Raw genomic sequence first — 72,089 nt, forward strand, 5'->3', positions numbered from 1 at the left:
CTGCACTGTCAGATGGCCCATAATGAGGGAGTGCTGCACTGTTGCAGGGTCAGTGCTGAGGGAGCATGGCAATGTCGGTTGTGCAGTTGAGGGAGTGCTGCACTGTTAGAGGAGCCGTCCACATGTAGCCTGAATGCACAAACCTCTGAATCACAGGCGACAATGTTGGACACCCACTCAGCTGCAAATGAAAGCTCATGGACACAGAATATTTTATTTCTACCTGAGGCAGCAGATGATGCCACCAGCTTAATATTTCCTCAGACTACTGCTTTTATCATTGGAGTTCATGTGGGCGTCCAAAAATATTGCGTTAAGATGTTGGCAGTGAATGTGTTCGCAAGAGCATTTTTCGAAGAACCAGATGCAGCCCTCCCACTATCAGCTGACAAACAGCAGTCAATCTGATGCTGGGAGATCACTATCAGAATGATAGAAGAGTTGGTGTTAGGAAATTACTACATTAAACAGTAAGCAGTTCTGAGGAAAGCAGGTGGGAATCACAAAATGATAAGAATGAAATCGACTGATCAGAAAATGATTTTTTTGGCCCATTGTGACTGTGATGGCTCTTTGAAAGTGCAATTAACCCCGGCTCCCCCCTAATCATTCCTTATATTCCTGGTCTTGTGTTTGTTCATTTCTCCTTTTGAAAGTTCCCTTTAAATCTGTTTTTTTTTATGTTTCTTTCAGTCAATACATTCGAGATCACAGCGACTTACTGCAGGAAGACTCCAAATTTCCCTCTCTGGATCGTTTTGTCAATTATCTTAAACCTATGTCCTCTGAGTACAAACCCTCCCATTACTGGAAACAATTTATATTTAATTGCATGATCAGAACTGTTCATGATTTTGAAACGCCTCTCTTAAATCTCCTCTTAGCCTTCCCTGCTCTAAGGAGAACAGTCCCAGCTTGTTCACTCTCTCCACAGCAACTGAAGTCCCTCCTCCTTGATGACATTCTGGTCAATTCCTCTCACACTCTTTCCAAGGCCTTAACATCCTTCCTAAAATATTTTGCCCCATCAATCATTGTAGGAACGTTGAGCAACTAGCCCAGAGAACACAAACACCCTTTGCTATCTACCTCTTTCCTTTTAATGTCAAACAATGCCTCTGTCTTCAAAATCTGTCTTCGTTGAACAAATATTTGGGAGGCTTTGAGATTATGAATTTGAATTTTCTGTTTCTCTCAGTCCTAAGACATCTTATTCGGAGACTTTGACCACCCCATCCCCACCCCCACACCCATTCTATATTCCCCAGACAGGGAAACAGCCTCTTAGCATTTACCCTGTCAAACACTGAGAACTTTATACATTTTAATGACATCATGCCCCATTGTTCTAAACTCCAGGGAATATTTTCCTCTGTTAATCAATCCCTCCTGATAAGAAAATTACCTCAGGGATCCCTCGGGTGGTATCTTAGGCCTAACCATCTTCAGCTGCTTTGCCAATGTCCTTCACTTCAACATATTGCCAAGGTTAGATTCTTCAGGGGCACCAGAGATAATGGCACAGAAGTGGGAAGGGAAGCCATTGCAAGTGATTATCTGGCTACAATTAGATAAATAAGAATGCAACCAGGTGACAGCATAGAACCTCATCCAGCTGGACTACAGTGGAGAGGCATTTTGGAGGAGGATGGTGCGTTTAACCACGTCAAAGGCTGCAGACATGTCAAGGAGGATGAGGAGGGAAGGTTTACCTTTGTTACTGTCATATAGAGTGTCATTTCTGACTTTAATATTTGGTGTTTTGGTATTGTGACAGGGGCAAAAAAACTGATTATAGGGATTCAGAGATGGAGTTCCTGGAAAGATGGGATTTGAGAAGCAAGAGCACATTTGAGAAGAGGGGTAATGATGGAAGATTTAAAGAAGGGAGTTAAAAATGAAGAGAGAAACCCATTTATAATGTCAGCAAACATGGGGATCATCTGCACAACACCATCTATAACCACACTCATTGCATATGGGGAAAGAGATAAGAGGAATGCTGATTGGTTTGAGGTGTACTGGACTGAAATGGAGCCAGTTACTGCAACCAAGAGGAGAGCGACAAGCAAGCCTGCAGCTAACAAAATTCAGATGCTCCCAGATCTGCAAGAATCAAGTCTCAGAAGATGACTCATCACTGTACCAGTCAATACTGTTTGATACTGCAAAAGCATACAATCTGCTGCTGAATCTGGGGATCCAAGAGGGATGTATGAAGGATTCAAGAAAGGAACAGGCAAACTAGCAACCAAATCAGCCCCATTGAAGACAAAGACTGGGATGTTCATTACCAAACCTAGCAAGCGGATGGAAAGGTGGGTGGAGCACTGCCTTGAACTCTACACAACAGGGAACAATGTCACTGAAGCAGCTGTCAGTGCCTTTCCAGGATTTTCTGTCTTGGGGGAGCTGAACAGTGAGCCAACCAAAGTAAAACTCAGCAAGGCTCTTGACCATCTTGCCAGCATTAAAGCCTAGGAAAGTGAGGCATTGCACATGAAATCATCAAAAGTGGAAACATAGTGATTTTGCAGTTCAGAACTTCAGTATTGCTGAAAAAAAAAATCACTTTTGTCGAAGGTTTTCGTTTTGCAATCATCAGGACAATTTGCAAGAAAATATCAACCCCAGGGGAGAGAGCGTATTTATACTGCATAAGACCTGCGCTGATTAGCTAGCAAGTGCACTCTGAATGGTAGAGGTGTAGCCATGGAAATTGCACCAGTCAATGGTGACTGAGTTAACTGCCAAGCATTGTTTGAAAACTAAACCAGGAACTTGCCTCAGATTGGTCAAGACATTGCCCTGGGGAATGAATTAGCAAATGGCTGTCACTTATCTTGTTCTGATGAAACAGACACAATGTGTGTACAGGTTCTTTCTGTCTACAAAGAACAGGGGCTCTGTGTATTGATATATGTAGCTTCCAGTATACGCAAATGCATCACATTGCGAGTCCAACTGGCAATTTTAACTCGGTTGTCAGTATAATTCATAGCACACTGAGGATTATTTAGCAAATATTGTCCAATCGCAGAATCACATCTAATGTTGGACACTATTTTGAGTTTTGCAAGCACATACTGGTCGGGTACGATCTGTACTTTGCTCATTGTGAACAGTGGAAGGGACATACTGTTTGATACAACCCGCCAGTTTTTGAGATATATGGCCTACATATCTAGCATCACATCGGCGCTGAAATTCATCTACCCCATTACTGACTTATGATAGGCACAAAGTCTTTTTGGCTTGACAGGAGCATCCTGTTAGTGGCGTGTACCGCTTTTGTTGCAACTGCATATTCACAACATGAAACAGCTAGCTTCACCTCTTGCTCAATTTTTTGAGATACCTTGCTCTTCCAGGGTAATTTGAGGTAGACTTGTTACATTTCAGGGCCAGGAGTAATGGCCTTTGGCCCGTTCGTGAGGTTGCATAATATACAGTGTGAAATAATCTGATCACGGTAGCCATTATCCCGCAAGATGTCATTGATGTGACCTATTTCAGCATCAAGCTTGCTTGGTGAGTAAATGTCTCTTTTCATCAGAAAAAGTGGAAAATCGGCACTGCTGGAGCATATCCATGAACTTTGTATCTCTGCTGGAAGGAAAGATTTGTTCCTCAAAGCATGCATGATGCAAAAATAGTCACCTTCTACAAACACAAAGGAGATTACAGTGACTGCAACAATTACTGTGGCATCTCCTTTTTAAGTATCCATTGCTCTGTTCAGACTGCACACACTGGCATCAACCATCTATCCTGAGTCTCAGTGTGACTTCAGAGCTGGCAGATTTTCTCACTTTGGCAGTTGCGGGAGAAGTGCTGGGAACAGCGCAGACCACTCTACTTTGCATTCATAAACCTGAACATGACCTTCCATCTCATCAACACAGACATATTCTTTAAACTGATGAGGGAAATAAATTGCGCTCCTGGACGTAATTTCTCACTTCCCTGAGAACATGGTCATGATGCACTGGGAATAATGCACTGCAATATCAAGCCCCACTGCTGCCCAAGCCGCGACAAATTTGAAAAGTTTGATCAATCTAATTGTTTATGTTAACAGAATACAAGCACCAGGTGCATAAACCTAAAAAGTAAATAACTGTTTATTGAAATAATTGTCTTTAACCAGAGGAAAAAGAAATATGAACTGCTAAATTCTAACTCTATAACCTGAACTCTATCCCTTCTTAGATCCTATACACGCACATACAAGACACACACAAACATGGATTTTAAGAGTGGGATAAAACAGTTCAATAGCACCAATTCCAGAGTGCAAGATTCGATAGATTGATTTTCATCAATGTCTTCCAAATTCCTTTCAGTTCTTGATGATACAAGGTGGTCTTCCCAGCGATTTCAATTTCTTATTCACTGGTTCCGCAGTTGCCTTTCAATGTCTCTAATGGTGATTCCCCCCTTTTCCTCTTGGCAGGGTTTTTTTTCAGAGAGAGAGAGCAAGTCATAGAGATATATGGGGGAGAAAACATGAGGGTAGAATTACTGGAATCTTACACAAACAGGAGAAAGAGGTTTTTGGTCTTTTCTCTTTTCAGGCTAGGAGCTATTCTGCTGCACTGCTGACAAACCCTGGTCACCTGGTCAGGTGACAACTAAAACATTGGTGCCAGGCAGTTCCCCATTAGACCAGACTCCTCCTTGGCATCATCCTGTCTTTCATGGCACACTCTGTTCCAGGACAGCAACATTGCATAAATCCCTCACACCGTTCTAGTAGACTTGTCTTCTGTAATTGTAATTTTAATCCACAATCCAACGGAAATACAAGATATGTTCTTTACAACATGCAGAGTTACATCCATTACAATTGAGTATCAGATCAGCAGCTGGGAAATGCAGGGCTGCATCCTGGCACCAACTCTTTTTGGCATATTCAGTCCATTTAGCTTTAGGCGACTCAAGTAAAGGACACCCACCAGTATACCAAAGTGGACTGCAACCTGTTTAAGTTGGCAAGACTGCGAGCCAAGACCAAAGTGCATGGAGAGAAGTTGGCCGGCCAACAGGAAGCAGAGAGTAGGCATAAATGGGTCATTTTCAGGTTGACAAGATGTAACGAGTGGTGTGCCACACGGATCAGTAATGGGAACTCAACAGTTTACAATTTATATAAATGACTTGTATGAAAGAATGGTTGCCAAATTTGCTGATGACACAAAGATAGGTAGGAAAGTAGGTTGTGAAGAGTGCATGAGGAGGCAACAAACAGATATATATTGGTTAAGTGAATGGACAAAGATCTGGCAGATGGAGTATAATGTGGGAAAATATGAAATTTTCCATTTTAGCAGGAAGAATAAAGGACAAGCATATTACCTAAATGGTGAGAAATTGCAGAGCTCCGAGGTGCAGAGGGCTCTCGGTGTCCTAGTGCATGAATCACAAAAGGCTAGTATGTAAGTACAATAAGCAGTTAGGAAAGCTAATAGAATATAATTTGTGACAGAAATGTATCACAAAAGTAGGGAGGTTATGCTTCAGTTGCACAGAGCACTAGTGAGACCACATTTGGAGTACAACGTACAGTACTTGTCACCTTATTTAAGAAAGGATGTAAATGCATTGTAAGCTGTTCAGAGATGGTTTACCAGACTAATACTTGGAATGGGTGAGCTGTTTTACAAGCAAAGGTTGGACAGACTAGGCTTGACTCCGTTGGAGTTTATGGAACCGACTTGATTGAAATACATAAGATGCTGAGAGGTCACAACAGGGTGGATGTGGAGAAATTGGTTCCTCTTGTGGAAGACTCTAGGACTAGGGGTCACTGTTTTAAAATAAGGGGCCGCCCATTTAAAACAGAGATGATGGGAATTATTTTTTCACTCAGAGGGTCATGAGGCCTTTCGAACTCTCTTCCTGAAAGAAGTGGGGAAGCAAGGTCTTTGAAGACTTTTAAGGCAGAGATGCTTAGATTCTTGGTAAGTAAGGGGGCAATAGGTTATTGGGTGTAGGTGGGATGCAGATTTCAGGTTACTATCAGATCAACCATGATCTTATTAAATAGTGGAGCAAGATCAAGTGGCTGAATGGCCTTTTCGTATGTATGTCCATACGTATGTTTGTATGTATGAGATCTTCGTGGGTAGTGTGTACAGTGAGCTGGTCACACTGCAGGTAAAGAGTGCAAAGGCAGACGGAGAGCAAAAGCACTAGGCAGGCAGTGGAGTTCCCTAGGTCCATCTCCGTCTCTACCAGGTTTTCCATTTTGGATACTGCTGGGAGAGATAGTTTCTCATGAGAATGCAGCAAGAGCCAAGTCACTGACTTCACACATGGCTCAGCTGCAGCGGGGGGAAAAAGGAAGAGTGGGAGGGCAACAGTGAGAGGCGATTCTATCGTAAGGGGAACAGACAGACATTTCTGCTGGTGCAGACTGACAGCAGGGTCATATGTTGCCTCCTTGATGCCAGGGTCAAGGATGTCACTGAGCAGCTGAGGACTTTCTGTAAGGGTAGAGTGAACAGCCATGGTCCATATCGGTGCCAACGACATAGGTAAGAGGGATTAGCTTGAAAGCAGGATATAGAATATAGGGAACTAGGAAATAAATTTAAAAGAAGGGACCTCAAGGTAGTAATCTCAGGATTACTCCCAATGCCACATACTAGTGAGATCAGGAATAGGAGAATAGACCAGATGAATGCATGGCTGGAGAGATGGTGTAGGAGGGAGGGATTTAGATTTCTGATGCACTGGGACCAGTTCTGGGGAAGATGGGTGCTGCACAAGCTGACGGAATTGAACCCCAGAAGGACTGGGACCAGCATCGTTGCAGGGGTATTAGCTAGTATTGTGGGGGCGGGGTTAAACAAGACTGGCAGGGGTGGGAACCTAAGCAGGAGACACAAGAGAAAGAAATAAAGATGGGTATGAAAGACAGAAAGGTAGAAAGCAAAAGTGGAAAGTGGAGGAAACAAGGGCTACCAGCAAATGGGGCCATAGTACAAAAAAAGTGTACAATAGGATCTTTTTAAGTCTAAAGGCATTGCATCTGAATGTACAGAGCTTTAGGCGGCCATGGAAATAGTGGATGTGTCGGTTTCATCTTCCAAAGTTCTGTAGATTCTGGAAGAGTCCTAGCAGATTGAAGGGTGGCAAATGTAACCCCACTATTTAAAAAAGGAGGGAGAAAACAGGGAATTATAGATTGCTTAGCTTAATATCAATCGTAGAGAAAATGCTAGAGTCTACTATAAAGGATGTGATAACAAGACACTCAGAAAATATCAACAGGATTAGACAAAGGCAACATGGATCCAAGAAAGTGAAATCATATTTGACAAACCTACAGTAATTATTTTAGAGGACATAACTAGCAGAATTAGGGAGAACCATCTTGCAGTAATAGCGGAATCCGGAGCTCAGTAGCCTCAGGAGTGGCAAAAGCAGCTCTTCAGTGTAATGTATTTGGATTGTCATAAAGCTTTTGATAAAGTCCCACCTAAAAGGTTAGGTGTAAAATTAAAGCACATGGGATTGAGGGTAATGTATTTGCATGGATTGAGACTTGGTTAAAGACAGGAAACAGAGAAGAAATAAAGGTTCTTTTTCTCCCCCAGAGTAACAGTGGTGACTGGTGAGATACTGCAGGGATCAAGTGCTTGGGCCACAGGTATACACAATAAATGTCAATGATTTGAATGAGGAAACCAAATGTAATATTTCCAAGTTTGTTGGTGACACAAAACTTGGCAGGAATGTGAGTAATGAGGAGGGTGTTAAGAGGCTTCAAGGCAATTTAGGCAGGTTGAGTGAGTGGGCAAATACATGGCAGATGCAGTATAATATGAATGAGTGTGAAGTTATCTACTTCAGTAGCAGAAAACAAAGGCAGAGTATTATTTAAATGGTCATAGATTGAGAAATGTTGACGTATAAAGGGACCTGGGTGCACCAATCACAAAGCAAGTATGCAAGTGCAGCAAGAAGGCAAATGGTATGTTGTCCTTCATTGCAAGAAGGCTTGAGTACAGGAGAAAGGATCTCTTACTGCATCTGTATAGGGACTTGGTGAGAATACACCTGCGGTATTGTGTACAGTTTTGGTCTCCTTACCTAAAAAGGGTTATACTTACCATAGCGGGAGTGAAGTGAAGGTTCACCAGGCTGATTTCTGGGATGGCAGGATTGTTGTATGAAGAGAGATTGGATGTTCACTGAAATTTAGAAGAATGAGAAGGGATCTCATTGAAATGTGTGAAGTTCTGACCAGGCTGGACAGACTGGAAGCAGGGATGGTGTTTCCTCTGGCTGGGGTGTGGGGGGTGGGGGGGCGGCGGCGGCGGGGGCATGTGTATAGATCAAGGTGTCATTGTCTTAGGATATGGGTTAGACCATTTAGGACTGAGAGTTCACTCAGAGGGTGGTGAACCTATGGAATTCTCTACCACAGAAGACTGTGGAGGCCAAGTCACTGAACATATTTAAGAAAGAAATAGATAAGATTTCTGGACTCGAAAGGCATCAAGGGGTGTGGGGAGAGAGGAATATGGCGTTGAGATAGAGGATCAGCCATGATCATATTGAATGGTGGAGCAGGCTTGATGGGCTGACTGGCCTACTGATGCTCCTATTTTCTATGTCAATGTCTATGACAAAGACATGCTCTATGGTGAGCCTGCTACTGGCACAAGCCCAACACGTCGCCCATGTCCGCGATTAAAGCAAGATCTCAAGCTGACCGGTAGCGGAGTTGATACTTGGGAATTCCTCGCTGCTGACTGGAATGCCTACAGACAAGCAGTCAGGAAGGATGTGGAAAAAAGCAGAAGACAAACGAAATGACCAGATGGCAGAAAAGAGAGCCAGGTGGAAGAAAAAAAAAGCATCAACCAATTTTGGAAAACACTATTCATCTGTGCCATCTGTGGAAGGGATTGCTACCCAGTCAGTCTCTACAGACACAACAGATGATGTTCAGTCCAGAAGTGCCATTCACCCTGGGCACAATCCATTGCCTCCTGAGACAGACGGATGTCTAATACTTTCTTAAATAACAATGCTTTGTTGACCTGTCTCTCTCTTATGTTTCCCTCACGGGAGTTGCTCAAGGTCCAGTAACAACAATGATTAGAGGCCTTTGGGCCAAGCTGTCTGAAATGTTCAGTTGGTAACAAGCCCTGAACTGTACATGTTACGACAAAGCAGCATTTAATTCAATATCACACAAAATAATAATTATCAGTACCAATCAAAAAATTCAAGAGGCAAGGATACAGAAGTGAAGGTTAACAAATTCAGCAACATTTCCAAGTGTAAACCATTGCTTTGTACAATGTGACTACGACTAACAATGAGTCCATTCCTCAGGATGTTTGTTGGAGCTGATTTGGTATTTTCATAATCTCATGTTTGGAGATTGATTCTGAGATGATTCTGTTTAAAAAGCGAAGAATGTAAAGGGTTTAATTTCCATCCGAGCACAAGTAACTATCCTCCTGTTGGTGCAAGAAACAGTTTGGGGTCCTTCAACACTGCAAATGCACACAATTCCCACAAGGAATAGTGGGATTCTCACTTGGCACTTTCTGCATGTTTGCTCTCAATGTGCTGGCCAAACCTGGGTACGCCAGTCTCCGGAGCCTCCCGAGTAAGATACTCTGCGTAGGTCACAGAAATGGGTATTGGTCCCTATTGGACAGTGAGACCCAACCAAGCTGAACATCTCCATCCTGTCTGTAAAAAGATTCAATTCACAAAAGAGTCACTGGGCACTGATACTGAGCAGGAACCCTGGGCAAACGTAGGAATAATGACTGCAATTGTCAGTGTCCCACTTCAGCCCAGACTGATCCCCATCCCTGGGTCCTTCATGTTTGTATATTTCCCCAATATCAGTGGGGAACATTCAGCCCTGGATTTGCGGCAGAAGCAACAATATGGGGCCAGACGACTGATTATCGTGACCCTGTTACTGGGCCTCTGACATCACAATTGAAAATGGCGCTCACAGATCGAGCTAGAAACTAGGAAACAGCCAATCGGATTTAAACCTGGAGTACGGCTGCTTAAAGGGGAATGACAGAAACATTGGCCAAAAATGTTCCTATAATCAGGGCAGGAATGCTTATAAATTAACGTGATGACAACTCCACACTCAGTCCATGTCTTATGCCCTGGAGCAACTTCAGTCGGTTTTCTCCAGTTGAACTGAATCCATTCTTCCACAGTCTGTAATAGATTTTAGATTTAAACACGAATCAGATTGAACAACAGTGTCAAAAACAGTGAGACTGGATATTTCAATAATAATTACAGGCAGATATTAGTCAAGGGAGTGTCTGAATCCCATATATATTTTAGTTATTCATTTAATCATCAATAAAAACCACTCACTCGATCCGTTCCAGACTGCTATTGTTTTTTATGAGGCAGCAGAACGCAGGGATAGATTGGTCTGTGAAGGAGTTTAACTCCAGGTTCAGCCATATCAGTGATCTGTTTGTACTGAGAGCGGAGGCGAGATCATCGGAACAAGAATCTGTGAGACGGGTATCATCCAGCCTGGAGATCAGAAGCAAGTAATAATGGGAATCAAGGTAAATCCTAAACTTTTTTTTAATATCACTGTTACTCTTATTAATAATATGTAGTTTTTGTTAATAACATGATTACTGACACTAAAAGAGAGGCAGACAGACATATTTACTGAGCGCCTTTCATGACCAGAAGACATCCCAAAATGCTTCACAGCTATTGAAGTACTTTTTGTAGTTGTTGAGCTCCAATAACTATTTGGAAATGAAGTCCCAAACCAAGACAGTCTCCTTCAGATAGAGTTTTATTACTAGTCATAAAACTCGCCACAGACAAAACTTCTCTAACCTGTTATCCTTATTATACAGCCAAAGTGGGTACTCAGGTTATTAACTCATAATTAACAATTGAACTCCTTTAATTGTTAAAAGCAAAATACTGCAGGTGTTGGAAATCTGAAACAAAAACCATACTTGCTGGAAAAAACTGAGCAAGTCTGACAGCATCTTTGGAGAGAAAGACAGAGTTAACTTTTCGAGTCTGTACGACTCTTCTTCAGAACTAAAGAGAAATAGAAATGTGGTGAAATATAAAGGAGAGATTGCAGGAGATGTCATAAGCAAAAGGTCAAAGGGATGCTGATGGTGGTGATACTGGCTAAAGGGGGTGCTAATGGTGACATTAAGGGTAGAAAGCAGGATGAGCAAGTGACAGATGGCCCTAGTGGGGGTGGGGTGAGGGGAGGTGACGGTGTGGGGAAAAACAATCAAACAGGCTAAAAATGTAGGTATAAAACAATGAATGGAAAAAAAAAATAATAGAAACAGGTGGGAAAAATACATAAATAAAAATTTTAAAAAAAAATTGAAAAAGGGATCAAAAAGGGGTGAGGATGGAGGAGAGAGTTCATGATTTGAAGTTTTTGAACTCAATGTTCAGTCCAGATGGCTGTAGAGTGCCGAATCGATGAAGATTCAAGGATGAGGTGCTGTTCTTCCAGTTTGCGTTGAGCTTCACTGGAACATTGCAGCAGGCCAAAGACGGACATGTGGGCAGGAGAGCAGGGTGGAGTGTTGAAATGGCAAGCAAGAGAAAGGTCAGGGTCATGCTTGTGGACACACGAAAGGTGTTCTGCAAAGTGGTCACCCACGCTGCGTTTGGTTTCTCCAATGTAAAGGAGACCACATTGGGAGCAGCGAATACAGTAGACCAAATTGAGGGAAGTGCACGTAAAGCTCTGCTTCACGTGAAAGGAGTGTTTGGGCCCTTGGATGGTGAGGAGCAGAGAAAGGGGCAGGTGTTGCACCTTCTGTGATTGCATGGAAAGGTACCATGGGAGGGGGCTGAGGTGCAGGGGGTGATGGAAGAATGCACCATGGTGTCCCGGAGAGAATGGTCCCTACGGAAAGCCGATGGGGCGCGGGATGAATGTGTTTGGTGGTGGCATCATGCTGGAGTTCTTTCCCCAACATAGTTACTGTTGTGCCATAGTAAACGTTACACTCAATTTGCAGACAACAAACTTCCCACATGCAGCAATGACCAGCTTATTTGTTCTAATAATGTTGGTTACAGTTTAATTGGATTTTCCTGTCACCATCATGGTGTTATATTACTGCTATGTTCTCTGGTCCTTGCAACCCCTTCAAAATTATTGATCCCTTTCAATATCTGCAGAGGTGAAATATTTGTCCCCTATTTCAGCTGATGTTAAATAAATCAATAAAACCATTCCTTTCTCTCACACTGGTCATTCCCATTGGTATGGCCCAAATCTCCAGTCCCTTGAGTTTAAAGGATGCAGTCTTGAAAGGGTATGGTAGACAGCCAGTTTAACAATCCACTGCCAGATCTGGCTGGACCATTTAATCACCATCATATCCTGCTCTCATCTGGTAAATCTGCTCACTATTCCAGGATCATCCTGAAATGCAAAAGTAACCCTGACTGTCTTCTCAAACCTCTCGCCTGACTCCACCACCCTCACCTCCAACAACAAGTGTGAGGAGTTCACAGACTTCTTTGTCACCAAGATCTAGACCACCCAATAAGCTGCCTGTGCCATGTCCCTCCCTTCCACTTGCCCACCTGGGAACATTTCCTTTAATGCTCCTCCCTGATATAACCCTGAATTCTATCTTTTTCTATCTCATATGATGTCAGTTCGGAGCTAATCTAGTCCATGACATCCACCTCCTGTCCTGCAATCCTATTCCCACTAAACTGCTGATCACTCAGCTTTTCCTTCTGGTCCCTTTGTTAGCCAATATTGTAAATGCTTCTCTCACTCTCAAGTGCTGTCCCTCTCTTCTTTAAAATTGCCATCATTAACCCGTACCTCAAAAAAAAAAACCTGACATTCTGACCCTGCAAGCTACTATATTATTGCGAACCTCCATTTCCTCTCCAGGTCTTTGATTGTGTTGTTGACTCCCAAATCCATTCCCATTTTTCTGGGAAATTCATACTTGAATCCTTCCATTCAGGTTTCCAATTCAGCCACAATATCAAAAAAGCTCTTTCCAAAGTTACAAATGATATCCTAGTGGCTGTGACAAAGGTAAACCTTCTTCCTTTGTCCTTCTTGGTCTGACTGCAGCTTCTGAAACGCGTGACCACACCATCCTACTCCAGACCTCTCCATAATCTTTCAGCCAGTTGGAACTGCTCTCACCCGGTTCCTCTCTTATCGATCTAATTGTAGCCAGAGAACAGCTTGCAGGCTTCACTTTCTGTTCCTGCTGCATTACCTGTTGGCCCCACAAGATCCATTCTTGGGCCCCTTCTGCCTGTCATCTACATGTTGCATCCATGCAACATTATCCAAAGGCACATTAAGTTGCACAAAGCTGGCAGATCAAGACTGAGTGCAACGAGAAAGAGTGCTTAACTCCAGGAATTTGGTACGGGAGGACATTTTAAAGGGTTGACATTTTTTTTTACAATTTAGTGAAGTCTGCATTTTACATTTAAATTAACTGTAATAGAAAACTGTAGATTTTCTCTCGGCTACACACCCGCCGAGCTACCATCACACCCCGGGCCGGCTGCTGTAAATCGCCATGTTAGTGTGGGGCAAATCGGCGTTACCCCACCAAAAATAAATCGGTAACACTGAGAAGCATGGGCTGCAGGATTCAAACTTATGTCTGTAAGCACCAATGGATTTCTAATCCTTTGCTTTAACCACTTGGCCACTCAGCTTGTTACGTCAGTGCAGCCTTGGTCCAAACATGGACAGAAGAGAAGGGAGGCTATACTAATCACAGCACTATAGTGCAGGGGGCCATTCAAGTGGGGGAGTAAAAAAATATATAGTTGTAGTATGGAACAGAACAATTGGAGGGGGTGGGAGACACTGTTCTCTACAGTAACTGCATAAATCCCAAAGTCTGTGTTGCCTGCCCGGTGCTAGGGTTAAGGAATGTCCTCAGGGCTTGAAAAGAATTTAGAAGTGGGAGGGGAAGGATCCAGTTGCTGTGGCCCACATGGGTTCCTACAACATAGGTAAGACAAAAAAAAGAGGTTCTGATCAGCAGCTGGGCACCAAATTAAAAAGCAGAACGACAATGGCAATAACTTCTGGATTACTATTTGAACCACAACCAAATCAGCATAGGGTAAATAAAATCAAGAAGTTGAATCAGTTTGAATGGATCAAAGATTGGTGTGGAAGAAATGGGTTTTCATTCATGGGACATTGGTAATCATGAAGGGACCAGTGTCCTGACTAATTGTATATCTACATCTGTTAAGAGGCCTTTAAGTAGTTGGGGGTTGGAGGGTTATGAGGAGAGATTTGGAAAGTTAAAGAGAAAGAAAAAGGCAATAGACGAGGGTAATGATAACCAGAGTGTGACAGGAATAGACAGAAGATACAAACATAACAGTGCACTATCAAATGGGATCAGAGTAGGAAGAAATGGTAAAAGACAAAATTAAAGGCACTTTATTTGAATGGATGCAACATTCCTAACAAGACAGTACAAAGACCAACAATTGAATATGATATGAAAGCCAATACAGAGACATGGTTGCAGAGTGACTGTGGCTAGGACCTGAATATTAAAGGGTATTCTGACATTTCAAAGGACAGGAAGGAAACGAGGTGGGGTAGCTCTGTTGGTAAAGGATGAAACCAGAAAAGTAGTGAGAAATAATTTTGATTTGGAGCAGCAAAAGGTAGAATCGATTTGGTTGGAGATAAGTAATAACAAAGGAAGTAGTTTATAGGCCCCCGGCAGTTGCTACATTGTAAGGCACAATAAATCAAGAAATAAAGGAGGATTATAAGAAAGATACTGCAATAATCATGGATGATTTTAATGTCATTTAAATTAGTCAGATCGAATTGGCAAAGATAGCCTGGAGAAAGAGTTCATAATGTATACTCGAGACAGTTCCTTAAAACAACTCATTCTGGAACCCAAAGGAAAGGGCTATTTTAGACCTCATAATGTGTAATGAGACTGTATTAATTATTGACCACATAGTAAATGATCCTCTAGATAAGAATGATCAAAGGCTTCAGTTTGAGGGTGAGAAATGGAGGCCTGAAACTAGCGTCTTGAACTTAATTAAAGGCAATTACAAGGGGATGAAAGCAGACTTGGTTAGAGTGGAATGGGCAAATAAGTTAAAAGCCAGGACAGTAGAGAAGCAGTGACAGACATTTAAGGAGATATTTCATAACTCTCAGCAGAAATATATACCGTTGAGAAAGAAAGGCTCTTTAAGAAGGGTGCACCATCAATGCCCATATAAGAAAGTTAAGGATAGTATCAAATTGCAAAGAAAGATGGACAATGCTGTAAAGTGGTAGTGGTAGACTAGAAGGTTGAGAAAATTTTTAAGAAACCTGAAAAGAATGATCAAAAGGAAAACATGATAAAGATGGCGAAATTGGATTGAGACTATAAAAGTTGTAGAATTATATAAAAAGGAAACAAATAGCTAAAGTAAGTGTTGGTTCCTTAGAGGGCGAGACTGGAGAATGGTAAACAAGGAAATGGCAGAGACTTTCAAGAAGTGCTTTGTATTTGTCTTCACAGTAGCAGACACAAAAAAATTAATCCCAAGGATAGTAGAAAGGAAGGGGGCAAAAGGGAAGGAGGAACTTAAATCATGATCACCAGAGAGAAGGTATTAGAAAAATTGTTAAGACTAAAGGTTGACAAGTTCCCTGGAATGGATGGCCTGCATGCTCAGGTCTTAAATGAAGTAGCTGCAGAGATAGTGGATGCATTGGTTGCAATCTTCCAAACTTCCCGATTCTGGAAAGATCCCATTGAATTGAAAAACTGTATATGTAAAAACACTATTCAAGAATGCAGGGAGATAAAAAGCAGGGAACTATTGGCCAGTTAACTACTGACTTTGGGAAAATGCTAGAATCCATTATGGAGGCGGCAGTATGACAACGCTTAGAAAATCTTGGCACAATCAGGCAGAGTCAGCATGATTTTGTGAAAGGGAAACACTGTTTGATTAAGTTTGAGGATGTATTAAGCAGGGTGGATAAAGGGAAACCAGTAGATGTAGTGTACTTGCGCTTCCAAAAGGCATTCAATAAAAGGTGCCACAAAAGTTTTACTCCACAAGTTAAGAGCTAACAGTGTTGGGGGTGATATATTAGCATGGATAAAGGATTAGCTAACTATCAGGAAACAGAGGGTTGGGATAAATGGATAATTTTCAGGTTGACAAACTATGACCAGTGGAGTCCTACAGGGGTCAGTGCCAGGGCCTCTCCTATTTATGATATATATTAATGACTTGCATAAAGGAATGAACTGCTGATTTGCTGATGAGACAAAGACAGAAACACAAGTTGAGGAGGGCAGAGAGTCTGCAAAGGAATACAGATAGCTAAGTAAGTGGGTTAAAATATGGCAGATGAAGTATAATGTGGGAAAATGTGAACTTGTCCACTTTGGCAGGAATAATAGAAAGGCAGAACATTATTTAAATAGGGAGACACTGCACCACAGAGGGATCTAGTTTCCTTCTCAATAAGAACAAAAGAATTAGGAACAGGAGTCAGCCATTAAGCACTTTGAGCCTGCTCTGCCATTCCGTGTGATCACAGCTGGTCTGAAGCAGGTCTATTCCTCCTATTTCTTACAATCACAGCATATGTTTTCACATATAAGCTGACTTGACCCAGCTCTACCTCACCAAAACCGACTCTTCTACTGTTGCTAAGTTATCAGACTGCATATTTCACATTCAGTGCCGAATGAGCAGAAATTTCCTCCAATTAAATACTGAGGATACCTTAGCCCATTGTTTTCAACACCTGCTCCAAACTCAATCCCCTAGTTACCAACTCTATCCCTCTCCCTGGCAACTGTCTGAGATTTCACAACTTGAGAGCCACATTTGATCCAGAGATGAGCTTCCAATATCATAACTTGTGCCATCACTAAGCCCATCTATTTTCACCTCCATAACATAAACCGACTTCACATCTGCCTCAGTTTCTGTTGCTCAAATCCTTATTCATGGCTTCATTAGCTCTAGGCTGAACTATTCCAATGGACTCCTCATCGGTCTCCCATATTCTACCCACTTTAAACTCGACATCAAACAAAACTCTGCTGCCTGGGCCTTAACTCACAGCAAGTCCCATTCTCCTATAATCCTTGTGCTTACTCACCAAAATTGACTCATACGAACATGTGAATTAAAAACCAGAGTAATTCATGCCCCTTGAGCCTGCTCTGCCATTCAGTAAGGTCATGACTGATCTGCTTGTAGCCTCAAGTCCACTTTCCTTCCTATCCCCTAAACCCTTTGACTCGCGTGTTGCTCAAGAATCTAATTCTGTCTTAAAAATATTTAATGACCCTGTCTCCACTGCTTTCTGAGAAAGAGAAGTCCACAGGAACATGACCCTCCAAAAAAAATCTCACCTCCACTTTAATTGGGAGACCCCTCATTTTTAAACTGTGTCCCCTACTTCTAGTCCCAAATACAAGGCGAAACATCTTTTCAGCACTAACTTCAGGAGTCCCATCAGGACCTTATATGTTTCAATAAGATTGACCTTTTATACTTATAAACTCCAATGGGTATAGGCCCAACCCGTCAAACCTTTCCACATAGGATAAAACCCTCATTCCGGGAATCAGTCGAGTGACCCACTCATCCCAGAAATCGAGTGAATCCTGGTCAAGCAAACTCTTGAGTTTAGAATTCTCTCCATTTTCCTCCCCTCACCAAATTCTGCCATGGCCTTTCCCCTCACTTTCTCTGCAATCTCCTCCAGCACAACAACTTTCTGGGATATCTGCATTCCTCTAATTCCGGCCCATCCCAAGTTTATTTGCTCTGCCATTGGTGATTATGGCAATCTTTGGATGTTTCATGATATTAAAGGCACTATATTATCAGTTGTTGTCATCCTCTCAATATTGGATATTACCAGGGAGGCTGAAGTGTCGAACGAAGCAATCTCTTTGATGCTTATGGGACTCCTTATATGAGTCACCATAAGCCAGTCATTGCATCTTTTTTGCTTAGGTGATGCTGACTGTGGCAGAATCATTGACCAGGCCACTGGAGATAAGTCTCCTGCTCTTCTTGAGTGCCATAATATCATTTACATCCACCTGAGAACACACATGGGCCAGCGGTTTAGAGTGAGTGGGCAGAAATTTGGCAGATGGAGTTTAATATGAGTAAATGTGAACTTGTTCACTTTGGCAGGAAGAATAGAAAAGTATTATACTATTTAAATGGAGAGAGATTGCACAAAATACTCAATAAACAGAAGGATATCGAGAGGGGTTGATGAAGTGAGACACCTTACTTTGCATGTCCACAGGTCCCTGCAGGGGACAGTTGGCAGGTAAGGGAGTCAAGGATTATGGAGGACAGACAGGAAAGTGAAGTTGAGACCACAATCAGATCAGCTATAATCTTCTGAATGGTGCAGCAGGTTCGAAAGGCCAAATGGCCTACTCCTGCTTCGACGCTCCAATGTAAAGCGTCATCTGAAAGACAACAGTTGTGACCATGCAGCACACTCAATACAGCACTGGAGTGTCGGCCTGCATTTTTCTGGTCACGTACCTGGAGTAACAGTTGAACCCACAATGTCCTGACTCAGCAGCAAGGTCGACGGCTCACACTTAGATTTTGACAAATGATGTACAGTGCCAGACAATTACTAAAAACACAATTACACATTGTCAGGTGCTCACCGCAGTTTCTGTATTTTGCAGTCCTGGCTCTTCAGAGCTTCAGACAGGAACTTCACTCCTGAGTCGCGCAATTTGTTGTGACCCAGGTCTAATTCTGTTAGTGATCGGTTTGTACTGAGAGCGAAGGCGATATCCTTGATACTAGAAGCTGAGAGGCCATTATCACACAACCTGGAGACGAGAGAGTAATAAAAAGTACATATAAAATGGAAAGAGACACTAATAATGATGTACTTAGCAAAAAAAAATTACTGATATACAGTGTACAATTGGGGATGAATTTTGAAACAGCTACAGAAGTGGGACTGGAGATGGATAGGTCAGCAAATTCCTGTGACTGGCGAGCGAACCAGTTTACCTTTATGGTCCTACCTCCAGGCCATTTTGGATGCAGCTGAGTTAGAGGAGGTGATGTCTACTCAACCACAAGTGGCAGGTAGGCAATGAAACCTCTAAGGGCCTACTATGCTCCTCTCCCACTGTTGACTGGAAACTTACAGTCAGCGGGCAGGCACTCTGTAGATGCTACAACCCAGCCAATGAATGGAGGTAGCCTCTCAGCAGCAGACTTGGGGGTGGAGGCCAGCACTTCATTCACCAGTCCTCCCCACCACCCTCTCAGTCTGACCCACCCACTGTGTTTGACACATGGGTACTGTTGCAGCAGCAGGCTTCCGTTAAGGAAATTCCCTTCCACGATGAGGTCCTGGCAGCTGTGGTCTCTTTCTATTTATTATTTTTTTAAAAAGTCTTAAGAGGGCAGCTCCATCACTCCTACATCCATTGACAGTTCACACCTCTGATGAGGGCTGCTGATGTGTCAGTGCTAGAAAATCCCCTATTGGTGCTCAATTGCCTGACTACCATCATTAATTGGATAGGGCTCTCAGATGCATCCACTTAATTGGCTGCCTCTTCTAAAATCCATTTCAAGATCCCGTAGCCAGCAGTTCCATATTCCCAAACTGGAACTCTACTTGGTGTTGGGATAAGGACCCTGGAAAGAAAATCCAGCTCTAAATGTGTTAATTAATATTAATGTTAATGGACATCTACATTATGTGTAATTGTGTTGTTATTAAAACTGTTATGAAATCCATTAATTGTGTGTGTGTGTGTGTGTGCGTGCCAAGTTAGCAGATAATGGAGTTTGTAACATTTCGGTACAGGATATTCCACTGGTTGTTACTTTTACTCCTGCCTAGCAACAAGGACAGAGCCTCTTGGACTGTTGTGATAGGTCATCGGATCAGTTCAAGAGTCCATGTGTAAGTTTTGAGTCTTGAGGAGTCAATTCAGCCAAGAAACATCCCAGAGATAAGGGACAAAGGCAGGGACAGGAAGAGGTCCCAGTTAAGTTTAAAAAGCATGAAATGAGCTGTGGTAGGTGAACTTTAAGTGAAGTGGACTCAAAAGAAATCTGGAAGATCTACGAAGGCAGCCAAAGGTTGGAGACTCCATGCTATGGCCATTGGGGCAGAAGTACCTCTTTGGAGCACTGGTGTGTTGCTTGGCATGGCCGAAGGTCCGAAATTGTGCTTGTAAGTTGAAGCTTGAATGTACTTAGAAATCCAGGGGAACATAATCTCGGAAGGTGAGATTTAAACCCTGCGAGGTGGGCCATTGTTGAAGCTATCCGAGTTGGAGCAACTTTTGGAAAAAGTTCCAAAGTGAGATCTTTGAAGGTGGAGGTTGGAAATACTTTTGAGAGAGTTAGAGTTTCAGTGGGATTGGTTGGCTCATAGTATGACTAACATATGGAATCCAATTTTGGTCGCATCTGTCATTTATTGCATAATGTGTTGTGTTTGATCACAGTTTGCCTGTTAGTTCAAAAGGTACCTCATACTTACTCAGGGTATTAGATATTGTGAATTGTTTTATCTTTCTGAACTTGTATAGTAAAGTTAATTTTTGTTTGTTCCAAATACAAGGAACCTTCCAGCTTTATTCCATTAGCAGGTGTCTTAAATCTCAAACTTTGTCTACTTTAATCGAAATGTTATTGGTCCCTAACCCACAACCCAGGGTCTGGCCATAACATAATACCATGTTTATTACTAGCTCTGTTACTGATACTATGAATAATGTTCAGTGTCAATCATCTGGTTATTATAAATGCAATCTCACAGTTTGCTACTTACCAGAGTCTTCGTATTTTACAGACCGGATTTCTCAGAGCTTCAGACAGTAGTTTCACTCCTGAATCTCCCAGTTTATTATAACTCAGGTTTAGAGCAGTCAGTACTGGGTTTGCACTGAGAGTAGAAGCCAGATCCTCAGCACAAGAGGATGTGAGACTCACGTCCATCAGCCTGGGGATCAGGAGTACAATTTAAATTAGGATAAATTTCAGTGTTTATTAATAACTCAGTCACTGATACTTATTCGTGTTATTCTAATAAGAAGGTATAGTGTTTGTTTACATTTGTGATAATGATAATGTAGTGTTTATTAATATTGCTGAAAAAAGAGACATGATGTCAAAGCTTTTTGTCTTGCACTCATCAGGGCAGTCACAAGAATATCAAGATTTCAAAGGGAACAACAATTTATACTGCATGAGAAACAGGGCACCAATCGGATGGTAAGTCAACTCTGATCGGTCAAGGTGTTGCTATGCAAAATGCACTAAGGAACTTTGTCCGCCAAGCTTCCTTAAATTGAAAAGGCAAAATTGTTTGAACAAATTCATTTTGCCTGCAAAGGACCAGGTCTTGCCTATGAATGTATATAGCTTCTGGCAAGCAAAAGTAAACCACATTGCGTGCCTGATTGATAATCTTAAATTGGTGCTTAGTCTAAGTCTTGGCACACTTGGGATTACACTAACCAGAAATTTACGATATCATCTCAGCCATCAGTCGAGCTCGCATCTTGGCTCACTTATGTTTGCTAGAAGCTACATATTCATAGGCAAAGCCCAGTCCTCTGCAGGCAAAAGGAATTTGTCCAAGCATTGATCCTTTCCAATTAAACAATAGCTTGGGGGTTGGGGCACATGGGGGGAGACACTGTTCCTTGTTGCATTCCCCAAGGGAGAATCATGACCAGAATTTACGTGCCTTCTTTGAATTTAAACAAAACGTTTGGGGTAACTGTTCCTGGTGCATTCTCCATGTCAATGTCTTGACCATAGTCCACTTGTCAACCTATCAGCACCCTGTTTCTCGTGCAGTATAAATTATTGATCCCTTGGAAATTTGGTATTCTTGCGTCTTTGCCGATGAGCGCAAGGCAAAAAGCTCTAACATAATGTGTCTTTTTTCAGCAATACTCAAATTCTGCACTATCAAGCTGCTATTTGTTAATAACACTCTGATAATCATGGCTTTTATTATTAAATCATTAATAATGTTATTTATAATGATGATATCCAGTTATTATAAACACAATCTGGTACTTACACCAGTTTCTGTATTTTACAGTCTGGATTCCTCAGAGCTGCAGACAATTGTTTCACCCCTGAATCTCCCAGTTTGTTACTACTCAGATTCAGCTCAATCAGTGACTGGTTTGTGTTGAGAATGGAACCAAGAGCCTCAGCAGAAGAAGCTGTGAGAATAACATCAGCCAGCCTGGAAATCAGAGACAATATGAATCTGGATGAATCCCAGTAATTATTAATGCTGCTATTGATACTGATGTTAACATACAGTGTCAGGCATCCTGTTGTTATAAACACAATCTCATACAGTTTGGTACTTACCCCAGTTTCTGTATTTTACAGTCTGGGTTCCTCAGAACCACAGACAGTAGTTTCAATCCTGAATCTCCCAGTTTATTATTACTCAGGTTCAGATGAGTCAGCAACCGGTTTTTACTGAGACCAAAGGCAAGATCATCAGCAGAAGAATCCGTGAAACTGTTTTCCTCCAGCCTGAAGATGAAAGGATGAATGGAAGGAAGGAAGGATGAATGGAAGGAAGGAAGGATGAATGGAAGGAAGGGAGGGAGGGAGGGAGATGGAGAAGAAATAACATCAAATCAGGCTAGCCACCCAATACCTGATAACCGTATTACTGTAATGATGTACTGTTACTATGTACTATATCAGATATCCAGTTTTTAAATAAACAATGCCAAACAATCTGTTACTTACCCCAGTTCCTCTAGTTTAGAGTCTGGATTTTTCAGAGCTGCCAACAGCAGTTTCATTTCTGAATCTCCCAGATTATTACTTCTCAATCTGAACACAAACAGAGTTAGAAACAAATTGGATCAGCCCCTGGTTAAAACTTCTCTTTTTTGGATGTTACCAAATAAAATCTTTTAAAAAGTGCCTGGATCTGCACCTAAACTGCTGAAAGCTGCATGGCTATGGACTGGGTGCAGGAAGGTGGGATTAGAAAAGGCACCTGAGTGTCCTCAGGCTGGCAGGGACAAGATGGGCTGAATGGTCTCCTCCTGTGCTGTAACTTTTCTATGGTTCTACTGAAGAGACTTCAAAAAATTTTCCTGTCACTGACAATGAATCTCACTCTGTTCAACTCCCCATATATTCAGAGATTGTCAGTAAATGACTTTTTAAAAAAAGTATAAAACATCAATGGTTTAATTGTCCCTCAGTCCAGTTTAATTTACAGATGATCAAAATTAATCTCTTGGATCTTGAACGGACAGTTAAAATTTGAGGAATCGTGTCTCATTCCTGCTACTCCATAAATCTCAAATTTCATGGAATAGACTGTAACGTTCCTGACTGTTCACAAGGATCCATTTTAGATTCTCCACTCCTGAGAGAATAACTAACTGATTCTCTGAGTAGTCATCACATTATTACCAATCTGTTTCTCTCTGGCTTAAGTAGTCTATAATATGTCAATCCATTGCTTTTCTAGACTGAACAGCCAGCGACAAATAAATCGTTACCTCAACACACGACATTTATGCAGTACGAGTTCCAGCCGCTGGAGTCCTTCATACTGAATGTAACAGTTCTGCAGATCAAGGTGTTTTATTGTATCACTGAGTCCAATGACATGAGACAGGACCACACAATCAATTGGGGTCAGTGCCAAGTTACTAAATGTAAGTATTTCCACAGATCCCACTGTGGCCTGAGCCAGTGCTTTATTCTGAGACTCAAACAGGTAGTGGAATGTGTTCAGGAGGTTCCTTTTACCAGCTTCACTTGCTTTGTTTCCAATCTGTCCTTCAACCTTGCTCTTCACCCAGTCAATCACTCGGTGAGTCGTTTGTTGAGAAAATGGACCGAGAAACTCCTTCAGGGGCCAAGCTGACTGTGGGGAGGAGAGACCAGCAACAAAACGGAGAAATATTTCAAATCGCCTGTCTTCCTCACTGTCCGCTTCACTGAGGAGCTTATGGATGTCCCCAGGTTCTGGAGTCAGAAATTGTGTGAGCGCAGCTACAAACTCTTGGATGGTGAGGTGCAGAAATGTGTAAACCACATTATGGATGGAAAGCTCTCTCTCCAAAAGTTCCATCATGAACCCAGACAGGAACTGAGAAGGTTGCAAATTGTACATGGTCAAATCTTCATTTCCAAAAACAATCTTCTTCTCAGAGACTCCTGTGAAGGCCATCTCACCAAGCTTCAGTAACACATCACGGGAGTTTTCAATCTCTCGGCCATGGTTTTTCAGAATGTTGTAAATATAGTAGGAATATAGTTGGGTGACGGTCTTGGGAACCTGCTGCTGTTTCCTGTTTCTTTGTGTAAAGAAGGGACCCAGTGACAGGCCGAGGATCCAGCAGTAGGAAGGGTTGTAGCACATGGTGTACAGGATCTCGTTCTCCTCCACGTGTTTGAAGACAGCTGCTGCCACCGTCTGATCTTCAAAATACTTGTTGAAATATTCCTTCCGCTCTTCACCAACAAATCCCAGGATTTCAGCCCAGACACTGATCTCAGCCTTTTCCAATAAATGTAATGCAGTCGGGCGGCTGGTCACTAGCACTGAACATCCTGGGAGCAGCTTGTGCTGTATTAAACTGTACACAATGTCAGACACTTCACACCAGCATTCAGGACCTGTGCACATGAACTGAGGTTCTGTATTTCTCCGATTGTCAGCAAAATCAATCCTGTCCTTGAATTCATCCAAACCATCGAATATAAACAGCAATCCCTTTGGGTTCTTCCAGAGCTCTCCCAGAACATTTCCAAAGTAAGGATACTGATCCAGTATCAAAATGCTCAGGTTTATTCTAGAATTAATAGAATTCAGTTCCCGGAATTTAAAACTGAAAACAAATTGAAAGTCTGGGTATATTTTCCCAGTGGCCCAATCATAAACAATCTTTTGTACCATTGTTGTTTTTCCAATCCCCGGGACTCCGCTCACTGCTGCTGAACTCCCAGAATTTGATTGCCAAAAGAGACTCTTAGCTTTCTGGAACAAAAAGCCTATCCAGGAAAAACTGCTCTGGAACAATTGATCAGTTCGGATTTTTTCCAGTTCTCTCTGGAGATGCTTCTCTCTCCACTCTTCATGATCTCGGCCTCTTGCCAGCAGCTCATGTTCTACAAGTGTCCGATCTCGAACATTAGAAATGATCGTTAGCTCAGCGTATCGATCAATCAGCTGGAAAATCTTAACCTTCTCCTTGGTTAGGATAGTGTTCACTCTCAGTGTTTCAGTTTGTTCCTGGAGCATCTTTTTGTGTTTCTGTTGAACATCTTCAATTAGAACAGACAGAAAATGGTTTTTAAAGTTAGTTACACTGGAATAAAAAAAAACTCTCAAGCCCATTTCACTGTAGATTTAGAACTTCATTCATAAAATTAATGTAAGGAGACAACTCACAATGAACGCAATTATTTAGTAATGAATAAACTGAAATTATGTAGCAAGGACTGAGAAGGAAATTCAAGATATTTTTCATCCAAAGCACAATTGCGCAGAGGTTTAGTTACCAGGGAAAAACAAGAAATGGCTGGTGCAAGTGGTGTCTAAAGGACAACTAAACATATTTCTACAGATAGAGATGAACCCACCTAGCCCCCCCATCGGGTGTAACAGGCTTATCTGGGACAAATAGTCCTTTTCTGTCCCGAAACATTCTCCAGTTATTTTCTACTTTCAATTCTTTGAACAGTTTTCAGTTCTTTCATACATACAACAAATAATTGTATTGTTACAACTGTCCTTTCGTAATGCTGATTAGAATCGAAAATAAAACAACCGCACGCTTCATTCAGTATAATGTTTTCAAGTATATAAAGCCATCACCATTTATTTCAATCTGTCCCACTATTCTATCGATTAATTTTGTTCTGAGCTTTGCACAATGCAGTGTTGGAAACTAGAAAACATGATTATGTTAATTACTGAATTAACATATCGGGTGCATCAGGACCCTGCCAGGTGTGTACGGGGTTTCACAGTGCACCAGGAGCCTGTGTATAAATTTCATAAGTAATGGCAATCAACAGTTTGATTAGTGAAACAGTACAACATTCGTATATTTACAGTATATACAGAAATCGTATGAATTGTAAGGTGAATCTATCCGGAATAGTCGAGGATTGAAGACAAATTCAAACAACTTTGAATTATGCTTCCAGCCATTGAACATCCGATTCTCAGATTTTGAAACTCAAAACGGTTACAGTCAAACATTGTGATTCTCAGAAGTGAAATAAAGCAGTTTAAAATCTCCATGTCATCCCTTACCTTTCAGGGTACTGGGAACTTCGGGTAAACCTCGGACAATGTTGACAAAATCAAATGATTCAGAACCTGTCTAAATCAATTCACATTTCATGAAATCAGATCTGTGTAATATTATAGTAAAATCTGCACTGTTTGAATCTGAAATTGAATTCACCGTGTGATTTTACTGTACCAAGTTCCTGTATTTCTTTCAGTATTTTATCCAACTTTGGTAATTCATAGCGCATTTTCACAAAGGATTCCCACATCACTCTTTGGGTCTGAGAGCCTTTCCTCATCACCAGATTTAGGAGAAGTTTGGAACTGTCTGCCCGGTTTCCCTTCTCCGCAAGCTCAGTGACTTTCTGAAAAGAATAATAATGAATATATTGAGGAGCAGAGTAAAAGAGAAACACTGAGAATGAGAAGAAAATGATCTGCTCAATGATGGGATTTCCCAGTTGTTTTGAACACACAAATCAAACCGGAAACTGATCCATTCTGAACACGAGAAGAATATTCTGCAAATCTCTTTGGCCATTCAGATCCTAGAGCCTGTTCTGCCCTTCAGGCTTAACATTTCAGGTCAATGACCCTCCTTGAATAAAACACTTCACTTGGACTCATTCCTTTTGCAAAGAAATGTGGTTGTCGTTTAGGAGGACAATTATCTAAACCATAGGCCATGACTGCAAGTGTTCCTTGGGGTTGCATCCTAGGCTCAACCATCTTCAACCATGCGCAATAAGGCATTGACTATTAATCAGGCCCATGCTGGTTGGTGAAGTTAAAGTAAAGCACAGCTGCTTTCTTTGTTCGAGAAAGTTTATTGAATTAGTTCACAGTCAGCACTACTCCCATGTCCAGGTATAAACATTTATCGTGTTTTTTTACTCCATTTGCCTTCCAAGCTTCCAATCTTCAACTGGACATTAATGTCCAGGTCACAGCTTTAAACAGAACATAATTTCTCCATGTCACCCATCACTCTCGGCTAAAACAAGTCCTTTTCCATCCCAACATCAGCTGAATCCCTGGAATAGATTGTCTGGAGGGAGGAGAGAATTTAAACTGATTCAACTTTACAGCTCCGCAGCCACCATCTTCCCCAGCGGCCTCACAAATACCCATCACCTGTTTAACAAGTAATTACCATTAAACCTTAACAATGTAACTCTTTCGAGTACAAACACATTTCCATCTGTTTCAGATGAAGTTACATTGTTTCATAGTTTGCCATTGTGAGATTTGAACTCTTGATACTCTTTTTTTTGAGTAAACCTGTTTCCATCTGTTTCAGATGAAGTTATATTGTTTCATAGTTTGCCATTGTGAGATTTGAACTCTTGATCTTGGGGTTACAAGCCCAGTACCATAACCACTTGGCTATTTAGGCCAAGCAAACCTTAACAATGTAGTTGCCATTAAACCTTAATGTAATTAATAGACAACATCCAGGCTTGGGTTGACAAGTGAGGAGTAAAGTTCATGGCACACAATTGTCAGCCAACAACCATCTCCAATAAGAGAAAGTCTTATTTTTGTCATTCAAGTGCATAACCACTTCTGATTACCCTACAATCACATCTAGTCCAATTACCCTCAGTCACCACTGATGAGGAGAAGAGGTTTGGATGTGGTGAAGCTACAATAGGTGAATGATGGACGGCAATGACATTATTTAAATAATCAAGGCTGAAGGTGGGAAAGGCATGGATGAGTCTTTCATCAGGTAACAGACTGAGATAAAGGAGACAATATTATGGAGGTGGAAGCATGCAATATTTGTGATGTAAAGGATTTAGGTCAAAAACTTCAGTTCAAGAGCAAACAAGAACACAGCAGCTCATGCTGTAAAAATGGAACATGGCTCATCTGCCCCAGCTCCCCCAAGTGATTTAATGCTACCAGGAAGCAGTTTGATGCTTTGCATTTCTGAAGAAACTGGGTCCAGAAGCCCCAACAAGAGATGCGGAGCTCCATTGTTGTGCAGAAAAGTAGGAGTGGAGCAGTAATCCGAAGGCAATTGCCGCTCCTTGGAATTTCTGGGCCATTCTGAATGAAGTTGTATTCATTTCTTCACCAACCCACCGTCTTGTTTTTCGTCATTTAAGTGCATGTACCTTTAATTGGTTTTGCATGGTCCTGCACATGTGATCATGGTGGGCATTTTTAACATTCTTTGATGGGATGTGGAGGGGGGTTGGGGGGCCGTTGAGAGTCGCTGAAAAGGCCAGCATTTGTTGCCCATCTCTAACTGCTCTTAAGCTGAGTGGCTTGCTTGGCCACTTGCGCGTGGTCATGCAGCTTAGAGAGACCATGATCTTCATACAGAAGCTGGTCAGAGAGCGTAATTCGCTCTTACTAAATATTCCCGTAGAGACAAATATCTTTTAGAAAAGAGATTAATTTTCCAGTGAAAGAACCAGATTTAAGATTTCTACTGTAACAAACTCAAATCAACATAGAATAAACATTACTTAACACGCAATTAATTCCAAACTACAAGAAATAAATTTGCAAAATTGAGATACGCTTTGTGACTTTTGCTCGGCAGCACTCTTTTTGAGGATTTGTAGCAATACAGGAACAAATCCAAAGTTACTTTGGCTTCCAGCCTGCTCACTTCTCCCTCCTACTCCAGATTAAAGCTTCCAGTGGCCTTCGAAAATTGTTCCACTTGGCCAGTCTCCCACATACAAATTCCATCAGCAAGGTTCACTTTGTCAAATTCTTGTTTCTTAACTCTCCAAAACTTGTCAGTTCTGTCCCCTTCTGTTTGGACAGAGAACCAACTTGTACAAGCACCCTATTTACACACAGGAGTTGCTTCTTTGCCTCTCTCCAGCTCTGTCTCTACAGTTTCTATCTCTTTGTGTTTCACAAAAAAAACCATCCTTTCTTCTGTGAGCTCCTGCATCCAAGTATACAGAATGTAACTGTCTTATAAATTCCAATGTTTGCAACAAAATATTATGGAAGCAAGAGACAAGAATTTTATAACTGAAAATTCAGTTGTTTTATGGATAAGAAATAAAAAGTATGGAGAGTGAACAGAAGAATATGGAGAGTGAACAGAAGAATATGGAGAGTGAACAGAAGGTTGGCAATAGGTCATGTAGCATACTAACAGGAATGGGTTGTGAGGAGGTTGGGATTACACCGTTTTGGTGGGGGGGGGGGGGGTGATTATCGGTAATGAAGAACGAACAGGAAGTTGGAATTAGACTCTGTGAGATACCAATGGTCATGGGTAGAGAATAGGAGTTGGAATAACACTGGGTTGCCCAGATTTTCCACTTGTTCAGGTGGCAACTGATCAATTATACACCATGCCCAATTAGCATTTTCACTTACTTCTCTTCCATTAACATTAACAGACAGAACATCAGACACTGTTTGCGTGGAATTTCCTAAAGTTATCTCCTGGGAAATAACGCACCACAGCAAGTTCTACCACACGATTCTGTCTCTACCAAAGATGGAATCGACTTCTGGTGATGTGGGGAAGAATAAACCTGCACAGCATTAGGTTTTCAATTTTCTCAGTTTGTTTCTGCTTAATTACATTTTAAATATTTTAACAGTTTTGTTTAGTTCCTTGGGATGTCTTTTATTTCCTCCGCAGATGACTTGTGTTATCTCCCCATTCCTGAATTTCCCTTGCAGATCAGTTAACTCTGACCTTCCCTAAAGCTCCCATCTGTTGTCTCTGGTCCCTCCATTTCCCAGTTCCACTCCAACTGTTTCTCTTTGTATCAATCCATACTGGAGTTATACCTGAACCAACCCCTTTCCATTGTACAGATATTGATAAACCCACTGGTTATTTCACTGCCTCATATCAATAGGCAGAACTTTACAATCCCCTGCGGGCAAGTTTGCAGGAAGGCAGTTTGGGTGGGAGGAGCAGGGTGGTTGGCTGCAAAATTATGTTGGTGGCTTTCCTGTCACCTAGCGCCAGCCATGATTTAACATGGGGCGAGAAGCCCACCCTGCCTTGTGCGAGTTGAGACCCTTAAGTAGCCAATTAATTGCCAAATCACCCTGGCTGCAATCTTTTGGTTGGTGGGAGGAAGTACAGAATTGATGGCGGTGGGGTATACTCAGTAGTTAAGCCTACAAGGGCCTCGGGCGTGAAAGGTGGGCAGCTCATTCATGGACCCCCTTTTCCGATTGTGGCTTCTTTTGATCCCTGGGCTACTGGGACAAGAGAGCTGCTGCAGCCATTTATCTGATTGGCAGGACTTCCTCGCCAAATGGGGGCAGAAAACATGGACCAACCAAATTAACGCTCCTTCGAACATTAAACGGCTGCGGGACAGCTCACTGAAGCAGGGGTAAGTTTCCCACTGACTTTTCCAGTGGTGGGATTCCAGAAAAAATGGCCACAAGTTAAATAATCAAAACTTATTCTCTGCCCACCAACTTACCTGATGTTCTTGATCACTGAAATGCTTCTCATTTGTTAACAACAAGCTGACTTTGTCCACTCCTTCTTCAATCCCCTGTTCTAGTCTGTCCCGGCATAATTTCGTCAACTGGAACAGCTGGTATTCATTGCATTTTGTCAAGAACTCAGTATTTGTAAAGTTTTGATCTGTGATAAAAATGGAGAAAACTAAACATATTATTTATTTTTCATCCCAACTGCTCCATTATTCTTAACTAAATGACTTCTGTGAGCCACGTTATCAAACATCCTCTGAAAACCCATATATACCGCATTTGCGATATTCCATCGATCTATTTAATTTTGTCTCAACGAGGTTTTATCTTATGTGTTGGTAGTTTGGGCTCATGATTGGCAAATTACGTTTAACTTGGATAAGTGCAGAGTTATGGGCGAGTACTTGGTATTCACAAACCCTTCAGGGAAAAGCATTATAATTCTTTATTGGCATTAATAGGCAGAACTCTAGTGCGTACATCCATAAAAGTGCATGAGCAATGCCACGAAGCTATAGTTACAGTCACTGGTGTGCATTCATAGGATAATTGATTACAAGATGAGGCATGACATTTTGTCTCGCACAATACCATTGTCGGCCCACACTTGGAAAAGAGTCTCCAGTTTTGGTCTCATCATATGGTGACTAAGACTGAGGCGTTAGAAAGGTTGCAGAAGGAGCTAATTGACAATTGAAAGCATCTTAATTGCCAAAACTGGTTAATAGAGTTAGATGAAAGCAAAGTACTGTGAATACTGGAAATCTGAAATAAAAACAGAAAATGCTGGCAAAACTCAGCAGTTCAGGCAGCATCTATACAGAGAGCAAAACAGAGTTAATGTTTCGAGTCTGTATGCCTCTGAAGAGTCATATAGACTCGAAACGTTAACAGTTTTTCTCTCTCCACAGCTGTGGCCAGACCTGCTGAGGTTTTCCAGCATTTTCTGTTTTTATAATAGAGTTGGGACCCGACTTCAGACAACCCTAAATGACCTGAATGAGGATTATAAAATGATGCAGGGGCCGGATTGTGTTGCAGCAACAACTTGTTCCAATTAAATGTGTTATCAAGGAGCAGGGGCCACAATTTTAAGCTGTGTAAGGTCAGATGTCAGTAGATGGTTCTTTATCAATTGAATAATGAAACTCTGAAGAAGGCTGTCATCTTGCGCCGTTGTCAGTGATTTGCTGAAACCCTTAAGTGAGAGTGAGGCCTATTTCAGGCTGGGAAGATCATCACCTCTTCAGGATCAGAGTGACGTCATTGGACAAGCTTTGATCATGCAGAGCAATCAGAGGAGAATTGCTCCAATTTCCATTCCCTAAATTGGCTTGCCTGTATTTGACCTGGCTTTCTGCCTCTCCCAGGAGGTCAGATGGTTTAATATGGAGTGGGGAGTGTGTTAAAATTACATAGGACAGGAAAGATTGGCCACAGAGTCTTGACCTGTCCATCATTGTTCTTATGTTCATCGGTTATCAATTAAGACTTGTTGACAGATAATCCGTTCCAGTCTCTCCTTATCATCCTGTTATCAATAAATGCTCACTCATTTCAGCTGGATTAAAAGATTTGAGGAGTTTACTCATAACAGATGATGGTTAAAAGGACTCCCGTTATTCAGTCGATTGTCTTTGCCTATTTTAACAGTGATATTGTTTGGGCTACTTCAGTTAACTTGATTTATTTTATAATAAAGATGGGTCAAGAATTTGTCACAAGGCTCTGTACTATTGCCTCTCTGACTTCATTTAACAGCCTTGAGCGCGTCATCATTGGGCCCAGTGACTTATCTGCCTCAGCTATTTTGATCTCTTAATCATTTCTCCACAATGACTGCTAAACATGGACCCAGTGTCTTTGCTATTTCACCAACATTGTCACTTCCATCATCACTTATGGACTCTGAAGGAAATATTTTGATTTGTTCCAAGAAATAATCTTCCACTACTAGTTTCCCCCCTTCCTCCCCTATCTTACATCCACTTTTTGTGGACCGCAAACCCAAAGACAATTGTGCTGTTCCCCTTTATTTTACTGAACTGTACACATATGAATTTAACTTGAGCATAGCTCCCTGGAACATCTTCATATTCTAAAGTTTTTTGCCTCTATATATCTCTCTCTCCTCACTTAAGTCTACCTCTGCGACCAGACTTTTATACAGGAATCCAGGTATCTCAGTATGTCGCTCGGTGTCAAGTTGTACTTCTGTGTTAAAAATGTTAAATAATAAATGCAAGGCTGTGGTTGCTGTTGTAGTGTTGTCTTGGAACATTTTAATAATACTGGCCTCCACAATTACTTTTCTGATTTTTTTTACAAACACCCAGACCTACCTCATTGATACTAGATTAAATCTCTCATGCTTCTGACTTGCCAAATACACTTTGAATGATTTCAACATTTAACACTTGCGTCAATTTCTCAGTGCGTGACACTTCTGTTTTAAAATGTTGTTTTATTTACCAAGCGATTTCATCTTTCATGATTTCAAAACCTATTTTCTTGATAATAACATTACAAAATATGACTTTTATCAAGACAGAAAATAGTTTTTAAAGGATGTAATGAACCTACCTGTGTCTATTCTTATTCCTGAAGATGTTGGATCCTCTACTCTGTTTGGATCTTCAGCCATAGTGCTGACAAGCATTCCCGGATTCTGATGCTCTGTATTAAATACAATATGAACAGGAGGATGAAACAGAAATATTAATTTGAGAAGCAGAATGATGCCTTGTGTAATGAAGTGGCAGATGATGTGTGCCAGGCGGACCAAATTGCATCCACACTATCACAACGGTTTCGCAATTTGTACTTATTATGAGATGATGTGTGCATTGAATTCAGAAGGAATGAGTCCACCAAGATTTTAAATATTAAATTAAAATATTTATTAACAAAAGAAAAGATTTCAAGCATATACATAAGATTACAACTACTTAATACCTTAACAAATCCTAAAATTCCTAATTAACCTGGCTCTCAATTGCAAGCCCCCTTTAAGGCAGCAATCCAAAATAGATTTTAAATTTAAAAAGCAATCCAGCAAGTTACCACAGTAGTCATTTGATAGTAGGATTCCAAAAGGTTGCCTCCAGCTTTAGTTAGTGGACACAGTAGACCTGTGCACAAATGGCTGGGAGCTTCCCGAAGATTTTTTCACGCACTGCTGATAGATCTCACAATGCCCCCAACACAGCCTTTCTTTCCCCTTTATAAATCTTTCTCTCACTTTAATCTGTAAATTCTATTGTTCCATATGTCTTTGGAACTTTACCTTTCCCATAATATAAAAAATTAATGTTGCCAATATTATCAGTAACCTTTGGGAAAAATAAACACACTGCTTGGACCATATCATACCTGTTTACATCTATTTGCGCAGTTAATTCATCCACTTTATTGCGAATGCTCCTCGCGATGGTAGTGGTTGTGGGTTTGGAAGGTGCTATCTAAGGAGCCTAATTAACTGTGGATAAAGTTAGGTACTGTATAACTTGAATTTTGTCTCTTTTTGTTCTGGGACACTCAGTGAAACAGACTCACTGTGAATGATAAAATGTTGCATTTCTATCTGGAACAGTGTACATTAAAATTCCTATCAATTTCCTAATATTTGCAACTTGAGCCCAGAGCCAGCAGCCAGTGCCTTGTCAATGAGTTGAGGAAAAGGCTGTCTCTGCACAATAGCATATTAGCCATTTAGACACCGAAATAAACCACACATAAAGATCCCTGCAGTTATCAAAGGATTGAGCCTGACTTTCCATAGTTACATGTATCATTTTAAATTTGCAGCAGGTACATGTTTACATTCTTACATAGCGGATGGCTATTGCTGTGCTGTAGGTGATAGAAAAGATAGATGTTTCTTACTTTCAGCTGTAGTGTTAGACAGTAATGAATATAAAACCACAATCTGCCCCGAGGTATAAGGAACGGGTTGTGATATTATCTTTTTCTCTTTCATTTCCTCGCTGATGTGTCACCAAGATTCACTCAGGCCAGAGACGCAGTCTAAAGTGACAGCCCAAACATCCCCCATTATTTGTCTTCAGCTGAACTCTTCCCCTAACAGACCTTCCCTTTCTTGCTTGTTTCCATCTGCTGCTGTTTTATTTTATAACCAAAAAAGCCATTTAAATAGACAAGCCCATCTCAGTAACATTACTGGTAAATAGAACAAGAGGGTAAATGGTAGGGTTTTATGCAGCCAGCTTGCATTAATGGAAGTATCTCAAATTATAAAAAGGGTTCAATAGTGTTTAACATCTTCTGAAAGAGATTTTGAACTGAGGCCCCATCGACCCTCTATTGTGGACACAACGGATCACATTGCATCATTTCCATGAACAGCAGGGGAGTTATCCCTGGTATTTCTGACCAATATGTATATCTTAAGCAACATCACAAAAGCAGATGGCCTAATAATTACTATACTGCTGTTGTGGAAGCTTGCTGTGCACAAACTGGCTGCTGCAATTGTTACATTATCACAGCAAGTTCAATTCAAAAGCATTTCATTGGTTTTAAGAAGTCTGGTAGCCATGAAAAACTCTATAAAAACGTGAAATAAAAACAAAATGCTGGAAATACTCAGCTGATCTGGCAGTATCTGTGGAGAGAGAAACAGAACTCACGTTTCAAGGTGCACCTTTCATCAGATCTGGAAAAAAAATAGAAATGTGATTTGCGTCAAAGTGAGGGCAAAGTGGCGATTTAAAATGATAGGCCATCGGAAGCTTGGGGTCATATTTACGCACTGAAAGGAGGCATTCTGAAAAGTGCTCAAATCTGCATTTGGTCTCCCCAGTGTAGAGGAGACTGCGTTGTGAGCAGCAAATATAGTACACAAGTTGAAGGAAACACACATCAATTCCTGCTTTGATTGGAAGCAGTGTCTGGAGTCTTGGATGGGAAGAGAGAGGTGCAAAAAAGGCAGATATACATCTCGTGTGTTTGCATGGAAAGGTGCTGTGGGAAGGTCACAGATTGTTGGCGGTGGCTGAGGAGTGAACCAGGGTGTCAGGGACAGAACAGTCCCTTTAGAATGTTGAAAGGTGAGGGGAAGGGAAGGTGTTTGGTGGCATCATTAAGTCACATAACTGTCGGACAACATAGGAACACAAGTAGGTCATTCATATTTCGGAACCAGCTTCCATTGAGTGAGATCATAGCTGATCCGTGCCTGGATACTCTTATCTATGACAACAAAAACTCGATCCCAGTTTTGAACATTTAATTGTCGCAACGTCTGCAGATCTTTGGAAGAGGAAACTCCAGATGTCTTCAATCGTTTTGTAACTTCCCAATGTCCCTCCTAAATAGTTCATTAGTTTAGGAAAATGCTGCTATGCTCTTGGTTCTCCATCAGAGGAAATAGTTATCTCTATCATTTTAAATGTAACAATTAAATCATTCCCCAATCATCTGAATCAGTGAAACACAAGTCATTCTTATGCAATCTTGGAACATGTCGTTAACATCAATACCCTCCCCCATTTTGTCTCGTAATTCCATTAATATTTCCCAACCCAAGGCAAAAGACTGCCTTTTTTAAATTAATTCGCGGGATGTGGGCTTCATTGGCTGGGCCAATGTTTGTTGCCCATCCCCAGTTGCCCTTGAGAAGGTGATGGTGAGTTGCCTCCAATTCCATAAACTCTCATTTTAAGCAATTGTGTTTTGTGAGGAACCTTATCAAATGCCTTCTGTAAGTCCACATGAATAGCGTCAATTAGATACCCATTGGCCACCTTTTTAACAATTTTCTCAAAAATATCAACTGGATTAGGCAGATATGAGATATCTTTAACAAAACTATGCCAGCTCTCTCTGATCAATTTATCTTTGCTTCTGTATTCAGTTACTTTATCCTGAGTGGCAGACTTTGGGAGTTTCCCCATATTATACTGACAGAGAAAACAGGTGACTGCAGGCCTATCTCAACCATCTTAAATAAAAGAGGGAACAGAGTTATTTTCCCATCCAACATTTTGCTTGATTCAAAGTTTGTGCTTTTAAAGATTATGACTAATTCTTTTGAGATTACCATTCCTATTTGTAATGCACCCATAAGTGGCTAACATCAACCCTTAGTGACTTATCTAGCCTAAGAGACATTGGTCTATCAATCACTATTATTTGTACTGATATCAATGCAGTAAATTCCTTGCTTGAGACATTTTTAATTTCCCTTCACTCACTGGTGTTTAATCACCTTTCTCAACTTTGAAGCTGGATACCAAGTACTCATTAGTAAATCTGCACTTAGCTTGTTAGTCTTCACCATATCAGAAACTGGCATCTAACACTGAAGAGAATTCAAAGGTCTTTATGAATTTAAATAGTAAACAAAATGGAATAAATAGAGGGGTGGGGTGATTAGAGAACAAAAAGGAGACCTATGCTTGGAAAGAGAGAGCATGGCTGAGGTACTAAATGAATCATCTTTACCAAGGAAGAAGACCCTGTCAAAATCACAGCATTGAGGGAAGCTAGCATGGATTTGTTCAAGGCAGATCAAGCTTAACTAACTTACGAGTTTTCTGAAGAAGGAAAAGAGTTGATAAGGATAATGTAGTTGATGTGATGTCTATAGATTCCAAAAGGTGTTTAATAAAGTACCACACAACAGGTTTGAAGTCCATGGAATAAAATTGGCAGTGCCTACTTGGAGGCAAAATTGACCGAGTCACAGGAAACAGGGTGGTGATTAACTGTTGCCTTCTGGACTGGAGGATATCCAGTGGGGTTTCCCAGCGTCACTATTAAGTCCACTGTTCTTGAAATGTACATTAGTGACTTTGACTGGGTGTACAGGACGCAATTTCAAAATGTGCAGATGACACAAAGCATACAAGTATTTGGAGGAGGATGGTGATCATATTTCAATTGGACACACACGTGCTGGTGGAATAGGGACAAATAGCAGATAAAGTTTAATGCAGAGGAGTGCACGGTCATACATTTTGGTAGGGAGAACAAAGGCAGGCAACATTATATAAAGGGTACAAATTTAAAAGGGCTGGTGAAATAGAGAAACCTAGGGACATCTGCCCACATATTGTTGAAGGAGGCTGGGTCGGTTGAGGAAAAGTTGAAAAAGCATACAAGGGTTTTAGATATGGAAACAGAGTACTAATGCAAGAATGTTGTGATGATCCTTTAGAAACATTGCTTCAGCCTCAACTGGCAGTATTGTATCTAATTCTGGGCACTACACTTAGGAAAGAATGTGACAGCTTCAGAAAGTGTGCTGGAACTATTTAGAAGAATGGTACCAGAGATGAGGGATTTTGGTTACATGGACGGAGTTTAGAAGTTGAAGTTGTTCTCCTTATGGAAGAGGCCGAGATGAAGTTTGACAGAAATGTCCGGACAGAATAGAGGAGGAGAAACTGTTGAAGGATTGAGAACTTCTGCATCCTATTTCACCCGAGGCTTTAAAAAAGAAAATCCACAGGAATTAGATCAGTAGTTAAAGGGGGAAAAAGCAGGGCTACAGGGGAAGAGCAGGAGAGTGAGAGTAGCAGGATTGTTTTTGCAGAGAGCTGGTCCAGTTTGATGGGCTGAATAGCCTACTTCAGTGCTGTAACCATTCTCTTAATCTACTGAACTGCTACACAAAAAGCTACAATAGCTCTGTTTTGTCTTTATTGGAACACGATTATGTTGGTTAATATATTCTGGATCATTACCTTGTGCTGTGGCTCTAGAGAGTCTTGATGAATTAGTGTAGTGGTTTCTGCAGTGTGATGAACACCCCCTGGGTAAAGATCAGTTAAACATCAGTCATAAAGAAGACCTTAAGCCTGATCAGCAAAATCCCTCCCCATCCTGTCAGCTCATATAGAGCTGGACCTGAATTACAGTCTAATTTAGATTTAATTGTTCCCATAATACTGATAATTTTTGACTAAGTCATTAATTCTGTATGGTGACAGTGACTACATATCCCCTACATTTTCCTGCGAGGTTCAGAAAAACCTGCAGAGAAACCATATATCGTAGCTTAATGGGGTTTTGTGTGCTCAGCTGAATTTTACTGTCCAGCAGATAACAATGTTTATTATGGGATTATAAAAGACTTAAGAGAGCGAGATGCAAAGCTCATTGTACGTTTATTGGGCCCTGACATCAGAAGGGCAGGCAGGCCGAACTCTCTCGAGTTGAAATTTTCTTGCTTTTGATCACTGTGCTTTTTTTGGTCCTGGTTCTAACGGTATAATTAAATTTGATCTTTAACTTTATTAATTGTGGTAACTAGGCTACCATAATGCTAACCAGATTGTACTGCCCTGAATTTGTATAATTTCCATTATAAGTTATTTTCCGAGCAGCAGAACGATGATTATATACTTCCATATTATAGCATCTAGTTAATGAGTAACGATCCCAGCCGTTATTAGAATTTTCATACCCATGGATATAAGAGTCTTGATTTAATCTTTCTTTTAACAGTTCATCAGAAAATTCAATTTATTGAAAGACTGAAAAATTCTGGAAGTAAAATTCTTTCGCTGAACAACTGGAAACAGCCTGTGTGAATCAATCCTGTCCTATCCGTCCCTAATTTTATATAATTCCGCTCCATAATATGTATCACATATTGAAAAAAAATGTTTTCCTTGCCTCTGGCATATATTTTGCTTGATGTCAGGTAAAAAATGTGAATTCTGTTTCTCTCTCTATAGATGCTGCCTGACTTGCTCAATATTTCCAGTTTTGTGTTTTTAATTTCAGTTTCCAGCATCCAAAGTATTTTACTTTCCTATCAGCATCCAGGTGATTTGGTTTTGCAAACTTTTTAGACTTCAAGTTCTTTCCTTTAGCAAGGATTACATGGCAATATTGGTCTGATTCAAGTTTCTTATTATTGTATTGCTTTTTTTCATTCTATAGCTCCTGTCATTAACACTAGATTCCCACCCTTTTTTTTGAGCAGTATTTTCTACTTGATTTTCTGCCTTCAATATCCTAAAGAACCATACTAAATCACAGAGATAAAAACAAAAAACTGCGGATGCTGGAAATCCAAAACAAAAACAGAATTACCTGGAAAAACTCAGCAGGTCTGGCAGCATCGGCGGAACTCCAGTTCTGTTGAAGAGTCATGAGGACTCGAAACGTCAACTCTTTTCTTCTCTGCCGATGCTGCCATACTAAATCACGTTTTTCTACAGAATCAGTATGGACAGGCCTGTACTTACTTGGTTTCTCTATCCCAACCATGTCATATCATGGAGTAAAGACAGTAATTGTCTATTCAGACAACACAATTCCAGAGGTTTGAGGCTCAGTAATTTAAATGGTTTGGAGCAGAGCTTACAATGGGAGACAGACAAAGTGTGTGAGTGGGTAAAATTACAGCAACTGGAGTTCAATGTAGCAAAGTGCAAGGTCATCCACTTTGCATCTGAGAAAGAAAACATTGGAATGCTTTCAGAATGACATGAGACTAGGAGCCCTGGTGGGAATTAGGAGCCCATGTGAAAAGATCAATACAATCTTGTGCACTGGAACAAAAGATGATCAAAGGGCCTAATGGAATGTCGGTGGCCAGTTAAACATCCCACCTTTTGTAATGCTGTTCAAATCAAATAAATAAATCCAGCAGTCAAAGAGGGGAGGGTCATCAATGACCACTCTTTTACACTCAAGTGAAAGGAGGGAGAAAATACAGACCCCAATCATCGTAAGATATTAGAAATAGGAGTAGACTAGACGATACAGCTCATTGAGCTTCCTTTGCTATTCAATAAGATCATGGCCGATCTCACTGTGGCCTTAACTCTGCTTCCCTGTCTAATTTTTGACCCCATTGTAGGTCAAAAATTTGCCTAACTTAACTTTGAATAAATAGTGAACCAGGCTCCAGCACAATCTGTGAAAGCAAATTCCAAAGATTAACAAGATAAGAAACTCTTCTTCATCTGTCTTAAATGGGAGGCCCCTTATTTTGAAACTGTGCCCCCTAGTTCGAGATTCCTCCATGAGAGAAAACGTTCTCTCAGCATCGATCCTGTCAAACCCCCTTAGAACATTATATGTTTCAACAAGGTCACCTTTCATTCTTCAAAACTTCAGTGAGTGTAGGGCCAACCTATTCAACCTTTCCCCATAATAAAAACACATCATCCCAGAATCAGCTTAGTAAGCCTCGAACTCTAGGTGTGGTCTCATCAATGACCTGTACGGTTACAGCAAGACTTTACTTTTTTTTAAAATCCATCCCCCTTGCAAAAAAGGCCAACCTTGCACTTATCTTTGTAATTACTTGCTGTACCTGCATATTAGCTATTTGTGATTCATGTACATCCCTCTGTACTACAAAATTCTGCAGTCTTCCTCCATTGAAATAAAATTCTGCTGTCCTATTCAGCCTGACAAAGTGGAGAACTTCACATTGTCCCGCAGCACACTTCATCTGACAAATTTTTGCCCATTCACATAACCTATCTATATCACTTTGCAGATTCCTTGGACAGGATTTTCGCTACCAAGACAGGTAGTTTGGTTATGCATGCTTGGCTGAGAGCTCAGGTTCCTAGAAAAGGATTACCTCTGTTTACTCATTTGGGGAGAAGGGAGAACTTTGCCTGACTGACAGCTTTGTGATGTTAAAATAAGCTCTTTTTCTGTGATCTCTTTTGTGAATGGCACAATGCTTATTTGCACAAGTTAAAGAACATAAGAACATAAGAAATATGAGCTGGGGTAGGCCATTCAGCCCTTTGAGTCCACTCTGCCATTCAATGAGATCATGGCTGACCTTCTACTTCAACACCATTTCCCCACACTATCCCCATGTCCCTTGATGTTTTTAAGATGTAGATCCATCGATCTCAGTGTTGAACATATTCAATGGCTGAGCCTCCACAGCCATCTGCGGCAGAGAATTCCAAAAATTCATCACCCTCGGAGTGAAGAAATTTCTCAGTAAAATACATGATATTTATACAGGGATTCTTGTTATTAGGTTTAGGCACTGGAGGCAAAGTGTGGGGGCTTTTAAAGGGTAACTTTCCCTTTCTAATTTGCATTGTCTATCGTGGCAGCCGTGACTCAACGTGAAGCACTCTCACCTCTGACTTGGAAGGTTGTGGGATCAAAGCCAACTCCACGGGCCCAAGCACTAAAATCAAAGCCCACGTTCCTGGTGCCAGCACCAAGGAAGTGCAGCGCTGTGTTGAAGCTGCTATCTATCAACTGAGGTGTTAAACCGAGGGCACTGTCTGCCATCTCAGAGGTTTCTGGGATCTTGCTGTACAAAAATTGGCTGCCGCATTTCCTACATTATACCAAAGGCTTCAATTCAGAAAGCACTTCATTGCTGTAAAGTACTTTGGGACAGCCTGTTGTCGTGAAAGGCGCCATAGAAATGCATGTAATTGTTTTTTATTGTCAGCAAACTTGGACACATTACACTTTGACCCCTCATCTAAATCATTAATATAGAATAAGACCTAATTTTGTATTCTAACCTGTTCTGTAACACCTTTTAAAATCCTTTCTGAAAATCTAAACAGAATACATCCAAAATTATTTTAAAAACACAGCGAGTTGTTGTGATTTGGAATTCACTGCCTGAAAATGTGCTGGAAGCAAATTCAGCTGTACCTTTTATAAGAAAATTGGACAGATTCTCATAAGGAAAAGAAAATGTCAGGGTAATGGGATCGACTGGAAAGCTCTTTCAAAGAGCCAGCATGAGCCTGATGGGCCGAATAGCCTCCTTCTGTCCTCTATTAGCTTCATGTGCATCTGGGGGGTGGGGGGGAGGGGGTCATCTTCAATTGTGGGTGTTATATTAAAGAAAGCAGTGCCTCCTCTTCTATGTATGTTTAGTTTATCACTTAAATCTCCCTTAACATTGTCTGTGTTGGCAGGTGAAATTTAACACAGAAAAGCGTGAGGTGATGCATGTTAGCAGAAGGATAAGGAACAGGCAACATAGACATAATGGCACAGTTTGAATAAGTGAGCAGGGACAGAGGGACCGGGGAATTCATGTACAGAGATCATTGGAGGTGGCAGGACATGGTGAGAGTGGAATTAATAAAACATATGGGATCTTGGGCTTCAGAAATAGAGGTATTGAGAACAAAAGCAGGGAAGTTATGCTGAACTTTATAAAGCTCTGGTTAGGCCCCAAATAGAGTGCTGTATCCAGTTCTGGTCATCACACTTTAGGAAGGACGCAAGGGTCCTTGAGAAGGTGCAGAGGAGATCCAGCAGAATGGCTCCAAGGATGAGGGATCTCATTGACAAGGCTACTTTGGAAAAACTGGGGTTGTTCTTCCTGGAGCAAATGACGTTGAGGGGAGATTTGATAGAGGTGTACAAAGTTATGACAGATGTAGATAAGATGGACAAAGAAAATCTGTTCCCATTAGCTGATGGTGCAAAGATGAGGGGACAGGGACTTAAGATTTTGGGAAAGAGATGCAGGGGGATTTGAGGAAGAAAAATTTTACACAGTGAGTGGTACGATCTGGAACTCTCTGCCTATGAGGGTGGTGGAAGTGGAGACTACCACCAATTTCAAAATGAAATTGGATAGGCACTTGATGGAAATAAACTTGCAGGGTGAAGAACAGGGCAATGAGGCTGACTGCTTTTGGTCATAGGGAGCTGGCATACACTTGGTGGGCATAATGGCCACCTTTTCTGCCCTAAGGACTCCATCATCTAAGTTGAACAATTTCAGCTGCTCCAATCTCTCCAATGAATTCAAGTCCCTCAGCCCCAGTGCCACCCCCGCAAATCTCCTCCGCACCCTCCCCAAGAATCCCACATTTATCCTAAAGTGTAGGCTCCATATGCAGGGTTCCTTTCTAGAGGGATAGAATTGAAAAGCAAGGAGATTATGTTCAAATTGTTTAGAACCATGGTTAGACTACACTGGGGACACTGTGTTAGGAATAAGGCGTATGTTCAAGTTTAATTTATATTTTTCTATTTGTCGGTTAAAAAGATGAAACCTGGGATCCAGTTTCATTTTAGGGTGGAGACAGTAGGTCTCAGGCTTTGTTTGTGTGCCTGTATTTTAATGAGTTTATAATCCTTAAAGTGGAGAGCTATGTTATCAATGGGGGCAATAGTCTAGGGAAGTTAAAACAAAGTAGAAAAAACTGCTGTTGCCTAGCAACAGGGGTCCAGAGAGAGGGACCCACAGAGATGGAGAAAACTAGACAAGGAGTTTCAGTTCAGTTGAACCCTGGATTCCAGAGAGGCTGGGCAGCAGAGGAAATTGCAGCAGCAGGTTCCAGAAAGTAAACAAGAAAGTCCCCAAATCCAGGGGAGCTCAATAGGAAAGGCCTCAAGAGGGCAGTTAAGACAAAGGAAAAGAACAGGAACCTGGAAAGAGTCCTGTTAAATGAAGTTAAGAGTGAAGAACAGCATGGAAGGCTCCAAGCTTAAAGAGAAGAAAGCTGCAGGAAACAGACTTAAAGCAAAAACTGCTTGAAAGAAGCCAGAAGGTCCAAGGAGACAGCTGAAAGTCTGTAACTCTTTACTGTGGGAATGTGAAGCAGTGGTGTTCTGTTGGCATGGCTGAATCAAAGAAAGCTTGAATGCGATCCAGAGGAGAGGAACATCGGGAGGAGAGCTCAAAACCCTGGAGATGGACCCTTGCGGAAGGCACCTAACCGAAAGCATTGGTTGAGCAGAAGAACTTGCTCTGGAATCTTCAATTGTGGAGATTGGAAACCCTTCTGTGAAAGGCAGGGTTCAGTGAGACCAGTTGGCTCACAGTATGACAAGTTTTTAACGGACGGACGGGTGGATGGGGTTGGAGGAAAATGGTGGAGAATTTGAGGCGAAATCCTTAGCATGTTTGGGGTGGCATCTGTCACTTGGTTTCAGAGTGGAGCATGCTGACAACAGGTCACCTATTGGCTTAGCTGGACTGTGTACTTATTGTTAATAGCTTTTGTAACTTGTGTTATCCTTACAAATCTATAAATAAATAGTTATTTGTTAGTACAGAACTTGAGTACTGCTTCTGGCACTCATCAGGACACTCAAGAATACCAATATAAGGAGGAAAACTAAAATTTATACTGTATGTGAAGAGAGTGCTGATTGGTTGCAAGTGGCATTGCAATAGAGAATACACCACTGATGGTGACTCGCAGTTAACTGCCAACCATTGTTTGAAATTTAAACCAGGCAGCTTAACCCTGATTGGTCAAAGCATTGCTCGGAGGAATGAATCAACAAATGACTATCACTTATTTTGTTTAACTGAAAAAGGTGTAATGTATGTACCTGTTCTTTCTGTCTGCAAAGAACAGGGCCCTGTGTATTAATATATGTAGCTTCCAGCAGACGCAAATGTGCCAGATTGTGAGCCTGACTGATAATCTTAAATTGGTTGCCAGCATAATTCTTATCACATTGAGAATTATTTAGCAAATAAAAACAAAAAAACTGCGGATGCTGGAAATCCAAAACAAAAACAGAATTACCTGGAAAAACTCAGCAGGTCTGGCAGCATTGGCAGAGAAGAAAAGAGTTGACGTTTCGAGTCCTCATGACCCTTCGACAGAACTTGAGTTCGAGTCCAGGAAAGAGCTGAAATATTTCAGCTCTTTCCTGGACTCGAACTCAAGTTCTGTCGAAGGGTCATGAGGACTCGAAACGTCAACTCTTTTCTTCTCCGCCGATGCTGCCAGACCTGCTGAGTTTTTCCAGGTAATTCTGTTATTATTTAGCAAATGTTGTCCAATCGCACAATCACTTTGCACACTGCCTTTTGAATTTTGCAATGATGGGCTGGTTGGGTACAGTCTGTACCCACCCAGTGCAAACAGCAGCTAATGCATGCTGTCTGATACGATCTGCCAATCGTTGGGATGTACGGCTACATACCTAGCATCACACTGAAATTCATTTGCCACATTACTCATTTGTGTGATAGGCAGAACGTCTTTTTAGCTTGGAGACAGCATTCTGTTAGTGGCGAATACCACTCGTGTTGCTACTGCATAGTAGCAGTGTAAAACAGGTTCACCTGCTGCTCAAACTCAACAGACCCTGGGCCCTGTGCTGTGAGATCTCACTGGCTCCATCCTCCCTGAGTCACCCACCATCTGATCTCGCTGGTTCCATTCTCTCTATTTCAGTTGTCTCAATTCTAATTTTGCCCCCAACCCTTATGTGAAATACAAACATACAAATGAGGAATCGAAGAAGGCCATTTGGCCTCTCGAGTATGTTCTGCCATTTGTTAAAATCAAGGCTCATGTTATTGTGGCCCCGACTCTATTCTCCTTCTTCATTCGACATTTTCTCTCAACTCTCCTGATGAAGAGTGATATGGATTTGAAACATTAACTCTGTCTTTCTCTCCACAGATGCTGTCAGACATGCTGAGTTTTTCCAGCAATTTTTGTTTTAGATTTCCAGCATCCGCAGTATTTTGCTTTTATCTCTTTTTCTTTTTACCCCATATCCCTTTGACTGCCTCATCAGTCAAGAACCTATCTCAGCCTTGAAAATATTCAAAAACCCTACCTCCCTTGCTCTCTGGGGAATTCCATTCCCTCTTCCTACTCCTTCGAGGTAGAATGTTTTCGTTTGTAAAATGTACATTGAATTTCCTGGAACTATTGCAATTGGCGGTTTGATTTCCGCGTTCGCCATTTTCTCTCCACTGTAGAACCCATGTATTATCGCCATGAAAATACACGAATACACTTCGGTAATACTATAAAATAACACTACACAAAAACAATCTACATCAATACTCTATAATATTGGAGCTGTAATTGTTTCTTACACTTATTTACATACCAGCTCGCGCCGCCCTCATTCCGCATCCACAAACTAGCAGCACTGCGCCGGCGCAGCAGAGCAGGGCAGGACAGGTTCTGATAATGCGCCTGCGCTAGCGCCGGCCTGAAGGGTCATGAGGACTCGAAACGTCAACTCTTTTCTTCTCCGCCGATGCTGCCAGACCTGCTGAGTTTTTCCAGGTAATTCTGTTTTTGTTTTGGCTGCTCATAATGCTGGTTCTCCTGCCAACGCAAGATGGCCGGCAAAACTAGTTTGCGTTTGCGCACTGGCTCGCGCATAAACCAGTGGCGTCATTTCCAACTGAAATCTGACCTGAATTGAAACTCAGCTGCAGCTGGTCCCGCTCGCAAATCGGTGTTCCATTTTGGAGGCTGACGAGGGCGCTGGTTCATCCAAGGAAGGAAGACAGAGCCAAGCTTCTGGCACCAGAAGCAGCCTTTCTGTACAGGAGGGGTGCAAGGGAGGAAGAGCAACAGTAATAGGGGATTCTATAGTCAGGGGAACAGATAGGTGCTACCATGGCTGTCAACGTGACTCCAGGATGGTGTGTTGCCTCCCTGGTGCCAGTGGCCAGGATGTCACTGAAGGGCTGCAGGACATCCTGAAGGGGGACAGTGATAAGGCAGAGGTCATGGTACATGTTGCTAGCAATGACATAGGTAGAAAGAGGGATGAGGTCTTGTATCAAGAATTCAGGGAGTCAGGCAATAGATTAAAAAGCAAGACATCTTGGATTGTAATCTCTGGATTACTGCCAGTGCCACGTGCTCGTGAGCTCAGAAAAATGAGAATAGCATAGAGGAATACGTGGCTTAAGAGCTGGTGCAGGAGGCAGGGTTTTAGATTCCTGGATCACTGGGACTATTTCTGGGGAAGGTGGGACCTCTACAAGCAGGATGGTCCACATCTGGACCAGAGCGGGACTAACAGCCTTGCAGGTGGGTTTGCTAGTGCTGTTGGGAGGAGTTTAAACTAATTCGGCAGTGGGAGAGGACACAGAATGTTCGCAGAATAGGGGCACATCATAATACAGTAAAACAATCAAGTCAGAGTACAGCTGCGTTAAGTTTCAAGGGAGTGAGGCAAGGCTGGATAGCCTCTAGTTTAATACCAGGAGTATTACAGGTAAAACGGATGAGTTAGGGGTGAGGATTGACATGTGGAATTGTGATATAGTAGCCATCATGCAGACGTGGCTGAGGGAAGGGCAGGATTGGCAGCTCAACATTCCGGGATAGAGAATCTTCAGGCGAAACGGGAGGGGGTAAAAGAGGAGGAGGCATTGCATTATTAGTTAATGAGTCAGGGGAGAGCAGATTTTAGTAAAAAATAAGGCAGGATCTGGCCAAGGTAGACTGGGAACAGTTACTTGTGGGGAAATCCACAGTGGAGGGTGTTCAAAAAGGAAAAGGGGACAGTACAGGCTCAACATGTTCCCTCTAGGGTGTTAGGAAGGAGTAACAAGCCCAGAGAACCATGGATGACCAGAGTAATTCAGATTACGATAAGAATGAAAAGAGAGGCTTTAAGCAGGTACAAGGGAAGCAAATCAGCAGAGGCATTGGTGGAGAACAGGAAGTGCAGGGTGGAGCTTAAGAAAGCAATTAGGAGAGCAAAGAGGGGGTATGAGAAAGCTCTGGCTGGTAAAAGTAGGGAAAATCTCAAGATATTCTATAATTATATCAATGTGAAGACTATAACCAGGGAAACAGTCGGTCCCATAAGGGACCAAGAAAGCAACCTATGGGTGGAGCCAGAGGACATCGCTAGAGTGTTGAATAAATATGTCACATCCGTCTTCACTCAAGAGAATGAGGATGAAGGTATCGAACTCCGGGAGAGATACTGCGAGGTTCTTACGCAAATTGATATAGGCAGTGACAAGGTATTGGAGGTGTTGGCAGGCTTAAAAGTGGACAAACCTCCAGGTCCAGATGAAGTGTGTCCCAGACGACTGAGGGAGGCAATGGAGGAGATCGCAGGGGCTCTGACCCAAATTTGTAATTCCTCTCTAGCCACAGGGAGGTGCCAGAGGACTGGAGAACAGCTAATGTGGTTCAGCTATTTAACAAGTGTTGTAGAGATAAGCCAGGGAACGACAGGCCAGTGGGTCTCATGTCAGTGATAGGGAAACTATTGGAGAACGTTCTGAAGGAGAGAATATATCTCCACTTGGAGAGGCAAGGTTTGATCAAGTATAGTCAGCATGGCTTTGTCAGAGGGAGGTCATAACAAATTTGATTGAATTTTTTGAGTTGGTGACCAGGTGTGTTGATGAGGGTAGTGCAGTTGATGTAGTATATATGGATTTCAGAAAAGCCTTTGACAAGGTCCCACATGGGAGACTTATAAAGAAGGCAAATGGCACATGGGAAACAGGGTAATTTGACAAGGTGGATTCAAAATTGGCCTAGTTGTAGGAGACAGATGGTGGTGACAGAAAGATGCTTTAGTGACTGGAAGCCAGTGTCCTGTGGCGTACCACAGGGACCTGTGCTCGGTCCTGTATAAATTGTCATTTATATAACCAACATAGATGGCTATGTGGGGGGCAGGATTCGTAAGTTTGCGGATGACACAAAAATTGGCTGGGTGGTTAACAGTGAGGTTGAGTGTCTTGGGTTCCAGGAAGATATAGACGGGATGGTCATGTGGGCAGATAATTGGCAGATGGAATTTAACCTTGAAAAGTGTGAGGTGATACACTTTGGAAGGAGTAATTTGACAAGGAAGTATTCAATAAATGGCAGGACCCTAGAAAATTCCTGAGGAACAAAGGGATCTTGGCGTGTCTGTCCATAGATTTCTGAAGACAGAGGGGCAAGTTAGTGAGGTGCCAAAAAGGCATATGGGACACTTGCCTTTATCAATCGAGGCATAGATTACAAAAGTAGGGAGGTCATGTTGGAGTTGTACAGAACCTTAGTGAGGCCACAGCTGGAGTATTGTGTGCAGTTCTGGCCACCACATTATAGGAAGGATGTGATTGCACTGGAGGGAGTGCAGAGGAGATTCACCAGGATGTTGTCTGGGAGAAACATTTAAGTTATGAAGAGAGGTTGGATAGACTTGGGTTGTTTTCGGTGGAGCAGAGAAGACTGAGGGGGCAATCTGATCGAAGCATACAAGATTATGAGGAGCATGGACAGGGGAATAGGGAGCAGCTGTTCCTCTTAGTTAAAGGGTCAGTCACAAGGGGGCATAGCTTCAAGGTGAGGGGCAGGAGGTTTAGCAGGGGATGTGAGAAAAAAACTTTTTTACCCAGAGGGTGGTGACAGTTTGGAATGCACTGCCTGGGAGGGTGGTGGAGGTGGGTTGCCTTACATCCTTTAAAAGGTAGCCGGATGAACACTTGGCACATCATAACATTCAAAGCTATGGGCCAAATGCTAGTAAATGGGATTAGGTAGGTAGGTCATGTGTTTCTCATGAAAGGCCTCTTCTGCACTCTGTGATTCTGTGAAATACACTGGGAAGCCGATGCTGGATTTCTATTTGATGTTGATTTTGAGGCACATTTCTTGACCGTAGAATAATTCATTTCGCAGCTCAATCTCCCATTTGTTGTGCTGCCAGATCACAGCCAATTTAACACTGAAATCTGAAGGCGTTGGTGTGAGTTAAGTCCCACCTTACAAACAGATGCATTTCCATCTGCTGGGTTGTGCCTCAGACTGGAGGCACCTCTTAGATCAAATCCTTTTACTCCAAAATACACACAAGATTCACTTGTGACTGTGTTTCAATACAGAAACTGATCTTATTTCACATTCCAGTACATAGCCTCTTGCTGAATAACTGTACTCGGTGGTCAGACATCTCCAGTTTCACCCTCACCATTTCCTGCTTTACCTTGTAACCTTTGTGCAGTGTCTACAGGATCAGTGTTTAGCAGAGTAAATGGAACTTTCTCTTACCTTTCTCTCCAGTCAATCTATGGAAGCTCTTTGAATTGGAAGGGTTCTCCCTGGTTGGTGCTGCCTCAATACTGTGCTGGTATTAGTTTGGATCTCTCTCACATGAACGGAAATTGATGCTAAGCTACTAGTCCATCTTTAAAACTGAGACTGATAGATTTCTGTTACCTAACAGGGTGCAGAGATATGAGACAAAGGGGTTCGATCACAGATCAGCCAGGATCTCATTGAATGCCAGAACAGGGTTGGAGGGTGAAATGGCCTCTTTCTCTTTCCATGTGCTATGACCAATATCCTTTATTCACTCTCTGGCTCTCAGTCACCCACTTGGTCTGAGAGTCTCTATTTCTCATTCACTCGATCTGTGTCTTATCTCCCTGCCTCTCTTCCTCTGAGAATCTAGTCTACAAACACCAGGCAGCCATTTTAGGTTTGTACACAGTGGCCATTTTATGTCCCCACAGCACTGGGACATTTATGATAGAGTTGACTCCTCTCTCATGTAACATTAGTATTTTAAACGTGACAGAGACACAGGTATGGAGATATAAATTCCACATGTATTCCCTGGAATATTGTAGGATCAGGGCATTCAGTCCCACACTTTGCTGTTGTGAATTTGAATCCTGAATTTTCTAAAACTGAATCTGGAAGTAAAAACCCCCGGGATGGAATGATTCGAATTCTTCTGCTGCTGCAAAGCCGGTGTCTGTGTCTGTTTCTCAGTACTTATTAACTGTTTAAGATAACAGTTTAGAATGCCACAAGTTTGCCATAATTCAACTCAGTCAGAAATGTCCCAATGCTATGATTGATACCAATCTTTCAACGTCTGCCTCTTCATCCCCTCTCGCTCTGTCTCTCTCTCTTTAACATTCCCTCATTCTGCGTCTTCTCTTTTTCTCTCTCTTTCTCCCTCGCTCTCTCAAATTCTGTAAGAAAAATCCCCAAACACCAGGCAACCATTTTCGGTTTGTTCACAGTGCCCATTTTATGTTCCCACAGCACTGGGACATTTATGTCTCGCGCATGGGACATTTGTACTTTCAATGTGAGAGAGGCACAGGTATCTCCCTCCGTTTTAAAGCTGGAGAAGGGATCTCCCTCCATTTTAAAGACGGCAATGGATCACCCTCCATTTTAAAGATGGAGAAAGTGGATCCCTCCATTTTAAAGACAGGAATGGATCACCCTTTACTTTAAAGATGGAGAAGACGTAGTCTAGTGGGGCATCAGCAAGACTTTTGATAAGGTCCCACAAGGGAGACCGAAAGCGAAGGTAAGAGCCCATGGGATCCAAGGCACTTTTACAAATTGGATCCAGAATTGGCTGAGTGGCAGGAAGCAGAGGGTGATGGTCAAGGGGTGTTTTTGTGACTGGATTCCTGTGTCCAGCGCGGTTCCACAGGGATCGGTGTTGAGTCCTTTGCTGCGTGTGGTATGTATAAACGATTTAGACTTCAATGTAGGAGGGTTGATCATGAAGTTTGCGGGTGACACGATAATACGTGAGGTGGTAAATAGTGAGGAGGAGACCCTTAGATTACAGGAGGATATAGATGGGCCGGTCAGTGGCAAATGGAATTTAATCCAGATAAGTTTGAGGTGATGCTCTTGGGCAGGACACACAAAGCACAGGAATACATGATGAATGGTAGCAACCTGGGATCTAATGAGCATTAGAGGGACCTTGGTGTGTATGTCCACCGGTCACTTAAGGTAGCGGGACAGGTAAATAAGGTGCGTAAGAAGGCATATGAGATACTTTACTTTATTAGCCGAGACATAGAAGATAAGAGCAGGAAGGTTATGCTGGAACTGCATAAAATGCTGTTTCGGCCACAGCTAGAGTACTGCGTGCAGTTGTTGAATCTGCATTATAGGAAGGATGTGAATGCACTAGAGAGAGAGCAGGGGAGAATTACCAGGATGTTGCCTGGGCTGGAGAATTTTGGATATGAGGAGAGATTGGATAGACTTGGATTATTTTCCCGGGAGCAGAAGAGATTGAGGAAGGACATGATTGAGGGAATAAAGTTATGAGGGGCATAGAAAGGGTAGACAGGAAGGAACTTTTCCCCTTGGTGGAGGGAACAATAACCACGGGGCATAGACTTAGGACAGGGGCAGGAGGTTTAGAGGGGAAGTGGAGAACGATTCTTTCACCCAGAGGGTGGTGGGAATCTGGTACTCACTGCCTGAAAGGGGGTTAGAGGCAGAAACCCTCATAACATTTCAGAATATTTGGATGTGCACTTATGATGCCTTGGCATATAAGGCTGTGGGTCTAGTGCTGGAAAATAGGATTAGAATTGTTAGGTTCTTGTTCAATCGGCACTGACTTGATTGGCCCAAGGGCCATTTTCTGTGCTGTCGCTGTCTGTGACACAATGACAGAGATCTCCCTCCATGTTAAAGAGGGAGTAGGGATCTACCTCTATTTTAAGGATGGAAAAGGGACCTCCCTCTCACACGCAATCTTTCACACACAATCCCTCTCACACGCAATCTTTCACATACAATCCCTCTCACATGCAATCCCCCTCACACGCAATTCCTCTCACACACAATCCCTCTCACACACAATCCCTCTCACACGCAATTCCTCTCACACACAAACCCTCTCACATGCAATCCCTCTCACACACAATCCCTCTCACACGCAATTCCTCTCACACGCTCGCTCTCACATGCAATCGCTCTCACATGCAATCCCTCTCACACGCAATCCCTCTCACACACAATCCCTCTCACACACAATCCCTCTCACACGCAATCTCTCTCACACACAATCCCTCTCACACGCAATCCCTCTCACACGTTTGTTCTCACATGCAATCCGTCTCACACACATTCCCTCTCACACATTCACTATCACATGCTCGTTCTCACATGCAATCCCTTACAGATGCAATCCCTCTCACATACAATCGCTCTCACACACAATCCCTCTCACAACAATCCCTCTCACACTCAATCCCTCTCACAACAATCTTTCTCACATGCAATCCCTCTCACATGCAATCCCTCTCACATGCCATCCATCTCACCCGTTCACCCTCACATGCAATCCGTCTCTCACACAATCCCTCTTACACACAATCCCTCTCACACACAATCCCTCTCATATGCAATTCATCTCACACGCTCGCTCTCACACGCAATCTGTCTCACACGCAATCCCTCTCACACACTATCCTTCTCACACACAATCCCTCTCACATGCAATCCTTCTCAAACACAATCCCTCTCACATGCAATCCTTCTCAAACACAATCCCTCTCACACGCAATCCCACTCACAAGCTCGCTCTCACACGCAATCCCTCTCACACGCAATTCCTCTCACACACAATCCCTCTTACGTGCATTCCCTCTCTCACATAATCCCTCTCACACACAATTCCTCTCACACGCAATCCCTCTCACACGCAATCCCTCTCACACGCAATCCCTCTCACACGCAATCCCTCTCACACGCAATCCCTCTCACACGCAATCCCTCTCACATGCAATCCATTTCACACGCTCGCTCTCACATGCAATCGCTCTCACACAATACCTCTCACAGGCAATCCCTCTCACACGCAATCCCTCTCACACGCACTCCCTCTCACACGCACTCACTCTCACACGCACTCCCTCTCACACGCACTCCCTTTCACATGCAATCCCTCTCACACGTAATCCCTCTCACACGTAATCCCTCTCACACGCAATCCCTCTCACACGCAATCCCTCTCACACGCGATCCCTCTCACACGCGATCCCTCTCACACGCGGTCCCTCTCACACGCAATCCCTCTCACACGCAATCCCTCTCATAAACAATCCCTCACGCACAATCCCTCTCACGACAAACTCTGTCACATGCAATCCCTCTCACAGGCAATCCCTCTCACACGCAATCCCTCTCACACGCACTCCCTCTCACACGCACTCACTCTCACACGCACTCCCTCTCACACGCACTCCCTTTCACATGCAATCCCTCTCACACGTAATCCCTCTCACATGTAATCCCTCTCACACGCAATCCCTCTCACACGTAATCCCTCTCACACGCAATCCCTCTCACACGCGATCCCTCTCACACGCGATCCCTCTCACACGCGGTCCCTCTCACACGCAATCCCTCTCACACGCAATCCCTCTCATAAACAATCCCTCACGCACAATCCCTCTCACGACAAACTCTGTCACATGCAATCCCTCTCACACACAATCCCTCTCACATGCAATCCATCTCACACGCTCGCTCTCACATGCAATCTGGCTCACACACTATCCCTCTCACATGCATTCCCTCTCACACACAATCCCTCATCCATGCATTCCCTCTCTCACACAATCCCTCTCACATGCAATCCCTCTCACACGCAATCCCTCTCACACGCAATCGCTCTCACACGCAATCCCTCTCACAGGCAATCCCTCTCACACACAATCCCTCTCACACGTTTGTTCTCACATGCAATCCGTCTCACACACATTCCCTCTCACACATTCACTATCACATGCTCGCTCTCACATGCAATCCCTTACAGATGCAATCCCTCTCACATACAATCGCTCTCACACACAATCCCTCGCACAACAATCCCTCTCACACTCAATCCCTCTCACAACAATCTTACTCACATGCAATCCCTCTCACATGCAATCCCTCTCACATGCCATCCATCTCACCCGTTCACCCTCACATGCAATCCGTCTCTCACACAATCCCTCTTACACACAGTCCCTCTCACACACAATCCCTCTCATATGCAATTCATCTCACACGCTCGCTCTCACACGCAATCTGTCTCACACGCAATCCCTCTCACACACTATCCTTCTCACACACAATCCCTCTCACATGCAATCCTTCTCAAACACAATCCCTCTCACATGCAATCCTTCTCAAACACAATCCCTCTCACACGCAATCCCACTCACAAGCTCGCTCTCACACGCAATCCCTCTCACACGCAATTCCTCTCACACACAATCCCTCTCACGTGCATTCCCTCTCTCACATAATCCCTCTCACACGCAATTCCTCTCACACACAATCCCTCTCACACGCAATCCCTCTCACACGCAATCCCTCTCACACGCAATCCCTCTCACACGCAATCCCTCTCACACGCAATCCCTCTCACACGCAATCCCTCTCACACGCAATCCCTCTCACATGCAATCCATTTCACACGCTCGCTCTCACATGCAATCGCTCTCACACAATCCCTCTCACAGGCAATCCCTCTCACACGCAATCCCTCTCACACGCACTCCCTCTCACACGCACTCACTCTCACACGCACTCCCTCTCACACGCACTCCCTTTCACATGCAATCCCTCTCACACGTAATCCCTCTCACACATAATCCCTCTCACACGCAATCCCTCTCACACGCGATCCCTCTCACACGCGATCCCTCTCACACGCGATCCCTCTCACACGCGGTCCCTCTCACACGCAATCCCTCTCACACGCAATCCCTCTCATAAACAATCCCTCACGCACAATCCCTCTCACGACAAACTCTGTCACATGCAATCCCTCTCACACACAATCCCTCTCACATGCAATCCATCTCACACGCTCGCTCTCACATGCAATCTGGCTCACACACTATCCCTCTCACATCCATTCCCTCTCACACACAATCCCTCATCCATGCATTCCCTCTCTCACACAATCCCTCTCACATGCAATCCCTCTCACACGCAATCCCTCTCACACGCAATCGCTCTCACACGCAATCCCTGTCACACACAATCCCTCTCACACACAATCCCTCTCACACACAATCCCTCTCACATACAATCCCTCTCACAGGCAATCCCTCTCACACGCAATCCCTCTCACACGCACTCCCTCTCACATGCACTCCCTCTCACATGCACTCCCTCTCACACGCACTCCCTCTCACATGCAATCCCTATCACACGCAATCCCTCTCACATGCAATCACTCTCACACACAATTCCTCTCACACGCAATTCCTCTCACACACAAACCCTCTCACACACAATCCTTCTCACGCACAATCCCTCTCACACACAAATTCTCTCACACGCAATCCCTCTCACACACAATCCCTCACACGCAATCCCTCTCACGCATAATCCCTCTCACACACAATCCCTCTCACACGCAATCCCTCTCACACACAATCCCTCACACGCAATCCCTCTCACGCATAATCCCTATCACACACAATCCCTCTCACACATGCAAACCCTCTCACTCGCAATCCCTCTCACACGCTCGCTCTCACATGCAATTCCTATCACATGCAATCCCTCTCGGACGCTTGCTCTCACGTGCAATCCGTCTCACATGCAATCGCTCTCACACACGATCCCTCTCACACACGATCCCTCTCACACGCAATCCCTCTCACACACAATCCCTCTCACACACAATCCCTCTCACCTGCAATCCCTCTCGCACGCTTGTTCTCACATGCAATGTGTCTCACACACAATCCCTCTCTCACACAATCCCTCTCACATGCAATCCTTCTCAAACACAATCCCTCTCACATGCAATCCCACTCACAAGCTCGCTCTCACACGCAATCCCTCTCACACGCAATCCCTCTCACGCACAATCCCTCTCACGCACAATCCCTCTCACACGCAATCCCTCTCACACGCAATCCCTCTCACACGCAATCCCTCTCACATGCAATCCATTTCACACGCTCGCTCTCACATGCAATTGCTCTCACACAATCCCTCTCACAGGCAATCCCTCTCACATGCAATCCCTCTCACACGCACTCCCTCTCACACGCATTCCCTCTCCCACGCACTCCCTTTCAAACGCAATCCCTATCACACGCACCCCTCTCACACGTAATCCCTCTCACACGTAATCCCTCTCACACGTAATCCCTCTCACACACAATCCCTGTCACACACCATCCCTCTCACACACCATCCCTCTCACACACAATCCCTCTCACACACAATCCCTCTCACACATGCAAACCCTCTCACTCGCAATCCCTCTCACACGCTCGCTCTCACATGCAATCCATATCACATGCAATCCCTCTCGCACGCTTGCTCTCACGTGCAATCCGTCTCACATGCAATCGCTCTCACACACGATCCCTCTCACACGCAATCCCTCTCACACACAATCCCTCTCACACACAATCCCTCTCACATGCAATCCCTCTCGCACGCTTTCTCTCACGTGCAATGTGTCTCACATGCAATCGCTCTCACACACAATCCCTCTCACAACAATTCCTCTCACACTCAATCCCTCTCACAACAATCTCTCTCAGATGCAATCCCTCACACACACAATCCCTCTCACACGCAATCCCTCTCACACGTTTGCTCTCACATGCAATCCGTCTCACACACATTCCCTCTCACACGTTCACTCTCACATGCTCGCTCTCACATGCAATCACTTACAGATGCAATCCCTCTCACATACAATCGCTCTCACACACAATCCCTCTCACAACAATCCCTCTCACACTCAATCCCTCTCACAACAATCTTTCTCACATGCAATCCCTCTCACATGCAATCCCTCTCACATGCCATCCATCTCACCCGTTCACCCTCACATGCAATCCGTCTCTCACACAATCCCTCTTACACACAATCCCTCTCACACACAATCCCTCTCATATGCAATCCCTCTCACATGCAATCCCTCTCACATGCCATCCATCTCACCCGCTCACCCTCACATACAATCCGTCTCACACACAATCCCTCTTACACACAATCCCTCTCACACACAATCCCTCTCATATGCAATCCACCTCACACGCTCACTCTCACACGCAATCTGTCTCACACGCAATCCCTCTCACACACTATCCTTCTCACTCACAATGCCTCTCACATGCATTCCCTCTCACACACAATCCCTCTCTCACACAATCCCTCTCACATGCAATCCTTCTCAAACACAATCCCTCTCACACGCAATCCCACTCACAAGCTCGCTCTCACACGCAATCCCTCTCACACGCAATCCCTCTCACACGCAATCCCTCTCACACGCAATGCCTCTCACACGCAATCCCTCTCACACGCAATCCCTCTCACATGCAATCCATTTCACCCGCTCGCTTTCACATGCAATCGCTCTCACACAATCCCTCTCACACGCAATCCCTCTCACACGCAATCCCTCTCACACGCACTCCCTCTCACACGCACTCCCTCTCACAAGCACTCCCTCTCACACGCAATCCCTCTCACACGCACTCCCTCTCACACGCACTCCCTCTCACAGGCAATCCCTCTCACACGCAATCCCTCTCACACGCAATCCCTCTCACACGCACTCCCTCTCACACGCACTCCCTCTCACACGCACTCCCTCTCACACGCAATCCCTATCACACGCACCCCTCTCACACGTAATCCCTCTCACACACAATCCCTCTCACAGCCAATCCCTCTCACACGCAATCCCTCTCACACGCACTCTCTCTCACATGCACTCCCTCTCACACGCACTCACTCTCACACGCAATCCCTCTCACATGCAATCCCTCTCATACGCAATCCCTCTCACATGCAATCCCTCTCATACGCAATCCCTCTCACATGCAATCCCACTCACACGCGATCCCTCTCACACGCGATCCCTCTCACACGCAATCCCTCTTATACACAATCCCTCATGCACAATCACTCTCACAACAAACTCTGTCACATGCAATCCCTCTCACGTACAATCCCTCTCACATGCATTCCCTCTCACACACAATCCCTCTCTCACACAATCCCTCTCACATGCAATCCTTCTCAAACACAATTCCTCTCACATGCAATCCCACTCACAAGCTCGCTCTCACACGCAATCCCTCTCACACGCAATTCCTCTCACACACAATCCCTCTCACACGCAATCACTCTCACACGCAATCCCTCTCACACGCAATCCCTCTCACATGCAATCCATTTCACACGCTCGCTCTCACATGCAATCGCTCTCACACAATCCCTCTCACAGGCAATCCCTCTCACATGCAATCCCTCCCACACGCACTCCCTCTCACACGCACTCCCTCTCACACGCACTCCCTCTCCCACGCACTCCCTTTCACACGCAATCCCTATCACACGCACCCCTCTCACACGTAATCCCTCTCACACACAATCCCTCTCACACACCATCCCTCTCACACACAATCCCTCTCACACACAATCCCTCTCACATGCAATCCATTTCACACTTTCGCTCTCACATGCAAACGCTCTCACACACAATCCCTCTCACGCACAATCCCTCTCAAACACAAACCCTCTCATACACAATCCCTCTCACACATGCAAACCCTCTCACTCGCAATCCCTCTCACACGCTCGCTCTCACATGCAATCCCTATCACATGCAATCCCTCTCGCACGCTTGCTCTCACGTGCAATCCGTCTCACATGCAATCTCTCTCACACATGATCCCTGTCACACGCAATCCCTCTCACACACAATCCCTCTCACACACAATCCCTCTCACATGCAATCCCTCTTGCACGCTTGCTCTCTCGTGCAATGTGTCTCACATGCAATCGCTCTCACACACAATCCCTCTCACAACAATTCCTCTCACACTCAATCCCTCTCACAACAATCTCTCTCAGATGCAATCCCTCACACACACAATCCCTCTCACACGCAATCCCTCTCACACGTTTGCTCTCACATGCAATCCGTCTCACACACATTCCCTCTCACACGTTCACTCTCACATGCTCGCTCTCACATGCAATCCCTTACAGATGCAATCCCTCTCACATACAATCGCTCTCACACACAATCCCTCTCACAACAATCCCTCTCACACTCAATCCCTCTCGCAACAATCTTTCTCACATGCAAACCCTCTCACATGCAATCCCTCTCACATGGCATCCATCTCACCCGCTCACCCTCACATGCAATCCGTCTCACACACAATCCCTCTTACACAAAATCCCTCTCACACACAATCCCTCTCATATGCAATCCATCTCACACGCATGCTCTCACACGCAATCTGTCTCACATGCAATCCCTCTCACACACTATCCTTCTCACACACAATCCCTCTCACATGCATTCCCTCTCACACACAATCCCTCTCTCACACAATCCCTCTCACATGCAATCCTTCTCAAATACAATCCCTCTCACACGCAATCCCACTCACAAGCTCGCTCTCACACGCAATCCCACTCACACGCAATTCCTCTCACACGCAATCCCTCTCACACGCAATCCCTCACACCCGCAATCCCTCTCACATGCAATCCATTTCACACGCTCGCTCTCACATGCAATCGCTCTCACACAATCCCTCTCACAGGCAATCCCTCTCACACGCAAGCCCTCTCACATGCACTCCCTTTCACACGCAATCCCTCTCACACGTAATCCCTCTCACACGCAATACCTCTCACACGTAATCCCTCTCACACGCAATCCCTCTCACACGCGATCCCTCTCACACGCGATCCCTCTCACACGCAATCCCTCTCACACGCGATCCCTCTCACACGCAATCCCTGTCATAAACAATCCCTCACGCACAATCCCTCTCACGACAAACTCTGTCACATACAATCCCTCTCACACACAATCCCTCTCACATGCAATCCATCTCACACGCTCGCTCTCACATGCAATCTGGCTCACACACTATCCCTCTCACACGCAATCCCTCTCACACACAATCCCTCTCACACGCAATCGCTATCACACGCAATCCCTGTCACACACAATCCCTCTCACACACAATCCCTCTCACACACAAACCCTCTCACATGCAATCCCTCTCACACACAATCCCTCTCACACGCAATTCCTCTCACACGCAATTCCTCTCACACGCTCGCTCTCACACGCAATCCCTCTCACACGCAATCCCTCTCACGCACAATCCCTCTTACACACAATCCCTCTCACACGCAATCCCTCTCACACACATTCCCTCTCACACGCAATCCCTCTCACACGCAATCCCTCTCACGCGCAATCCCTCTCACACGCAATCCCTCTCATACACAAACCCTCTCACAAACAATCCCTCTCACACATGCAAACCCTCTCACTCGCAATCGCTCTCACACGCTCGCTCTCACATGCAATTCCTATCACATGCAATCCCTCTTGCACGCTTGCTCTCACTTGCAATCGTCTCACATGCAATCGCTCTCACACATGATCCCTCTCACACACGATCCCTCTCACACATGATCCCTCTCACACGCAATCCCTCTCACACGCAATCCCTCTCACACACAATCCCTCTCACACACAATCCCTCTCACACACAATCCCTCTCACCTGCAATCCCTCTCGCACGCTTGTTCTCACGTGCAATGTGTGTCACACAGAATCCCTCTCTCACACAATCCCTCTCACATGCAATCCTTCTCAAACACAATCCCTCTCACATGCAATCCCACTCACAAGCTCGCTCTCACACGAAATCCCTCTCACACGAAATCCCTCTCACACGCAATTCCTCTCGCACACAATCCCTCTCACACGCAATCCCTCTCCCACGCAATCCCTCTCACATGCAATCCATTTCACACGCTCGCTCTCACATACAATCGCTCTCACACAATCCCTCTCACAGGCAATCCCTCTCACATGCAAACCCTCTCACATGCAAACCCTCTCACACGCACTCCCTCTCACACGCACTCCCTCTCCCACGCACTCCCTTTCAAACGCAATCCCTATCACACGCACCCCTCTCACACGTACTCCCGCTCACACACAATCCCTGTCACACACCATCCCTCTAACACACAATCCCTCTCACACGCAATCCCTCTCACACGCAATCCCTCTCACATGCAATCCATTTCACACGCTCGCTCTCACATGCAATCGCTCTCACACAATCCCTCTCAAAGACAATCCCTCTCACACGCAATCCCTCTCACACACACTCCCTCTCACACGCACTCCCTCTCACACGCACTCCCTCTCACACGCAATCCCTATCACAAGCAACCCTCTCACACGTAATCCCTCTCACACGCAATCCCTGTCACACACAATCCCTCTCACACACAATCCCTCTCACAGGCAATCCCTCTCACACGCAATCCCTCTCACACGCACTCCCTCTCACACGCACTCTCTCTGACACGCACTCCCTCTCACACGCACTCCCTCTCACATGCAATCCCTATCACACGCACTCCCTCTCACATGCAATCCATCTCACACGCTCGCTCTCACATGCAATCTGGCTCACACACTATCCCTCTCACATGCATTCCCTCTCACACGCAATGCTTCTCACATGCATTCCCTCTCTCACACAATCCCTCTCACACACAATCCCTCTCACACGCAATCCCTCTCACACACAATCCCTCTCACACGCAATCCCTCTCACATGCAATCCCTCTCGCATGCTTGCTCTCACACACAAACCCTCTCACACACAAACCCTCTCACACATGCAATCCCTCTCACTCGCAATCCCTCTCAAACGCTCGCTCTCACATGCAATCCCTATCACATGCAATCCCTCTCGCACGCTTGCTCTCAAGTGAAATCCGTCTCACATGCAATCGCTCTCACACAAGATCCCTGTCACACGCAATCCCTCTCACACACAATCCCTCTCACACACAATCCCTCTCACACACAATCCCTCTCACATGCAATCCCTCTCGCACGCTTTCTCTCATGTGCAATGTGTCTCACATGCAATCGCTCTCACAAACAATCCCTCTCACAACAATTCCTCTCACACTCAATCCCTCTCACAACAATCTCTCTCAGATGCAATCCCTCACACACACAATCCCTCTCACACGCAATCCCTCTCACACGTTTGCTCTCACATGCAATCCGTCTCACACACATTCCCTCTCACACGTTCACTCTCACATGCTCGCTCTCACATGCAATCCCTTACAGATGCAATCCCTCTCACATACAATCGCTCTCACACACAATCCCTCTCACAACAATCCCTCTCACGCTCAATCCCTCTCGCAACAATCTTTCTCACATGCAAACCCTCTCACATGCAATCCCTCTCACATGCCATCCATCTCACCCACTCACCCTCACATGCAATCCGTCTCACACACAATCCCTCTTACACAAAATCCCTCTCACACACAATCCCTCTCATATGCAATCCATCTCACACGCATGCTCTCACACGCAATCTGTCTCACATGCAATCCCTCTCACACACTATCCTTCTCACACACAATCCCTCTCACATGCATTCCCTCTCACACACAATCCCTCTCTCACACAATCCCTCTCACATGCAATCCTTCTCAAATACAATCCCTCTCACACGCAATCCCACTCACAAGCTCGCTCTCACACGCAATCCCTCTCACACGCAATTCCTCTCACACGCAATCCCTCTCACACGCAATCCCTCACACCCGCAATCCCTCTCACATGCAATCCATTTCACACGCTCGCTCTCACATGCAATCGCTCTCACACAATCCCTCTCACAGGCAATCCCTCTCACACGCAAGCCCTCTCACATGCACTCCCTTTCACACGCAATCCCTCTCACACGTAATCCCTCTCACACGCAATACCTCTCACACGTAATCCCTCTCACACGCAATCCCTCTCACACGCGATCCCTCTCACACGCGATCCCTCTCACACGCAATCCCTCTCACACGCGATCCCTCTCACACGCAATCCCTGTCATAAACAATCCCTCACGCACAATCCCTCTCACGACAAACTCTGTCACATACAATCCCTCTCACACACAATCCCTCTCACATGCAATCCATCTCACACGCTCGCTCTCACATGCAATCTGGCTCACACACTATCCCTCTCACACGCAATCCCTCTCACACACAATCCCTCTCACACGCAATCGCTATCACACGCAATCCCTGTCACACACAATCCCTCTCACACACAATCCCTCTCACACACAAACCCTCTCACATGCAATCCCTCTCACACACAATCCCTCTCACACGCAATTCCTCTCACACGCAATTCCTCTCACACGCTCGCTCTCACACGCAATCCCTCTCACACGCAATCCCTCTCACGCACAATCCCTCTTACACACAATCCCTCTCACACGCAATCCCTCTCACACACATTCCCTCTCACACGCAATCCCTCTCACACGCAATCCCTCTCACACGCAATCCCTCTCACGCACAATCCCTCTCACACGCAATCCCTCTCACACACAAACCCTCTCACAAACAATCCCTCTCACACATGCAAACCCTCTCACTCGCAATCGCTCTCACACGCTCGCTCTCACATGCAATTCCTATCACATGCAATCCCTCTTGCACGCTTGCTCTCACTTGCAATCGTCTCACATGCAATCGCTCTCACACACGATCCCTCTCACACACGATCCCTCTCACACATGATCCCTCTCACACGCAATCCCTCTCACACACAATCCCTCTCACACACAATCCCTCTCACACACAATCCCTCTCACCTGCAATCCCTCTCGCACGCTTGTTCTCACGTGCAATGTGTGTCACACAGAATCCCTCTCTCACACAATCCCTCTCACATGCAATCCTTCTCAAACACAATCCCTCTCACATGCAATCCCACTCACAAGCTCGCTCTCACACGAAATCCCTCTCACACGCAATTCCTCTCGCACACAATCCCTCTCACACGCAATCCCTCTCCCACGCAATCCCTCTCACATGCAATCCATATCACACGCTCGCTCTCACATACAATCGCTCTCACACAATCCCTCTCACACGCAATCCCTCTCACATGCAAACCCTCTCACATGCAAACCCTCTCACACGCACTCCCTCTCACACGCACTCCCTCTCCCACGCACTCCCTTTCAAACGCAATCCCTATCACACGCACCCCTCTCACACGTACTCCCGCTCACACACAATCCCTGTCACACACCATCCCTCTAACACACAATCCCTCTCACACGCAATCCCTCTCACACGCAATCCCTCTCACATGCAATCCATTTCACACGCTCGCTCTCACATGCAATCGCTCTCACACAATCCCTCTCAAAGACAATCCCTCTCACACGCAATCCCTCTCACACGCACTCCCTCTCACACGCACTCCCTCTCACACGCACTCCCTCTCACACGCAATCCCTATCACAAGCAACCCTCTCACACGTAATCCCTCTCACATGCAATCCCTGTCACACACAATCCCTCTCACACACAATCCCTCTCACAGGCAATCCCTCTCACACGCAATCCCTCTCACACGCACTCCCTCTCACACGCACTCTCTCTGACACGCACTCCCTCTCACACGCACTCCCTCTCACATGCAATCCCTATCACACGCAATCCCTCTCACATGCAATCCATCTCACACGCTCGCTCTCACATGCAATCTGGCTCACACACTATCCCTCTCACATGCATTCCCTCTCACACGCAATGCTTCTCACATGCATTCACTCTCTCACACAATCCCTCTCACACACAATCCCTCTCACACGCAATCCCTCTCACACACAATCCCTCTCACACGCAATCCCTCTCACATGCAATCCCTCTCGCATGCTTGCTCTCACACACAAACCCTCTCACACACAAACCCTCTCACACATGCAAACCCTCTCACTCGCAATCCCTCTCACACGCTCGCTCTCACATGCAATCCCTATCACATGCAATCCCTCTCGCACGCTTTCTCTCATGTGCAATGTGTCTCACATGCAATCGCTCTCACAAACAATCCCTCTCACAACAATTCCTCTCACACTCAATCCCTCTCACAACAATCTCTCTCAGATGCAATCCCTCACACACACAATCCCTCTCACACGCAATCCCTCTCACACGGTTGCTCTCACATGCAATCCGTCTCACACACATTCCCTCTCACACGTTCACTCTCACATGCTCACTCTCACATGCAATCCCTTACAGATGCAATCCCTCTCACATACAATCGCTCTCACACACAATCCCTCTCACAACAATCCCTCTCACACTCAATCCCTCTCACAACAATCTTTCTCACATGCAATCCCTCTCACATGCAATCCCTCTCACAGGCCATCCATCTCACCCGCTAACACTCACATGCAATCCGTCTCACACACAATCCCTCTTACACACAATCCCTCTCACACGCAATCCCTCTCATATGCAATCCATCTCACACGCTCGCTCTCACACGCAATCTGTCTCACACGCAATCCCTCTCACACACTATCCTTCTCACACACAATCCCTCTCACATGCATTCCCTCTCACACACAATCCCTCTCTCACACAATCCCTCTCACATGCAATCCTTCTCAAACACAATCCCTCTCACATGCAATCCCACTCACAAGCTCGCTCTCACACGCAATCCCTTTCACACGCAATCCCTTTCACACGCAATTCCTCTCACACACAATCCCTCTCACGTGCATTCCCTCTCTCACACAATCCCGCTCTCACACAATCCCTCTCACACGCAATCCCTCTCACACGCAATCCCTCTCACATGCAATCCATTTCACACGCTCGCTCTCACATGCAATCGCTCTCACACAATCCCTCTCACAGGCAATCCCTCTCACACGCAAGCCCTCTCACACGCACTCCCTTTCACACGCAATCCCTCTCACACGTAATCCCTCTCACACGCAATACCTCTCACACGTAATCCCTCTCACACGCAATCCCTCTCACACACGATCCCTCTCACACGCGATCCCTCTCACACGCGATCCCTCTCACACGCAATCCCTGTCATAAACAATCCCTCTCACGACAAACTCTGTCACATACAATCCCTCTCACACACAATCCCTCTCACATGCAATCCATCTCACACGCTCGCTCTCACATGCAATCTGGCTCACACACTATCCCTCTCACACGCAATCCCTCTCACACACAATCCCTCTCACACGCAATCGCTATCACACGCAATCCCTGTCACACACAATCCCTCTCACACACAATCCCTCTCACACACAAACCCTCTCACATGCAATCCCTCTCACACACAATCCCTCTCACACGCAATTCCTCTCACACGCAATTCCTCTCACACGCAATCCCTCTCACTCACAATCCCTCTTACACACAATCCCTCTCACACGCAATCCCTCTCACACACATTCCCTCTCACACGCAATCCCTCTCACACGCAATCCCTCTCACGCACAATCCCTCTCACACGCAATCCCTCTCACACACAAACCCTCTCACAAACAATCCCTCTCACACATGCAAACCCTCTCACTCGCAATCGCTCTCACACGCTCGCTCTCACATGCAATTCCTATCACATGCAATCCCTCTTGCACGCTTGCTCTCACTTGCAATCGTCTCACATGCAATCGCTCTCACACACGATCCCTCTCACACACGATCCCTCTCACACATGATCCCTCTCACACGCAATCCCTCTCACACACAATCCCTCTCACACACAATCCCTCTCACACACAATCCCTCTCACCTGCAATCCCTCTCGCACGCTTGTTCTCACGTGCAATGTGTGTCACACAGAATCCCTCTCTCACACAATCCCTCTCACATGCAATCCTTCTCAAACACAATCCCTCTCACATGCAATCCCACTCACAAGCTCGCTCTCACACGAAATCCCTCTCACACGCAATTCCTCTCGCACACAATCCCTCTCACACGCAATCCCTCTCACACGCAATCCCTCTCCCACGCAATCCCTCTCACATGCAATCCATTTCACACGCTCGCTCTCACATACAATCGCTCTCACACAATCCCTCTCACAGGCAATCCCTCTCACATGCAAACCCTCTCACATGCAAACCCTCTCACACGCACTCCCTCTCACACGCACTCCCTCTCCCACGCACTCCCTTTCAAACGCAATCCCTATCACACGCACCCCTCTCACACGTACTCCCGCTCACACACAATCCCTGTCACACACCATCCCTCTAACACACAATCCCTCTCACACGCAATCCCTCTCACACGCAATCCCTCTCACATGCAATCCATTTCACACGCTCGCTCTCACATGCAATCGCTCTCACACAATCCCTCTCAAAGACAATCCCTCTCACACGCAATCCCTCTCACACACACTCCCTCTCACACGCACTCCCTCTCACACGCACTCCCTCTCACACGCAATCCCTATCACAAGCAACCCTCTCACACGTAATCCCTCTCACACGCAATCCCTGTCACACACAATCCCTCTCACACACAATCCCTCTCACAGGCAATCCCTCTCACACGCAATCCCTCTCACACGCACTCCCTCTCACACGCACTCTCTCTGACACGCACTCCCTCTCACACGCACTCCCTCTCACATGCAATCCCTATCACACGCACTCCCTCTCACATGCAATCCATCTCACACGCTCGCTCTCACATGCAATCTGGCTCACACACTATCCCTCTCACATGCATTCCCTCTCACACGCAATGCTTCTCACATGCATTCCCTCTCTCACACAATCCCTCTCACACACAATCCCTCTCACACGCAATCCCTCTCACACACAATCCCTCTCACACGCAATCCCTCTCACATGCAATCCCTCTCGCATGCTTGCTCTCACACACAAACCCTCTCACACACAAACCCTCTCACACATGCAAACCCTCTCACTCGCAATCCCTCTCAAACGCTCGCTCTCACATGCAATCCCTATCACATGCAATCCCTCTCGCACGCTTGCTCTCAAGTGAAATCCGTCTCACATGCAATCGCTCTCACACAAGATCCCTGTCACACGCAATCCCTCTCACACACAATCCCTCTCACACACAATCCCTCTCACACACAATCCCTCTCACATGCAATCCCTCTCGCACGCTTTCTCTCATGTGCAATGTGTCTCACATGCAATCGCTCTCACAAACAATCCCTCTCACAACAATTCCTCTCACACTCAATCCCTCTCACAACAATCTCTCTCAGATGCAATCCCTCACACACACAATCCCTCTCACACGCAATCCCTCTCACACGTTTGCTCTCACATGCAATCCGTCTCACACACATTCCCTCTCACACGTTCACTCTCACATGCTCGCTCTCACATGCAATCCCTTACAGATGCAATCCCTCTCACATACAATCGCTCTCACACACAATCCCTCTCACAACAATCCCTCTCACGCTCAATCCCTCTCGCAACAATCTTTCTCACATGCAAACCCTCTCACATGCAATCCCTCTCACATGCCATCCATCTCACCCACTCACCCTCACATGCAATCCGTCTCACACACAATCCCTCTTACACAAAATCCCTCTCACACACAATCCCTCTCATATGCAATCCATCTCACACGCATGCTCTCACACGCAATCTGTCTCACATGCAATCCCTCTCACACACTATCCTTCTCACACACAATCCCTCTCACATGCATTCCCTCTCACACACAATCCCTCTCTCACACAATCCCTCTCACATGCAATCCTCTCAAATACAATCCCTCTCACACGCAATCCCACTCACAAGCTCGCTCTCACACGCAATCCCTCTCACACGCAATTCCTCTCACACGCAATCCCTCTCACACGCAATCCCTCACACCCGCAATCCCCCTCACATGCAATCCATTTCACACGCTCGCTCTCACATGCAATCGCTCTCACACAATCCCTCTCACAGGCAATCCCTCTCACACGCAAGCCCTCTCACATGCACTCCCTTTCACACGCAATCCCTCTCACACGTAATCCCTCTCACACGTAATCCCTCTCACACGTAATCCCTCTCACACGCAATCCCTCTCACACGCGATCCCTCTCACACGCGATCCCTCTCACACGCGATCCCTCTCACACGCAATCCCTCTCACACGCGATCCCTCTCACACGCAATCCCTGTCATAAACAATCCCTCACGCACAATCCCTCTCACGACAAACTCTGTCACATACAATCCCTCTCACACACAATCCCTCTCACATGCAATCCATCTCACACGCTCGCTCTCACATGCAATCTGGCTCACACACTATCCCTCTCACACGCAATCCCTCTCACACACAATCCCTCTCACACGCAATCGCTATCACACGCAATCCCTGTCACACACAATCCCTCTCACACACAATCCCTCTCACACACAAACCCTCTCACATGCAATCCCTCTCACACACAATCCCTCTCACACGCAATTCCTCTCACACGCAATTCCTCTCACACGCTCGCTCTCACACGCAATCCCTCTCACACGCAATCCCTCTCACGCACAATCCCTCTTACACACAATCCCTCTTACACACAATCCCTCTCACACGCAATCCCTCTCACACACATTCCCTCTCACACGCAATCCCTCTCACACGCAATCCCTCTCACACGCAATCCCTCTCACGCACAATCCCTCTCACACGCAATCCCTCTCACACACAAACCCTCTCACAAACAATCCCTCTCACACATGCAAACCCTCTCACTCGCAATCGCTCTCACACGCTCGCTCTCACATGCAATTCCTATCACATGCAATCCCTCTTGCACGCTTGCTCTCACTTGCAATCGTCTCACATGCAATCGCTCTCACACACGATCCCTCTCACACACGATCCCTCTCACACATGATCCCTCTCACACGCAATCCCTCTCACACACAATCCCTCTCACACACAATCCCTCTCACACACAATCCCTCTCACACACAATCCCTCTCACCTGCAATCCCTCTCGCACGCTTGTTCTCACGTGCAATGTGTGTCACACAGAATCCCTCTCTCACACAATCCCTCTCACATGCAATCCTTCTCAAACACAATCCCTCTCACATGCAATCCCACTCACAAGCTCGCTCTCACACGAAATCCCTCTCACACGCAATTCCTCTCGCACACAATCCCTCTCACACGCAATCCCTCTCCCACGCAATCCCTCTCACATGCAATCCATTTCACACGCTCGCTCTCACATACAATCGCTCTCACACAATCCCTCTCACAGGCAATCCCTCTCACATGCAAACCCTCTCACATGCAAACCCTCTCACACGCACTCCCTCTCACACGCACTCCCTCTCCCACGCACTCCCTTTCAAACGCAATCCCTATCACACGCACCCCTCTCACACGTACTCCCGCTCACACACAATCCCTGTCACACACCATCCCTCTAACACACAATCCCTCTCACACGCAATCCCTCTCACACGCAATCCCTCTCACATGCAATCCATTTCACACGCTCGCTCTCACATGCAATCGCTCTCACACAATCCCTCTCAAAGACAATCCCTCTCACACGCAATCCCTCTCACACGCACTCCCTCTCACACGCACTCCCTCTCACACGCACTCCCTCTCACACGCAATCCCTATCACAAGCAACCCTCTCACACGTAATCCCTCTCACATGCAATCCCTGTCACACACAATCCCTCTCACACACAATCCCTCTCACAGGCAATCCCTCTCACACGCAATCCCTCTCACACGCACTCCCTCTCACACGCACTCTCTCTGACACGCACTCCCTCTCACACGCACTCCCTCTCACATGCAATCCCTATCACACGCAATCCCTCTCACATGCAATCCATCTCACACGCTCGCTCTCACATGCAATCTGGCTCACACACTATCCCTCTCACATGCAT

General features: G+C 44.6%; 1 protein-coding gene across 12 annotated transcripts; it reads right to left on the bottom strand.

The window, feature by feature from the left end:
• Nucleotides 1-9,178: 9,178 nt before the first annotated feature.
• On the bottom strand, nucleotides 9,179-46,846 carry LOC121273519 (NACHT, LRR and PYD domains-containing protein 12-like). Of its 12 annotated transcripts, none has more exons than XR_005942040.1 (15): nucleotides 46,610-46,846; nucleotides 38,509-38,576; nucleotides 33,383-33,475; nucleotides 30,784-30,950; nucleotides 26,526-26,715; nucleotides 26,372-26,437; nucleotides 23,601-25,374; nucleotides 22,831-22,917; nucleotides 22,438-22,608; nucleotides 22,136-22,306; nucleotides 20,873-21,043; nucleotides 18,729-18,899; nucleotides 10,999-11,027; nucleotides 10,381-10,548; nucleotides 9,179-9,420 (listed from the first exon to the last, which is right to left on the bottom strand). XR_005942040.1 is itself a non-coding variant. In XM_041180696.1 (15 exons), exons 4-15 carry the CDS (start codon nucleotides 33,456-33,458, stop codon nucleotides 10,119-10,121), a joined length of 3,309 nt encoding a protein of 1,102 aa, XP_041036630.1. In that variant the 5' UTR covers nucleotides 33,459-33,475; nucleotides 35,449-35,474; nucleotides 38,509-38,576; nucleotides 46,610-46,843; the 3' UTR covers nucleotides 9,179-10,118. The 12 variants fall into 12 exon arrangements, 10 of the variants coding, with proteins under 10 accessions (XP_041036630.1, XP_041036627.1, XP_041036631.1 ...); XR_005942039.1 differs by having other exon boundaries at nucleotides 9,179-10,215; nucleotides 46,610-46,845; XM_041180696.1 differs by lacking the exon at nucleotides 10,999-11,027 and adding an exon at nucleotides 35,449-35,474 and having other exon boundaries at nucleotides 9,179-10,215; nucleotides 46,610-46,843.
• Nucleotides 46,847-72,089: the final 25,243 nt, after the last annotated feature.

This window comes from Carcharodon carcharias (genome assembly GCF_017639515.1).
Source record: "Carcharodon carcharias isolate sCarCar2 chromosome 24 unlocalized genomic scaffold, sCarCar2.pri SUPER_24_unloc_2, whole genome shotgun sequence".
NCBI classification, from domain to species: Eukaryota; Metazoa; Chordata; class Chondrichthyes; order Lamniformes; family Lamnidae; genus Carcharodon; species Carcharodon carcharias.

Coding starts and splice junctions, on each gene's coding strand:
- LOC121273519 (XM_041180689.1), bottom strand. CDS start 46,635: ATGCGGAATGAGGGCGGCGCGAGCTG. Junction 26,438..26,525: donor TGGTACAGTAAAATCACACG/GTGAATTCAATT, acceptor TGATTTAGACAG/GTTCTGAATCATTTGATTTT. Junction 22,307..22,437: donor TGTAAAATACAGAAACTGGG/GTAAGTACCAAA, acceptor TCTGATTTCCAG/GCTGGCTGATGTTATTCTCA.